The sequence below is a fragment of the Gymnogyps californianus genome, chromosome 1, assembly GCF_018139145.2.
Source record: "Gymnogyps californianus isolate 813 chromosome 1, ASM1813914v2, whole genome shotgun sequence".
In the NCBI taxonomy this organism is placed as follows: Eukaryota; Metazoa; Chordata; class Aves; order Accipitriformes; family Cathartidae; genus Gymnogyps; species Gymnogyps californianus.
In genome coordinates, this window is record NC_059471.1 from 79,739,993 (window position 1) to 79,812,081 (window position 72,089).

A 72,089-nucleotide genomic window follows, 5' to 3' on the forward strand; every position below is an offset into this window, starting at 1 on the left:
TGATTATCATTGTACCACTGATACAGGAAGTAAGATAAGAGTTTGCTTGTCCTTTGTGGTATACGACTGACCACTTCAGACTAGAAAATTTGTCTTCACTGACACTTAGCCTGTAAAGCTAATCTGTGCTTTTCTTTGTCACACATAGCAAATGTGCCAAGGAGTTTGTTCAAAAGGAATGACAGTGAATAGACACTTCCTGTTTTCTACCCAAAACCAAAAATTGAAGGTCAGGGTATACTTTATTGTATTAAAAATAAATGTCATAAATTTTAAAACAAAGCATTGCTCTGAAATGAGAATTGAAATTCTGCATTTTGAAAGATCCGTGTTAAAGATTTTCCTGCCCTATTAATTTTGGCCAAATTGTTTTATTCATTTATTTGTTTAATGTAAAATAAACATTGACATTTGTTTGCAGTAAAATAAATCAACTCATATCATATCTTAAGATGAAGCGACTCATCCTCTGAATCGCCTCTCTTCTTTCAGGTACCCCAGGTGGTTGAATTAGAAGCCTCACTGTCAGGCAGCTTCAACAATTAGCATGTATCCTACATTTAGGGACTATTATATTACTTATATTATATTACATTTAGGGACTAGTATATTACTGGAATATTGTAATCATTTTACAAGAGGGATGGGGAATCTAAAACTCACCACTTTCTAGAATGATGTCTCCAGGAGCCCCTCTAAAGCTTTTTTCTCTGGTGACGATCTCAACAGAAAATTTTGCAATAGGCTTGTGTGTATATGTGTACCCGTGTGTAACGCAACTGAGGTTTAATAGAACAAAAACATGAAACGAGCACTGTAGGTTATTCATTATCTGGGTAATACAAGAGGAGGATAGTTAGTTGTTAAAGTTGGAAAAACATCCCCAGCCCCGCAAATGGCCATTACTTCCCAAAGGACCTAGTAACTTTTTCCTTCGTGCTACTTTGCGTGCTCAGCCCCACTTGCCCCATGCCTGTTGGCAGGGGTAGGGGTTTAGGGGGATAGCAGGGAAATCCTCACCAGGGGCTGATGCGAGGGCTCAGTGCACTTCCTATCCTGGCATCTGTGGTGCCGGGCTCCGTCCTAGCGTGTGCCATGCCTTGGCCTGATGCAGGAATGAAATTGGACTCAAAGATTTACGGAGGGGTTATAACATTCTCGTGGAGATGGACCTCACTACCCCTACGGTAAGAGCTGCTCCTGGGTACCTTATTAAATATGTCAGTACAAACATTTCCTCCAAATAAGATCTGCTAATATTTTATGTGCCCTTTATCAATTAATCTGAAAATAACATTATTTTCTGTAAGTTGTCTGTATGAGAACAAATCATTAATTTCAGGAATACCTCAGTCTGCAAGTCCATTTCATGGACTTGCACAACATGTGTGTTGTGAGTGAGTGAGTGAGTGAGTGAGAGTGTGTATAGGAAGCTCAAGTGCAGCTGATACGTTCCAAAATCATGTAACAAATCAAAGGACCATTTGACTGTGAAATCAGTTGCCTTCCCACTTTATCCCTTAATTTAAGAACATTTTTACATTTCTTATTTCCCTGACTGGAATAATTTGCGTGAAAAAAGAAGACAGAAATGGAAGACAGTGATCTCACCCATGCACAGCTATTTGTTTTTAATTTTGCTTTTAAACTTATTTTTTTAAGCTACACTCTGTCAGTTACAGAAAGTAATTCCTTCTCTAAGTGAACTTTCCACTGTAAACCATACATAAGGTGTCTGGACCCAGCTCTTAGGAGTTTGTGTAGTTAATGTCTAAACAGTAGGTGGCACTGCTGTTTGTCTAGTCTTTGTAGATCAATATTGTCAACGTAAGTGGCATTTGACTTTTCCAGTTCCCACTTCCATAGTACCCTTGATCTGGCCAAGGAGTCAAGCAGAAATCTGAAATGCAAATCTTTTCTAAATAAAATAATAAAAAGATATGTTCAATGTTGCCAAGGGATTAATTTGGGGAAAAAACATCAACGAAAGAACCCTAAGAAATTATTATAAATCTGCAAATATAAAGCAGATCTTTGTCATATGTTGCAAATTGTCTTTAGAAATTTCCTGGTAATCTTGTGACCTATGGAACACAACATAGGAATATTTAATGAAATTAGGAGCAGTCACAACAGGAGTAGTGGTTTTGCTTTTTTGTTCTTTTTCTATTCTGTTTTTGCTTGATTTTATTATAGCTGAAACCAGAGACCTAAGTGACAATGAAGATTTTTGTCGGGCAATCTAGACTTGCTCTTGGTTCTTCAATCTCCTCTAAAGTTTTTTTTTGCATCCCAAAGGTATGCCTGTTGTTTGATATTAAGAGTTCTCTTTCATAAGTGTCCATATAGTTCATAAAAGGCCCAGCGATTTTTTGCTTGTTTGTTTTCATATAACCAGACAGTTTCATGTTTTCCCTCTCAGTTTTTGACATCTTGGGTGGGATTTGTCAAAGGAATGCAGGTATGGGCTACAGTCTAGACTTGGATATTCGAGCTAGTCGTTCTAGGCTGCCTCACTGGTCAGTGGAGAGGAATAGACATTTTTTGAAAGGAATTCATTTCAACCCAGAGTAGCCTTTTAAAATATGTTACATGAATAATTCTCTAAAACTGCTTATTTTTCTTTATTGACATTGAGGAAGGTCTAAGAAAACCACCTCAGAGGTAAATGATTGAAGTTTGGCAGGAGCCTTTGTTCTGGCAACAGTGTAGACTCACTTGGCTGCCAAATACTGAGTCCTCCATCACTTGAAATTCTGAGGTGAGATGAATTACTGTCTGGAAGGCAGAAAGCAAAACCTGAAGTCATCCATTAAATAGAAAATTCAGTCAGAAAAATGGATGCTATAGAAGGGGAATGGCACATTGCTGTTAAAGCACTCCATCTGCTCACAATTTGTCTCATTTCATTTCCTAACGCATTATTTAAAGTGTCTACTTTTGCACTCCATCTTTTTCCTCTTGTCACAGCCTGCATGGATGCCTGTGTTCAGGTTCATAGCTGCCATGCCCATGAACAGGTTGCCCAGAGAAGCTATGAATGCCCCATGCCTGGAAGTGTTCAAGGTCAAGTTGGATGAGGCTTTGAGCAACCTGGTCTAGTGAAAAATGTCCCTGCCCATAGCAGGGGGGTTGGACTAGATGATCTTTAAAGGTCCCTTCCAACCCAAACCATTCTATGATTCTGTGATTTTGTGTTCTTCTCCCTACCACTTCCTCTGAAAACCCTTCTGTAGATGTTGGTTTGTTGTTTCTTCTGTTAAATACAAGTAACTGAGGTTCGGTACCGGAATGAGAAGAGATGTGTTTGTAAAGAGTGAGAGCGCATAATCCTCACTGTTGATGTGTAGGCTACGATTCCTTTCCAAGTTCCAGTTCAATATGCAAGTAGTTAGGTATTTTGCATTTTCACAGTCCCTAATACTTCAACTTCAGCAGATTGATAAGTTACTACATTTTTGCCTGATTCTCTATGAAATTATCTTTTTTTCCCTCAGTCCTGTACTACCTTTGCAAAAATAATTTTTATGTGGATTGGAAAAGATTTTAAAATCTTTATGCTATTGATAACTTCCCTGTACTGCATAATGTATTGTATGTGCAGTTACCAGAAGTTATTATTTTTCATCTGTTTTTTTCATCTTCTTGCCATCTTTCCTCTTTTGACACTTTATCTCACCGTCCCATTCTTTCATCTCGTCTTCTTTGTATTTCACGTGTTAAACCAATTGAAAGTATGTACAGTGGTGAACTTAATGAGTATGCTTGCATCATATCTCTTTATAAGTATTTCCCATGTATCCACTACATTTAGCATGTGACATTTCTAAAAAGATTGTTGCTTGTAACAACATTTGTCTTTCGGTGACTAATTAAGCAAATTACTACTCAGTTTATTTTTTGTAATATGCTTTCTATCAATTTATTAGTCTTTGTTAAGCTTTTGTCCACATAGGAGCAGTAAAGAAAATTTATCTAAATAAACTAATGGTGTGAATATGAAGTGGATTAGTTAGGCCCCATTAATTCTTTGTAGGTACTGATTCAGAATTAAAAAGGTCATAACTGAGTTTGTAGACATAAAAAATGTTTGGATGTTAAAATAGAGCTCTCAAAACGTACTAAAGCGTTTTCATCTTTATTTTCTGTTTGTATGCATAGAAAGGTAAAAAGAATAGGTAAGACTTTGATTCCTGTGCTTAGATGGGAATTTGATCTTTGTAAAAATACAAAAAAGTAATTGAGGAAAAAGCCAGACTCCTTCAGTAAGGACATAAATGATCACTTCAGATTTATTGGGCCACTTTTGATCTCTGTATGACCTATTGTCTCCCCTCCTTGTGAAAATACAGCTTCCTCTTTCCATGCAGGCGGTATGTGATGAGTTGACACAACCTCAAAGTGCTCACAAATGGCATTTAATGTCTGAAGTGACTTGTCCTCTCTTTCACCAGGTAACACACCTCAAGAGCACATGATCTCTTTGTACTATCTACAGATACTGTTAACTACACCATCACTAACATTTGACTTAAATATCTCCTTTTCTGGCTGAGACAGTACTAGACTGTGAGAAGAAAGTTATTTGTTGATTTACTATGACAAAACATTCTTCTTTATCTAAAAATAACCTGTTCACAAGGTATTGTGGCAAGTTCAGTGCAAAGCAAGAGAAAACTTGCTGAGCAGGGCAATAGGAAAGGGCTTAGTGAGACTGAATAGGAGATTCTGTAGACATGAGGCAATAGAAGACAAAATTATCTGAATTCCAATTCGTATTTTGATCTGTTTTGGCACATATGGTATTGGGTAATTTTTTAAAATATCAGATCTGTCTGTTCTGAGTTCTGCTTTAGCTCCACAGCTCCTTCAGCTCTCTATTTCACTTTTCATATTTTATGCCAGTTAACTTCACTAGCTAAAATCATCTCCATCACTGTAAAATGAGCAAAAGACATTATTGTAATGATACTTGGCAGTATCATTAAAAGCTATTGAACAACATTTGCATAAGACAAACACTTGCTAATTGAAGCTCTTTCTGTGTTACTGTAGTACATAAAGGTCAGATTTAATTTGTACTCTATGATAGAGATAGAGTGAAGGTATAAATATGATGAGTTTGCAGGACCTTTCCATTCTTAGGATTCTACCACTAGTCTGATATGACTGCACTTTTATAGTAAGTATCTGCTTAAATTACTTGGAGATCTTGTAATAGAATAAATACAACAAATTCATGCAACATGTAGTTTAAAAAGGAGGCAAAAGTAGATGTAACATTTCAGTCCTTCAAAGCAACCTGCCTGAAGTTCATGTGCTGAATGTTTTGTGTATGTCCTCCACATTCCAACCATGACTACAAAATAATAACCATTACCAGACTCAAAGGAGTTTAATGACGAACTGAAGCCAGACAGAAAAATTTGTGAAATATCAACAGTTTAGTAATGTTTACTTTAAACTATCTGATGTCTCAAAAAAATGGAAAATTGAATCTGCCACTCTCTGGAATATCTTTACTAACCATGACTACTGTAGTAACATTTTCTGACAGATTCGCTGAATCTTCCTGAGAGGTAAAGGTGAACAAAGTGTGATTATTTTGATAACATTATCTAACAGGAGATCAAGATTTTAACCTGACAAAGCAGGGGTTTTGATGAAATGTTATCCAGTAATACTGTTTTCTGCCTGACTTAAGATATCCTGAAACAAGTGGAAAGCTTGCTGCTGGGGAATATAGGGAAGATGAAGTTATGACAGTCTAAATAAGACTTGTATGAAAAGGATAAAATAGCTCTCTGCTTCCATCCATTAACTTGTGTTGTCAGTGCTAGTGTTTTATAAATATTTCTAAGAAGATGTGAATTTTAGACATAAAAATTCCTGTTTGGTCATATTATTTCCCATCTCCCCAACATTTTTTTTCTTGATACGTGAATTTAATTCAGTAGGCATTCAAATAGCTTAGCTCCAACAGAAACTGTGGAAATATACCTATCCTGAAATAGCTAAGTGATGAAAAGCTCATCTGAGTTGAAATCTGTTCCAGATGGGGCAGAGCTGGGTTTAGAATGAAGACCATTGTCTAAACATGAAGTCATTTGGGGGGAGGCCACGCTCTTCTACCAGAAATGCCATCCTGAGAATTTTTTCTAAGTAAGTCTTCATTTGAATAGTTTTGCTGCTATAGGTAAAAACAATTGCTTGAAAAATTCCAGTGTCTTTGCATGGCAATCCTGTCTGACAATATTCTCTTGCTGTGTATCCTCAGGAGCCTTTGCATGAGCTTAGTAGATACCACGTAAGCAACCTCGTAGTGTTTTCCACTGTAGAGCAGGGAAAGGGTCAAGTATCTCTGAAGCCAGGTTAGATGTGGCAGCAAGCAGCAGGAGCTGCCGTCGAATGATGATTCTCTGACTCTGCTTCTCGGGAATCCTAAGCAGGAGCAAAGAGGTCTGCCCATGAGCAAGGACTTCTTACTTCTCAGCCCAGACCCTTCTCATACTGGGGCAGGGCTTGTCACCTCTGGGAAGCCTGGGGGAGACTGGAGCACTTTGGGAACAACAAAATAATTTTAGACTGCAGGAATTCTTACAGGTGAAATTCAAACTAAAAATATTTCTTTCCTTACAAGCACACTTAAAAATATCACAGTACTTTCAGCGTAATTTGCTATTTTATGACAGCTTTTAAACGCTATAGATAGTCCATGGCAACTTTGGGCATCAATGTGTTCTAAGTGCATGGTATCTGAATATGGCTTAATATTGGGATATTTTACTCTGAGTTACTGGCAGTCACCCTTTTTTATGTGTTTTCATATTTGATAGTAGTCTAATTTCCAAGCAATTAAATTTATTAAATTTTTGTTGCAAAGAAAGTCCAAATTTGGAAACCACAGGTGAAACACACTATAACAATAATAACCTTCCAGAACTGAACATAATTTCAGAAACTGTATTTTAGGGTATTTCCTATTGGTTTTGATCATGACCAAAAAATCTCCCTAAATATTCCGTAAATTTATTAATTGATAAAAAATGCATTTTAAATTCATTCTTTTGTAATTTATAAATCAATGAATAGATTTCCCCAAGCATTTGTTGAACGGGAGCAATAATACTAAATGGAATGTGCACATACTTTTCTGGAATCATCATTAGAGATGAGTGACAATTTCTTTATGAATAATTTGAGCGTGAACTATTGAAAGCATCGCATAATTTCAGATAGTTAAATAAGCATGAAACTAACTTTCTTTAAGCAGAAATATTTCATTTCAAGCTCTTTCTTTGTCCTTACTGGACAAAGCATTTCTCCTTGCTGGAAGTGTTAGTGACAAACCCCCCCAAAAATTCTCTTCTGCCACCATTGTGTTGTGAATAAATAACTCAAATGCTAGTTTTAAAATAGATTACAATCTTCATGATCACAATCCTCATAAGAAATGCCAGTTACAGGTAAAGATGCTTACAGAATACACAGGAGAAGTAATGACAGCTCAGTGTTAGAACCCCTGATGAACATCTTATACAGGTTGGGAATAAAAGAATGTATTTTTACATATTTTTAAAAGAGACGTAAAAGCAGCTTTGGTTTACATGCCTCCATCATGTACAGAATAGGTGAATACATAGCTCCTGAATTTGGAAGATGGGCTGTCTCTGCTTCTCTCTGACTGCATCGGAATCCACAGAACCTGAGGAAGAGGAGAATTGCATTTTTATTTCCTCTTGATCAGTCAGTGCAACTGGCAGGGAAAAGTACATCTTAAGATGTTTTAATAGGTACACAGCCTTCAAATGCATATTGAAGGCTCATTGAAGCATTCTGTTTCTGTAAGCAATATAAAGTTTAGCTTATTTGATAAATAATAAAACTGTAGCTTTAGAATTATACTATAAGCAGTAATCATTCTTTGCACTTTTGCATGAATGTGTAAACTTCAAGAAAACCCTCAATTACATTTAATTGGCCCTAATGCTTTAAGAAGTGATACCTGACCTTAAAGATTCTGAGGGCAAAAATAGTTCTTTGCCCTGGGAACCAAACTAAACCACAAGGTAAACCTGTTGTTGCTGGAGAAATGAAGGCAACGTCTGTACTGTTGTAACCTGGATGAGACCTTCATGGACAGAGGCTATAATGCCTCTCTGTTTAAATCAGTATGTACACTGACTGATGTTTTGATAGGAGTTAGATGAACCTCTAAAAGGAATTAAATTTTTCAGTTGCTGTTTGTTGACAATTTCATAGTTGTCTTGGTCTGTATATCTGACCCATTTACTGGTTTGATTAGCTTTAATTATGACAGTCCATATTCAGATAATATGTGTGCAACTGCAAGTTTTTGAAGTGCAAGCTGTCAGATAATGAAATGCTGTAAATCCACCATGTGGCCATATAGACTTTGTGCTACAAAAGGTTAAGTTTATTCAGCAAAAATCTGTGACATTCTTGCAACTGTCTAGGGCAAAAGTCGTCTTCTTGTATATTACCTTTTTTTACTAAAAGTAATTTTAGCACTTTTTGCTTCAGGCTTTTTTACTACAAAAGGATTTTGCTTATCATCCTTTAGAGTCTGATTTATTAAATTTTAAATTAAGATTGACAATATTTTGACAGTTTCTGGATATGTATGCTTTCAACTCAGGTGAATCCAGGAGGAAATCATTCTTATCTTGTAATCATGAGTTGTACCAGATGAAGAAATTTGCATATGCTTGGCTCAACCTGTGAGGTGCAAATATCCTTAAACAGGAAAAACCTCTATCATTTTAGCCTGCTCCTGGAATAGTTCAACCTGTGTGGTAATGTTCTGGGGATAAATTTCATTGCAGGTTTGCATTTCTCCCATTATATTTCCCTTTTCTGTGCAATTGATCTCTGCCTGCCTAATTTCTGTGGTTTAGAATTGAAAAACTTTCAGGACACTGTAAATTTTTAAGACAAAAGAAAACCAAACTTTGAAGGAAAACAGAACTGAGATTCAGTTGTAACATTCAATATGTATCTATCTAAAAAAATACCCCCTTAATAAGAAGGCCGACTAAGAGCAGAAATAACAGCAGTTATTTCATTTTTTGATGTCAGAAATTGATCTGGGTATGACACACTTGTAAGATTGTAGTAGCTTGGACCTTATGCTGTAGTAGGAAGGTAAGCTGTTTTATTTTAGCCATATAACCTTAGGGCTATATCACCGGATGTTCTGAAAGGGTATACCTATGCATAACCTTCATTGAAGTTCCAGTTTTCCCTGCTGTCCTATTTTGAATAAAAAATTGATATAATTTTAAATTAAACCAAAGAAAGGATATTATAGAAATACTTTCTAATTTTTAAGAAAGTAACAAACTCCAGAATGCCAGTGCTTTTTGCTCATTCTAGAGCAAGAGTCCTACTTATGCCAGTTATTATCTTTGAGCTGCCCAGTCTCGATATTTAGTATTTATAAAGCTTGAGTGAAACATCTTCTTAAGTGTTTGGTTAATTTTCAGCACTTTCAGTCAGAAAGGATGGATAGATGCCTTCAGACTGAATTCAGACAAATATGCTGCATTTTTTGCTACTTTTTTTAAGAAATGTAGGTAAGTATCTTTCTTCTTTCAGCTAATTGAACGACACAGCCTTTGAGCTGTTTGTAAGCAACAAATCAGTGCATACAACTTATCTGGATGAACCTTTTTCTAGTATTTTTCAGAAAAGCATTAGAACTTCATAGAACTTGGTCCTGATAGCATATTAGTGCCCTTGTTGTTGCACATTCACCTTATGCTCTCATCTTTGAACATCAAACATCATCATTGATGTCATACATGTTTAACAGAGTAAAAGCAGAGGTTAGCCTAAGATATGAATATAGGCCTAGCTTTTGGATTTCTCTGAAAAGAAAAAAGATGGGCTATATCTTTTTCTGCACTGGTAGAGAAGCAGATCTCCATAAGCCAAGCATATGAAAGTAAAAGTCACTAATTTTGTTTGCTTCAGCTCTTCTTTCAGTAACACAGCCACAATCTTTTGACTGTTAGGAAAATCAAACACAACCAAATTAGTCTGGAGTTTAATTTATAGCATTAAGAATCTTAAGCAAGTGTTTATGATCCAAAAGTGGTTATAATCTTAGGCAAAAATTTACCTGGATATTGTCAGTGCTGCACAGGGAAGCTGTTTCACTTTCACCCACATGAACTTTAAAGGATTTCGTTTCAAAGGCTTGCAGGATTACAGCAAAATATTAGTACTGTGGTTAATTATGTGTAGTTGCTGAACTCAAACATAGCCTCTGGTCCATTTTTATTCACTGATTATAGAAGGATATTAATCTACGGTAGATTCATTATGCTTTTGCTTTCCACCTTTTTTTTTTTCCCTCCACAAGTTGTTAGTTATTTGTCCTCAGTTTCTGAGGACTTTCAATGATATACAGAAGTGGGAGAGACTTCTTGCTCTCTGGATCTAGTTCCCTGAAAGCTGAAGCCCATAGTTAGAGGTTTCTGTAAAAGTTGCATAGATCTGTGCTGCTGTTGAAAAGGGAGTCCCTCTTTCTCTTCTTCCTAACTCCTCCATTGCTCACGATGCAGTCCTGCCAACCAAAAAAAGAAAAGAAAAGATTTTTTTCAGAAAAAGCTGTTTCGTATTCCAGAGGCACAGGTTAAAATGACTGTGTATTCCTGATCACATGTAGTTATTCTATATGATTCATTTTGCAATATTTAAATAAATATAGTTGTAGTTTATTTCTGTGGATTAAGAATTTTTAATATAATATCTTCCTGTCAATTTTTCTATGAGTAATTCCCTAAGTAAAAGTGTATGTATGCTGTCATTTCTTAGGCAACAATTTTAACTGTGTTTTATGTACTGATTGTCATTGTCCTCTTAGTTTCATGGAACTTTTACAAACCTAGTGTAACTCCTTCCATGCATCCATTGTATATCCATTAATTCTGATTATTCAGTTATTTTCTTTAACACTTAAGGCTCTGTATATTTAATTGGATTCTGTCCTGGTTTCAGCTAGGATAGAGTTAATTTTCTTCCTAGTAGCTGGTATAGTGCAGGGTTTTGGATTTAGTAGGAAAATAATGTTGATAACACACTGATGTTTTTAGTTGTTGCTAAGTAGTATTTATACTAAGTCAAGGATTTTTCAGCTTCTCATGCCCAGCCAGCAAGAAGGCTGGAGGGGCACAAGGAGCTGGGAGGGGACACCGCCAGGACAGCTGACCCAAACTGGCTAAAGGAATATTCCATACCATGTGATGTCGTGCCCAGTATATAAACTGGGGGAGTTGGCTGGGAGGGGTGGATTGCGGCTTGGGAACTAACTGGGCATCGGTCAACGAGTGGTGAGCAATTGCATTGTGCATCACTTGTTTTTTATAGTCTAATTCTTTTAGTATTATTATTATTGTCGTTTTACTATTATTATTATCATCATTATTTTTCATTCCTTTCTGTCCTATCAATCTGTCTTTATCTCAACCGATGAGGTTTTTTTGTCTGATTCTCTCCCCCATCCCACTGGGTGGGGGGGAGTGAGCGAGCAGCTGCGTGGTGCTTAGTTGCCGGCTGGGGTTAAACCACGACACATTCATACATTGTTCTCACTGCAAGAGAAGATTCCAGTTATCCACTTTTATTTCTCAAAATTTTAACTGAAAAGCAATACTGTTTTCTTGTTATTTACTGTATACTCTCCTGGATTACTTTGCAGGGAGAAGGGGATAGACATCTCCAGGCAACAGTCAGTGCCATTACCCTTTAGACATCTGCCACAGGATGGGTTGCCTCATCCTGCAGACTGCAGAGGGAGCCTTGAACAAGTTTCAACTAAACACCTTCCTTTCAGATACTTAGCGTTGTACTTTTCTGAGGAGGTATCTAAAGTTCAATAAGAAGAATCAAATTTAGTGACATGAATCACGAAAAGCATTAAAATAAGCTTTGCTTGCTAATCTCCTGTGTCTCTTCAGCACTGAACAGAAAGAATAGTTGGGCAGACTTTACATTTCATTCTGAAATTTTTGTAGTTGTGGGGTTTTTTTAAAGTGGTTTTATACTCTTGTATAAGAGTACTTAGATAAACCATAAGATGAGACATGGTCGTTAAACCAAGTCTGCAGCCAATTCTTTCCAGAATTTCCAGTTCTTTCCAGGCCAACAAAAAATTTCTTTTGATTTAACCTTCTGTATTTGCTTAGTAAATAATGCACTGCTTCATGTATGTTATTTTCTTTAATTATGCTGATTAGGATTTGAATTGAAAAAAACACCTTATAGGTGATAGACATTAAATTAACTAATTAGATAGATTGACCAATACTGAAAACTGAACTGTGACCAAACAGGTCATTTGCAGGCATCCAGTTTGCAAGGACTAAGTCATACCAAAAACCTCACTAATTACCAAGGTATGTAATTTGATCCCAAGACACACCAAAACCTTGAGTACTAGGTATGTGTAGGAAATGGCCACCTCTTTATAGAGCCTAAAGAAAAATGTTGATGTAATAAAGTCCTTATCTACCATCTTAAGATCTGTTGTCTTTCAGTTTTTATAAACACTTCTCTATTAATGACAAGAAGAAAAAGTGTCTGAAGTAGTGATCAGCAAGACATCTGAAAAGAAAGGAAGAAATATAAAAATAAAATAAAGGTGAGTAGAAAAGTAGATGAAGCAGATGACCCTAGAAGAAGCCAGAAGTTAGGGAAAGTACTTACATGTGACAACTGCCCAGTTCCACCCTTTCCTAAATCTTACTCTCTTCTGTTTCTGAAATATACATCCTGAGTGAATCTGTCACTGTCAGAGGGGTTAAGGAGAATAAAATTCCACATGGACATTTTGGTTTTGATTTTCAAGGTAGAGATACAGCCTAGTGCAGGTATTAAATAGTTCTGAACTGAAGGACATGCCCATATATATGTATGCATGTGCATTTATGTGCATCTATATCTCAGTAGATACATTTTTTTCACCACCATTGCTACACTGTAACCACTCACTTCATAAGCTGAGATCACTAAATCAGAGGTTGAGCGAAATCTGTTTACAGACCTTCCCTTAATGAGATTTCTGAGATTTATGAATGCCCTGTATTTTCAATTCCAAAGTCTGCAATATGTCTAATGCGTTAAAAAAAAGCATTTGACCAATTTGATCAGTCATTATTAATTAATGAGCTGCAATAGCTATTTATATAATTGAAGGAAAAAGTTTACAATCAAAGCCTTAGAGCTAGAATGCACTCTTCTACTATTCCAAAATTATAATGCAGTGCTGCTGAAGACCAAGTAGATTTAAAATCAGCGGAAATTAATTGTAAATACAAAAGTATTTTGGAACATTATTTATTCATTTTTATAATCTATAATATATTTACATAGCTTCAGCTAGAACTGAATTACTCTATTGGGTTTGCGTGGCAAGGATTTGGTAATGGGGGGGCTGCAGGTGTGGCTTCTGTGAGAAGATGCTAGAAGCTTCCCCTATGTCCGATAGAGCCAATGCCAGCCGGCTCCAAGACGGACCCACCGCTGGCCAAGGCCGAGCCCATCAGTGACAGCGGTAGCGCCTCTGGGATAACATATTTAAGAAGGGGGAAAAAAAACCTGTGCAAGGGCAGCCAGAGAGAGGAGTGAGAAGATGTGAGAGGAACAACTCCGCAGACACCAAGGTCAGTGAAGAAGGAGGGGGAGGAGGTGCTCCAGGCGCCGGAGCAGAGAGAGAGATTCCCCTGCAGCCCGTGGTGAAGACCATGGTGAGGCAGGCTGTCCCCCTGCAGCCCATGGAGGTCCACAGTGGAGCAGATATCCACCTGCAGCCCGTGGAGGACCCCACACCAGAGCAGGGGGATGCCCGAAGGAGGCTGTGACCCCATGGGAAGCCCGTGCTGGAGCAGGCTCCTGGCAGGACCCGTGGCCCCGTGGAGAGAGGAGCCCACGCTGGAGCAGTCTGTTCCTGAAGGACTGCACCCCGTGGAAGGGACCCACACTGGAGCAGTTTGTGAAGAACCGCAGCCCGTGGGAAGGACTCACGTTGGAGAAGTTTGTGGAGGACTGTCTCCCGTGGGAGGGACCCCACGCTGGAGTAAGGGAAGAGTGTGAGGAGTCCTCCCCCGAGGAGGAAGGAACGGCAGAAACAATGTGTGATGAACTGACCACAACCCCCATTCCCTGTCCCCCTGCGCCACTCAGGGAGGGAGGAGGTAGAGAAATCGGGAGTGAATTTAAGCCCAGGAAGAAGGGAGGGGTGGGGGGAAGGTGTTTTAAGATTTGGTTTTATTTCTCATTATCTTACTCTGATTTGACTGGTAATAATTTTTTTTTTTCCCCCCAAGTCAAATGTGTTTTGCCTGTGACAGTAATTGGTGAGTGAGCTCCCTGTCCTTATCTCGACCCACGAGCCTTTTGTTATATTTTCTCTCCCCTGTCCAGCTGAGGAGGGGTGTGATAGAGTGGCTTTGGTGGGCACCTGGCATCCAGCCAGGGTCAACCCACCACAATTAATATTCTCTTAATTTACTCTAGTACTAGTTGTATAGAAGCATCTTCTTTGGGAAAACAATTTATAGAGTAAAGGCATTAATTTATTAATTTTTAGTTACATATTTCAAATTCGTGGATGGGGGACAGGCAAGAGACCATGCCTATAGACTCCTCTATGTTACTATTATGTACTGCAGGTGTTGTTGAAGCTTCATGTGTCCTTACATTGAGACTGTGTATGTTCCACAAAAATGGAGAAACCACTGTATCGGCTTGTATCTACTCCTTGCCTTAGCTATGCCCTATCTATTTGGTGTGAGTATGTTGTAATTACTTCATGGAGCTACTGCTTAACATCCTTCCAGAGTTTAACACAGTAGGAAACATGACATTTAACTAATGCAATCAAATATTACCTGACAAATCTCCTTGCTTTTTCTGTTTTTTTGACATGCTTCCTTAATCAAGCTACTAGTCTGTGAACAATTTCCATAAATCCCTCGAATTACCTAGTTTTAACAACTCAGTTGGGATAGACCAGTAATCACTCTAATGATACCAGCATAACTGCTGCTGAGGGGCATCAGGCCCCCACTTGGGTTTCAGAGATTCACATTGCCTCCTCAGTCTTTTCAATTGTCTGCTCCATAGCTCCCTATCTGAAACCTGTCAAAGAGGTATGAGCATCCATTATTTGTCAAAGTATGTTCAGCAGTATAATGGTAATCACATAAAGCCAGTGGTCTGGATTCACGTTTAACATATGTTGGTGCAGGTGGGTAGTTCACAAAATCTATCATCCTGAGAGACTTCATTTACTTTTTCTCTTGTGTTCATTTAAGAAAAATAACAACAACATGCAGTTCATTTAAGACTGAGGCCAGAGGTTTTGGATTCAAATTGCATTAGAGGACCATTGTATTCCTTTGCAGTTTAAACCTCTTGAGACCTACAGAGTACAGGCCAGGACACAAGTTTTCACCGACCTCTGCAAGGTGTTTTTTTCTCTGTCTTACACGTACAGTCTTCTCCATCTAAGGTACAGTATATATTAGGGTTTTTTCCCTCTGCCTTCCGTTTTCTACTTTGTAAGTTTGTTCTGTGATTCAAACAATGTTTTGCAATTAGCAAGGGGTTTGGGGGTTTGGAAGTCATGTGTTTCTCAGATGAGATGCTCCACTCACACAGCTAAAGAAAATGCTATGGAGAAAGAGGATCTTTTATACCTGCAGGGGGCATTGCAATACAAAGAAAAGGAGCAATGAAAGCTGTTGAGACTTCTTCCAACCAATTTCTCCGATAACATTTTATGACATTTGACTGTCAGGTTTGGACTCTTTTTTTTTTTTACCCCCCCAAAAGTGGCAAGTTGTTATGAAGACATTAATGAACTCTTTCTAGTGTTTTTGAAGTCACATTAGGAAGAAGATTTAAATTACATTCTGAAGGACACTTTTCAGTATTCTTGCACTTACTGACATTGATGAGGAGCATTGGGATGATGGTATTAAAATAGGACATAAAATGCAAATGATAGTTTCTGTAGTATAGAAAAAGAGTTTGCAAATGATCCATTAATAGCATTTCAAACATCTTCACTAATTTGGTGATTCTAATTAGTTTGTAAACATTATGAATCTCTCGCTATAATTTTTATAGCTATAATTATATTTATATAGAGGAAACAAGAAATGGCATCTCAGCTGGACAGCTGTTCTAATATGAAATGTTAGCTAATGTGTAATGCACATATATGAGAGTGCTGTTGGGTAACTTATCACTCTTCATAGAATTCATTAAATATATCTTTCATTAAGTATTGTCTGTAGTAGAATTTTACAGATTTGTAACATATAATGAGTGCAAACCAGTTGATATGTAACTTCTACTTCACAGATAATAGATGTACTCTTATAGACATAAATATTGGGAATTCTGGAATTACGCTCCTAAGATAGCCAAAATATGTACATATGATTCTGTATACAAGCAGAATATGATGATCAAATGGCTTGATACAGATTTCATTGATTTGTCAACACTACGTCAACCATTCTCTGCTTCGCACTTATGGAAAATCTTTCTCCTTAGAAGCAGACAAAAAAGCTGTAACTGTCAGCAAAAAGGGAAGGTGACCAGACTTGAGAGCTGTCACTGGGAGGAAAAAGATGATTAGATGGATTTACTAACCACTCAAAAGGAAAAGACTATCCAAGCTCTACAAGTACAGTAGAATGGCTGAAGTGGTAGCTGCATGATTGACAGTAGTTCTATGCAATTTCAGCTTAGTTTACTCCCTTTCACTCCTAAAATGACATTTTTTGTGTCTCTTGCCTTCTCCCATGAACAGTCAAATTATAATGACTTATAAGGTTTAGTTGCAGTGTGATTTATGATAGCAGACTGTTATTCTTTCAAAATGGAGTCAGTCATCTTTGCAAATTTGTTTGTATCCAGTTATACCGAGGGAAAATGGAAGACCTATTTTGATGGTACAATAGTCGTAGATTAGAGGCTTAGCTGAGGAGAGATCATTTTATTTCCAGGATTTATCAGTAAACCGCTTATAAATGCTATTGATTTGCTGGCTGCTTCTTTGTAGTCTGAAAGCAAAGATTTGACACCATGTTCCTGATATTCTGCATTTTCTGATAAATTCTCTGCATTGCAATAACCATTGTGTTCTTGCAGCAGATCCCTATCTCTAGCTTTGTCAAAATTGAATGAAAGACCATTAGAACTCACTTAATGTGTTTTTTCCTGCATTAGCATTTCAGTACTTTTGGTTGCACTTTCTGTCACATTGTAAGGAAGAAAACAATGATTTGGTTTTTACCATTTTCTTCTCTCTTTGACATTGTTCTAGGAAAAATTAAAACCAGCATTGGAGTTGCATTACTGTTAGGCATGGCAAACTGCTGTAGCTTCACATAACCCCCACAAAAAGGAAAATATATTATTTACACTAGTATAGTGACATTGTCTGTTTCAGACGTGCATTTAATTTATACAAATTTCTTAATTGACTTAACTTCCACATTTTTTAAACTGGTTGTGGAGTTTTCTTACAGATTTCCTCATCCATTTGTTCAGGAAAGGCTGTATTCTACGTGTAAGTACCTCTTTACTTAGTCATCCATATTCCATTAATAGCCCTCTAGCCTGAAAGCAGATGGGTTTTTTTATTCTTAACAGAGCAACGGGTAAGTCTTATAGTTGTAAATGTTATGATGATCAAAAGTAGGTTTCTATGATTATTTTTGAGGTACCATTTCCAAAATGAGAAAATTGAGGAAGGAGAAAGATCTTGATAGCATTCACCAAATGAAAGTGAGCAATTTACCAAATAGTGAGCAATATGAAACAGCTTAATTCTTAATTAGTTAAAGATTTGCTTGTTTCATCTGGACATCACTTGTTATTGATGCAATAATGCTTATGCTTGGAAGGGCGCAGATACCGCTGTTCCATAAGATGACAGAGAGAAGAGTCATCACCTCTTGACACATATTTGTTATAGTTTCCCTTTTGGTCTAGGAAGTGTTAAAGGTCAGGGCTCTGGCATTCAGGTTGAATCCCAAGAATTCATACTTGAAGTTTTGGCTTAAAATACATTTTCCACATTTACCACAATCTGAAGCCCTTTACAAGTGTTATGTGAATAAGATAATTATTTCTTTGTTCATGGGGAGTTAACAACATCTAAAACATAGAATTTTATGGACAACAGTGATGGAATAGAAGATTACAAATATACGTCTGTTTATTTCCGTTTTGCATCATTTTGAAGGTTTTCAGCTCCTCTTTTCTCCTTCCATAACAGAAAGCTGACAGAGGCGTGTCAAAAAACAGTACAATAAAGTGAAGACAGAAAATATACATCTTGTTATCAACAGTGTTTACTTGTAAGTTACATAACAGATTCTTCAATGTTCTAATTCCTTTATCTGGAATGACATCTATTTAAAAGATATACAGATCAGGAAAGATGATTGGCTCAGGACAGTTACAAAGTAATTCCTTTATTACTGAATGCAAAATGAATCTGAAAGCTCATGTTATAAAATCATAATGTTCTTGGTTAGCTATAAAATATTTGATCACTTGATGTAGAGCCAAATATATGCATTCCTCACCCTAGTCTCGGGTGGTAAACACACAAAGGCAGCTGTGGATTTAATTTTCTAGTGAGAAGTAGTTTATTACTCCTAGATATTGCTCCAGTATAATCTATATACATAGAATAGCGATGTCAGTAGGCAACTTTGGGAAAAATTGGTTAAATTTTTAGACCTGGAGTTAACCAATCAATAATAATAAAAAAGCCTTAATACTACCAGTGCTTTGGGACAGGATTCTTTAGTACCAGCCCACAGAAAGATCTCTTGCATTCAAAAATTGTCTTTTGTTCTATCTCCAGTGAGGTTGAGGTATGAAGCTCATTGTCATTGTTTCAAACACCTTATTTCATAATTTCCATACCATTGCTATTCCCAAGGACCAAAGAGTTTGCCACAGTGGAGAAAACTGATTTTCTGTAGTGTTTGTTACTGACAGCACTTTGAAATAACTTCTCTGCCTTGGTGGTAATCCCACAATCTGGTCACATCCTTAGATCTGCCAGTCTTCTACATGCTATAGAAGGTAGCTTTCCTTCTTGAGGTAGGGACTCAGCAACTCCTGTTTCTTTTCTTCATCTTTTCTGAGAATTCAGGACAGACTTGACGCTGGCAAAGGGACCCTGTTTGCCTTCAGCCAGTCAGCACGCTGAGTCTTTTACTTCCTTGTTACACTGGATTGCACTAGATGGTGGTGGAAGCCAAAAGAATATTCTCTATCTCCATTTTGTATTACAAAATAGTCTAGTAACTTGGCCGAAGGGAAAGAACATCAAAAAAAGGAGCATTTAAGACACCCACAAACTTTCTGCTGAAAAACTTCATGTTGCTTTTGTAAGCTGGCAATAGAAGAGGTCTTCAGGATGTGATAAAGTCAGAGGATCTGACATGAGGAAAGGTGAGAACTACCAAAGGCTTGACAGGGATAGGACATGTCAGCTCATGAGAAATAGAGAAATTCATTCTTCATCCTAGTCTCTAAGCCAGGTGTGGAATCAAGGAAGTGAATCATGCAAGGGACTCTCAGGTACATAGTTGTTACAAATCTCTTGGAGAAAGGCACTATTTTGTAGTTGGGTGCTAATGAGAGAGGGAAGTATAGACACTCATGGCAAGCCAACCCCTGGTATTTTAGACCACAACAGAGGGTAACCCCAGATTGCACAGCTTTGACTACTCATCTCTAGGCAATCAAGCCCGGCAGTCCATCAAATTCTCTCTCTTTCAAGGGGAGAATAAATAGATTATTCCTTATTTATTTATTTATTTATTTTAAAAGCCTCTTCATTCATTTCTCTGCTCTTCTTTTCAGTTTTCATTTAACCCATTCCTTGGTGTACATAAAGCAAGATCCTTTCTTCCCAGATGAAGTATTCCCTGCTGAAAGAGCCTACTACCATGGGACAGAGCAGTAGAAATGCTTCAGAAGAGTACTGGTCAGGTGCAGGTCCAAGCACCTACAAAGTACTTCCAGGAAACTGAAAGGTTGTTTGGCGAATCACTTTTCAGGGTAGTAGTGATTCCTCCATTCTACCTCATGCTCAGCAAAAGAAAAAATAACTTGTGACCAGAAAGTTAAAGTATATATTGCAAGGATATTTCATACTTTTATATGAGACATGTAGTCCTCCCTCTTAAAAATATGGCTAACTACCTCATAGGAGAAAAATGAGATTTCTCTCTTTCCTGGAATATATAGTCCCTTATTGGCCTTAAGAGCCTATTCCAGAAGCAGAACTAAATTATGATCACATTTCCAAAACACATTCTTAAAACTTACTAAACTGTAAAAAATCTCTAATATTTGTCTTGTATGCAAACATTTTCTGTACTATCAACAGGTGACGATTTTCATAAGGTAAGACCTGGCTTATGACAGGCATATTATGAATGTTTGCCTGTCTATGACTTGATGTTATATATTAAAACTGCAACTATTTCCTCAGATGGTGAGGGACAGCCACAGAAGAATGCAGTCAGTTTGTGGTTATGGATTAGGAATAGGGTATTCAGAAAAACAGGATGAACAACAGGCACACATTTGCATGAACAGTGTCATCTTTCAAATCTAATTTTCAGGAAGATTTTCTCTTCAGAAAGGAGTTAAAGCTTACTGATGACTAGAGGCAGACATTTTGGCAGTCCCAACTCATAAATGGCATTTCTTGAGCATAAAATTATGAAAATAACAGAATTAGTTGTATTATTTGAAGTTGAAATGAAGAAAAAAGTCCTTATTTTTGAATCTTACAACGATTCATGTTATAAAAATCTTTCACACACAGAAATTAATTTAGAGAAGTGTTATTTTCATTGCATTGTCCAACTTTCTAACAGACTTCTCAGTCTAATGACCTAATTAACATCCTTCATTAATGTTGAACACATACATACATGACAACAGAGAAAGAAACTTCTAGTTAGGTTGTGGCCGATTGACTTTAGAAGGTGTATAAACTGTAGGAGTATTTCTTTTCTGAGACTATTTTTACAAAATAAATGTTACCATGAAATTCCAGAGATCTTAGGTTCTTATGGACATTTAGGCCTTTACAGGCTTTGCTATTGAACCAAGTGAAACTGTAAAGGATCTGAAAGGTATTAGGGACTTAGAATTTCTGTATTCAGGTGACACTGACTCTTGAATTGGCTGTCACATGACAAGATTTTTTGCCATCTTAAACTCAAGTGGACATATCCTTACTGTAATTTCTGCTCAATATAGCATAAACAATGTTGGTAAATAAAAGCTGCATCTGGCCAAGAGATCACCTGTGGTTTAACATGACCAAGGTTAAGAACCCCTACATCCACCTGAAGTCTTTTTCCAAAGCGCTGCCTTAGATTCTCAAGGCAATATCGTGTGCAATAGCTTTGGTCCTTGAGGAGCAAGGAAGTCATCTGGCCATCATCAGAGGAACCCCACTGAGGTTCGGTGGACTGTTCTCTCTCATCCACTTTTAGGTTACGTGAAACACCCAAAATAGTCAATTCCTATTGCCAAAAGATATACTCCCTCAGTTTCTTTTCCTAACAGGTTTTATGGTTAGAGTGTGGCCAAGGGAGAGAACCGGGAGCCGAGGGTGGCCACAGAGCCAGCAGGTCTGGGCCCTCTGTAATGAGAGCCCCATCCCACAGCACCCAGTGAGGATAATGTGCCTAAAAAGCCAAGAGTCTTTAAGGAAATTATGATTGATTCTGATAAACGTAATTGTTGAGGAGGTTATCACCAAAACCAGAAATGCAACTGTCAAGAGCACTGAAGCTCAACTGAGAGATCTAGGATTCTCTGTAAGGAACCGAAGCAAACAGTGTGATGCAGTCTAAGTGGCAGAAACTTACTGCATGTCATTTATTGGTTAGCTTTGGCATGGTGATTGGCCATAATCCAGCCTTACAGCCAAAAAACAGTGAATCCAAGGTAAATATGTAATGCAGGATCCAGGAGTATTGCCAGTTTCCCAGCTCCAACTGTCTCCATCCCTAGATGCAGTCCAGCTATATCCTGACTCTATCTGAATAAAACCTACATAAGCAGTAGGCTCTTATTACCACATGCTCTGGTTTTCTTATAAAGGCATCCGTGCCACATGCTGTGACATACATATGATCTGAGAACCAGGTCTTGTGATCCAGGAAATTTTGTGGCGTGGCATACCCTGGCACGTAAGTGTCATTGCAGACAGAGAAGCCAGTCTTCTGCATCTGACTCTTGGGAAGATAGTGGTTTGATGGATTTCTTACTAAGGAGTGGAGATTAAGATTTGGATGTTCAGGTTTTAGTTAAGGAAAAATAAAATTTTCAGTTGATTTTTCAATCTAATTTTTACTTTTAATTGTCATAATTCCTTCCCTACCCTTCTTTCTTATGCCAAGACTAGTTAAATCCTGCAGTCTTCTTCTCCCTCCCCACTTCATTACTGTATCAAACAAGATAGTTATTCCTGGTGCTCAATAACTGTAGTAGGAACAGTTCACTTCTAATTTGTAAACTTGATTGGACTACAGTCCTGAAACCAGAAGTCCACATTATTTTTTTATGTTGTATGACAGACATCCAAAACCTGTGAGAGACAAGAAAAGTAAGTGCTTATTTTAACTGAACCAAACTTTTTTTAAAAAAAACTGACTTTATTTTAGGGAAAAGCATATTATTTGAACTTGGGAATGTCTGCCTATTAAATACATGAGGGAAGTATTTTTTCCCCTTAAACTCATGTATATTTTTCCCCATATTTTTTTATGTAAAGAATTTTAGTAGCTGTATTAATAAGAATGCTTACTATAATAAAATACAAATAATTCAGATCCAAAGTCAAATAATGAAAGACGTCTTGCACTGTTATGTATTTCCTCTGTACTGTTTTTAATTTTCATCCTTTTAAATACTTACAGCTTTTTATGTCTTCAAAAAGCATGAGAAATGTCATGTCCTGCTTCAAAATATGATAGTGAAAAAAATTCTTGGAATAATCATGCAATTCAATTTCATTTCCAAAAAAAATAAAATAAATTTTTTGTCTTCTCTGTTTCTCTGTTTTACAAAAAGTCTTGAGGGAAAGTAAGCAAAAATGTTGTTTGATTGTGTTTTGTTCAAGAATATCCCACTGATTTTATATTCCTTGCTTTTTTTCTGACCACTACCCATCACCAAACCAGAGCCAAATACAAAATTTAAGTAATGCTATGGTGTTGGGTTTTTTTTAATAGGTAGACAGACCCCATCCATATGACCTGTATTTAAATATACAAATGGCTTCTGTTGCATTCTCTTTAGTAAAAGGAATGCTTTCTTCCTTGATACCATTTTCATAATCCACCAAAAGCTCTTGCCTTCAAATTAAATTCTTATATTTCTAATTCTTCCATTTTATGTGGCATCCAAGTTAGTTGTACACCTGTACATTTCACAGCACATTCACTCTGACACATTCTCAGAAATAATTTTTTGCTTGCTTAGTTATTCTTATGTCTGTACTGTCTATATTTTAGTTGGAGGTTCCTGTGAAATACTATGTGATATATTTTTGCCCTGAAACTAAGAATAAATATATGAGTGTATCTGTATATTGCAGCAACTTCAACTCTCTAATCCGAGTTCTTTTCCAAATTTTGCGAATTTAGTCTTAAACTCTTGGTAATATTTTCAGGTATTTCAGATATACTTGCTATATCAGCAAATGATGAAGCAAATTATTATGGGGAGAAAAAAGATGTCTGCTTTACTAGAGTTTTGTTGTTAGGTGTTTATTTTTTTTTGCAAATATAAGAAATACTTGGATTATTCTGTGATGCCTTCAGGGCTTATGCATCCTGAAACTTATATTACATGTATTTGTTCTGAAAAATATTTTATATACATTGTGAAAATTATGTTGTCTGTTGTAGAGAAGTGTGTTTGCATGATAGCCATATATTAGATCTCTTATTTTTCAAGAGGTGGCATTTCTAGGCAACAGTGGTATGTTGAGTCTTTGTTGACATCTTAACGTTGCTGAAGAGCTAATCTAGTCCTAATATGTGGTTACATGAGCCCTAGTTAGAGTGGAGTTGGTGGACTCTAGGGGTGGACTTCACTGTGCAGGAACCTCCCAAATTCTCATGCCCTCGTGACCTCCAGCCACTCATGCACCACGGCTGTTCTTGGGAACTTGCTCACAGATGCAGCAGCCGTACTCTTCAGGTTGGTAACTCTTTTTTCTCATGACCCGTTGACCTTTGGGCCTTCACGCGTTATGAGTATCCATGGGAACTTGATAGGCTGTTACCCTCACACAACATTTGGCCTAGAAGATTTCTGAGTACTGTCGAGCAGTACAATGTGTTCAGTACTGAATATTGACTTGCCTTTCAAAGCAGGATTATATGACAATGATAGGATTAATTTTATCATATTTAACATGTTGATTATATAAGATGAACTTAAGGCAATCCATATTCTAAAAGTTTGGTGTTTTCTTAAGCAACATTGAATATCCCTGCTTACCTCCCAAGAAAGGGAAGAAATTAGCTTGCAATTTGGAAGAAATAAGACTCAGCAGCATACTACCATGAGTAAAGCATTAAAGAAGGAAATAATTTGCTTGCTTTCCAATTTTTCACTCATCTTAGTGAATATTATGACATGGGGAATGAACCATGCTACACTTTCAATAAACTTTTGTGTAGAGATATTACTGTCTTGGGAATGTTTAAATCTAAGAGTTTTAAGGAAATAACAAAACCTTTTTTACACAAATTCTGAGAAGTATACCATTTCCACTGTCTATAGTGAAGTCATTTTAAGATCTGTACTTTTCACCAAGTATTTATACTATCCGCAAATTTTTGTAGGTTCTGTTAGTCATCTCCATTTCATGGCTTATTTTCACTCCTGGAGCATTAATTATAGACCACAATATCCATGCAATGAAACTATGGTAAGGCAAAAAGGACTTGTTTTGGGTTATTGACCCTGATATGTAGACTTAAGCCTTACTGTTTCTCCACTTTCACTTGCAGAAAAGTTTTTGGATGTTAACAATTGCTGTGTTTCTTCAATCTAGTTATTATGGAATGTATAAATTTAAGCTGCCCTTTATGGCCCACGTGCTTTCTCACCTAATCTAGTGCTATTACCAGCAGATATATTTTCACACATCATCTGGTTTTGGCAGATGATGTTTGATTTATGTTTGCAAGACAAAAGTTCTGCATGTTGGATTAAGCAAAAGAATTAAAGATTGTATTCTTCAGTGATATATCCTGCATTATTGCAGTATCAGTTACAACTGTCTTATCAGTGTGGGAAAACACGTGTGTGTGTTTGTGAAACATACTTGTTTCAGAGAGAAAGTCCAGAAATGAAAAACATCTTCTATTTGAGAATACTGATTGTTTTATGGTGTATTACCTGCCATTAGCAAAAAGAATACTGAAGCTTTGAATCTGAAAAAAAAACATGGTGTGAAATATTCATTGTAGAAAAAGCATGTTGTACCTTAATTTTTCTTTCATTAGTGTTGTTTAGTTTCCTACCACTGTAGTGTTTCACATAGAGTCTTTCATCTAGTTTCTGATCTTGAATGTTCATTGAATTAATGACAGGCAATAGATACCCTTTAAGGATGTCAGTGTCTACAGAAGAATGAGCTTCAGTCATTTCAGGAAAATGAAGAGGATGGAAAACACAGATGCTTGAAAGTGTTTTTCCAGAATATGAAGGGGATATATCCTCGTTGTCCTGATCCTGTCTTCAATTGCTTTGAGGAGCAAAAAATATTCAGGTGCTGATGTCTGAGGAATTCAGTCCATCATGTACAGTGGAAGTTTTCCACTGCTTTTCATTGTGAGTGGGAATGTGTAAGAGGAAGTGTTGGGAGGAGTGGGGTGTGAGGATGGAGACAAATGGAGTAAGGAGAGCTATACAGTAGGGATCCAGAGCCTAAAGCCAGTGGACATAAATCCACCAGCTCCAGTGCAATTACGATGAATGACACCAATGGAGATTTTGTGTTTTGATTCTTAGGCTGTAACAATGGAGATGAAAGTGGTTGAAAAATTTCAGCTACTGTATATTTTTGTGATTATCCTTTAATTTCCTTTTCTTCTTAGATTTTCTTTAATATTAAACTTATTTTCCTCATTTAAATCACAGTTCTTTCGATGTTGAGGAGAATAAAGTTGTCCAAGAAGCTTTAAGAGACCGTTTTCATAAACATTTTATATCTGTGTCAGCCATCCTAATATATGGCTAACAGGTGGCCATTACATGGCTGAGACGTTCTATTTTAAATACCTATTTGTTACTCTCTGATAGAACCCAAATCAACCTTTTGTTATTCAAATACTTTTTCTGGTCTGTCATTTAAATACTTAAAAAATCAGGTTACGTCGCTCCAAGTTATTATTGCAGGAAGAACTCATCAAATGGAGACAAAAATATTCAGTAAAAAAATAGTTGAGGTCCTTTAATCTATAATCATACTCTCACTCCTAGTATGTTGGAAAGTGTTTAAACCAATAAAACATGAATTTCTTAAGTAACTGTTTCAATGATGTGTTAACAGTCAATGGCTGCCAAGTGGGAAAACTGTGAAAGTGATCAGACTTTGTGTCTCAGGCCTAATAAAGCTTCAAAGGCTAACCACATTATTGAAGTGATGAGGTGTTTAGACTTTAAAGCTGTACTCACAGCCTTCACCATCGGTCTCTGTATTAGATTTCTAATGGAGCTTTCTGTAAAAAAGGACTGTGAGGAAGCCAGGTCTAAAAAAAGATGGGTAAGAGAGAAGTAGGTAAGGGAGGGATCAAAATATAAGTGGTTTAATCAGAAAGTATGTGGACTACAGATTAATTTTGATATGGAGTATGGAAATTGATGATCGATACCAAAGAAAGTAAGGAGAAGATTATAGGGACATTTGGAAGTAAAGCATTGTTTTGTGAGTTCTAAGGATGTAGCACATCAATTACTGCATTTAATGGTTGCTACTCTGGCAGCTCTTAACATAAAACAAGGTCATCAGAAGCTTTGCCAGATAACCTCTGGCTCTTTACATAGATTTTTGAACAACATGTATGAATTATACTTCATGTATAACTCTGTCAGTGAAACACAAACTGTACAACTGTATAGCTACTGCTTGCTAAGTTGGTAGACTTTTTCACTGCCAGTTTGGTAAATTATGAAATTGCAGTAAAGGTTAGTTCCATGTTGAAGTTGTTAAGTTAAAAGCTCCCTTTAACTTCTTCTCACAGAAGATTTTGCATGAAGGGAAACTTCAAACGAGATTTGAAATAAATCTAGACACTATTTCTAAGTTAGACAATTCAGAAATATGATGTTTCCAGTTCTCAAAATTTTTTCTCTGTTGCTGTCCATGTCATTCCACACATAGTTGGGTTTAAGAGTAGTTTACTGAGTAATCACTACTGTGCCAAAAGGGTGGGGATCACATACCTGAGATAATTTTAGACTATAGCTCCTTTATTATTAACTGTAACAAAAGAAGCAAATAACTCAGGACAGGCTAAATAAGTCATCAGCTTTAATTCAGCTTTACTCAGTGTTTCAACCACTTGTTGAAAAAGCAGAGCGAAATAGCCAATACTGGTCTGCAAGTAACTGCAGCAAGTCTTCTCCTAGTAACCAAAAAAACTTTTAGAGCTTGAGTTAGTATCTGTTTTCTACACTACTTCTGTGTCTGGGTATATGTCCAAAAAGTACGAAAGGGTTCTTGAAACAATACAAGTTAATGTATAAAATTGTCACAGAAACCTTAAGACCAGTCTGAATGAAGAAAGAAGGGAACTGTCTGGCTGGGGAAGCACCAGAAGGAACAGAGGGCAGGGAAAGGGCTGTGAGCAGGACAGGTCCTAATGGCATCTTGAATAGGAGGTCACCAAGACTCTGACACATGTATGTGCTGCTTCTCAGGACACCCAGCTCTGAAAATAACAGCCTAAGAAAAGGGAAAGTCTAAAACAAGGAATAGCATAAGCCAATACTAAACAGACTCAAGCCATTAAAAGGTGATGGAAGGAAGACAGAGAACAGAGTAGGAGCCAAAATACACCTAGATAAGTAGACAAAGGGCAGTGAGTAAATCCTAATGACTCCCTGAATGGGGCAAATGGAGGTACAAAAACCACAATCACTGTCAGTCCATACAAGAATACAAAAAGCAGACCTAAAACCAGCATGGGGTTGCATACCTAAGCAAGACCCAGAAAACATCAGGAGGACTCAATAGCTGGCATTCCTTGTCCCCTCTGCAGCCATAAGGAAACCTGGACAGATTTCCAGGTCAAAGGTCTTGGTGTCTGCAGCATGGGCAGATGTCTTCTTGGTGCTTGTGAGAATGTGAGTATGACAGTGTAACTGAGTGCATGAAATCAATTTTGTTTCAGTGTTTTTATAAAATAAAATTACCTTCACTTTCTGTCAGGTCTCACTGAGGTGATGCTACAGTGATGTGGCTAGTCCTGCCTTCTTAAATTTACTCCATCTCTCTACTGTCTCTTACTGTCCAAGGTCTTTCATATAGAGGAAAGTAAAAGAAAGTCTGCATATTTCTCCATTGCTAGTTTCTGAAGCGAAAGAGGTGCTTATACAGCATAAATCTCAGTACAGTCTGTAAATGGCATCATTTCTAGGGTGACCTCTGCTGACCATTTGCTAGACCATGGAAGAGCATGTAGTTGAATTTTGGTAGTGAGAAAAAGACAAATGCAAAGAGCAGTGTCTACTACATTTTTTTTCTCATTTCTCCCATGTCACCCAGGAAAGCTAACTCATGTTTGATGCCCTGGTGAAAATTTTGTGCAAAACGCCTGGTTGCCCTTTGTGAACGTGTGTGCTTATTAATTTGAAATAAATAATCCCCCATAGGCTCTATCTCCTGTTCCTATCTTCGCTTTTTGCTGTCTACCTCCAGCCTTTCCTGACTTTCCAGACTCCTTTCCTGACATCCCACAGTCTTTTATTTTCCCAGCCCTGCTAACAGATCTATTCCTCTGGAAATATTGAGGTAAACATGTCTGGCAAATGAAAGAGAAGAGCAAAACTTTATTGAAAATGTAAAATGCAGAACAAAACTTTGAGCACAGCTCAACTTTGAACAGCACTAATTACAGATGTTGCACTTGCTAGAATCAGCTGTGAGCATCAGCATTGCTTACAACAGCTCCTGCTCCTTCTGTAGTGAGGACTGTGCATTTGCAGACTGCTTCCTACAAGATGGCAAATTATACCTTATTAAATTGGGCATTTGTTCACATTTCCCCTTCCAACACTGTGTCCTTTTGCCTTGCAGTCAGCCATTCTATCACAAACCTCCTCCAGTTTGCTATCTCTGTCCTAGCTATTGTATATAGTACACGTAGCAGTCTGGCTTCACGCATAGTGGCTGAGACTTCGGCAAGAAAATAGAAGAAACTATTGTTCTCTTCACTATATGATTACTGAACTGACGCCCTCTCTTTCTAACAGATTCACTGCTTCTGGAGGCATCCAGTGGGGAACATGGCAAACAGAAATTGCAGAGTGCAATCAGTCTCAGAGCAGTTAGCATCCTAACTCTCTGTCAGGATCGGCTCACATCTGAGGTGTAATTCTGGTTGCCATTTGGTGGGAGTGAATAAAGCTCTTTGGTGTCAGGATGGTCAAGAGACAGAGAGTCTGGAATAAAAATAAAAGGAGTTATTTCTTAAGTGTCTTTGAAAAGTCATATGAGTGGTTTGGTTGAGTACCAGGATGAAAAGGTCGTTCTGAGTAGTAATTCTGGCTCAGAGAACGTGGTGGTGGGTGAAGAAAGCTTGACCCTGAGAAGTGGTTCTGGCAAAGAGGGACATGGCATGGGCCAGCATCTGCTTGCAGGTTCTGGGCTTAGAAAATGGAAGAGGAACAAGCAAGAGACAGGAAAAAGATACATACTGATTGCAGAATGTGCTATCAGGCTAAGCATGCTGATGCAAGAAAATCTGTCTCCTCAAAGTTATTATCACACATTTTCTTAAACAAGTTTGACCCAGTTGGCTACTTTTCCCATGTGGCCTCAGCAATTTTGATGTGGTCCAGTAAATCTGGATTTATTGTAACATCTGACCACAGCCTCTATTTCAGTCCTTCTTAATGATTATCTCTTATATTAATTATTTTACAAACAGCTTAACCACACACATTTCTTGACTTATCTGATAGCAGGAATATACTTATTCATACTCAAGAGAATAAGGTGTTAATATATATACTATAAAATACAGATCAAGAGCCGTGAGCAGGAATCAGTCTATTTCAGCCACTGCTTTGGCACTTCGCTCATTTTTCCCCCCTTTTACTCAGGTCAGAATCAAGCTCTGAGCCAACTCCTAAATTGTACAAAGGGTAACTGTGGCCTTATTGTTCTGAAGATGTGTCTGGATGCTGGTCATAAGAAGCATGGTCCAAAAGAGGAGCTAGACTTACAGTGGAGCTGGGAATCTTAAAGATTTCAAACACATTCTATTGTGCAACTAAGTAAGTGTTTGATATACTTAGCTCTGTAACTTATAGACCCCTCCCATAATCTGCAAACACTTACTATAAATAAAACTTGATATCGATAAGTCATAACATATGGATATGTTATAGAAAGATGTTTTATTGTACTTCACTGTACTTTCTTGATTGGCACTTTTCTGAAACTTCTTGCTTGTGGCTGTCCACACACCAAACCACTGAACACCTTCCAGCAGTTCTGCGCTAAGTATCTTTTCTTTATTATCCTGCTCTGAGATGCAAATATAGTAGTATCAGCCCACAGTTTTCACATCCACCCTTGTCACGGCCAGACATTTTCAGCGTTTTAATATTGGGATTCAGGACTATCAGCTATTTTCAGCATTTCAGAAAAAGAGACACCGAATTGTTGTTCTGGTTATTTTTTTGCACTTTCTAAAGCTCATCGTTCAAGATTTCTCAGGGTGGTGGTTTTTTTCATGGTGTTTTGTTCTTTCTTCTTCAAGTCTGTACTTTTGTGCATACTGTCTGAAGAAAAAATGATTTTTACATGGAGAGGTTAAACGTAGTTCTTCTAAACTGTTTTGAAAGCACCCAGACATATGAAAAACAGTATTCTTATGACATACAAATACCTAAAATATATCCAATAATGATAAAAAATGGTACAAAATCCACTGATCTAATTTCAGTTTCTGATGTATAGAATCAATACACATGCATATTTATGACTGTCTACAGGTGGAGTATAGCATATAATTAATACAAACTTTACATTTAATAAAATGTGCTGTGTATTACATATATGTATGATATGATAAACTTTTTTACACACAAAACTATGTAATGCTATAATAATGTCAATAATGCTATAAATATTCAAGGTCAAATTGGAATATAAAGAATAATTGGGAAAACATTACTAAAAATACTAATTTTTATCATGGTTTTGTACATTTGAGTTTGACTTTCTAATAAATGTTCTTCATTCATTCTAGGATGACTACACATGAAACAAAATTATATGGCTGCCTATCATGTCATATTCCTTCTGCAAAATTCATTCCAGAACTTAGGTAATTTCTTCCAGAATTTGTAGGAAGATATTTTAAAAGTCTGCAATGTTTAAACTCCCAATTTTATCTCAATTTCCAGCATTAAAGTAACAAGTACTACCGTAGAAAGATCATCACATTTCAAGATTTCACTGAACAAGATTTCTGAATGCAAGAATAAAAGCTACATTTTAAAATATATGAAAAGTCTCAAATATGAAACTGATAGCTTAGACTTTAAGCTAAAATAACGAGTCACAGTGAAAATTTGAAATTTCAAGAAGTGAACTTCTCTTCAAAAGAAAGTAGACAAGAGAAGATTAAGGAATTGTGAATTTCTTCTGGAGTCAACTGCTGTTGAAAAGAGTGCAATAAAAGTTATTTTTTCATGCTAGTTAACAACAAAGATTTATAATAATCACCTCTGTTTTTCTTTCTATGAAGAATGAATGCTTGGTCCAGATCGTACTGATACTAATTGAAATATTTCTCACTTGAGTTTTGGTTTAGCTCGTTGAACTAACATAATATTTTGTAACGGATCCAAACAAAAATGTATGAAACATCCAGCTTGTTAACTGAATTAAACATCTTTCATTCAATTGCAGACTATTTTTTATAAATATTACTTATATTACTTGTCATAGATGTACATGTATATATAAGAAGGAAAATATTTAATCCAACCTTAATAAGCTCTTCTGAGCTGCATTCTGGCTCTCTAAGAAACTTGGTAAGTTACCTTTTTCCCCAGCCCAAGAGAGGATTAAAGCATGACAAAGGCTGTAAAACACTGGTAGATCAATCAGTCAGGTTTAAAATGTTACAGCGTCAATCATTAATCAGCCAGTTTAAGCATAGCATATTATTCTTTTGAATGGTAAATGTTGTTAGCATGTTAACCAAGACATTATTAGATTATTTATTTTCACTTATTGAGTTTAGGTCTCCCATGTGTTATTTCATAATCCCTTGGGTGTGAGAGGAATTTAAACCTAGTTGTGGCTTATTTAGTTTGTTTATAGAGCTAACACTTTTCACTTCTGCGTCTCTACATTACCTGTTTAAGAAATTACTGTTCTGTGAAATTCAAATTAAAAAAAAAAAAACAAGTTTAAAACAGATATCAAAATTATTACCTGCAGTATGTTACAACCTAAATACATAATGAAAAGAATACTTTTTCATATACATTTTTGTGGAAATAAATTATTTTATTTTCTAAAGCCAAATTTTGCTGTCATCCACACAACCTGTAAGCTTCATAAAGGTAACATATATATAATAATTGTCAGGATATTTTTATTTGGAATTTTTCTTTCAAATATGTATACAATAAGAAATACGTAAACAGGCTTAAAAGTGTGTAGCTAGACTATGTCATGTAAGATATGAAGATGCTGATAAATTTTGTGGACAAGTAATATACAATTCCTACTTTTTATTAATTGGCTTATAATTTCAAAATGAGCTTGCATGACTGCAGCTGCATTTTTCATCTTTTCACTTGCTGTTGGATTGTTTCTGGAAAATATCCCGTTAGAAGTAAGTACTTCCCTGAATATGTATGTTTTCTTGAACCTGTGAGCACCAGTATCACTACTTAGACATCTAATTACATGGCAATTATTGCATATATACGCATATATAATTCTGCACTGATATCATGCACTAATTGTGCATTATATATGTATATGTATGCACTAATAATGAATTATGTATGTATTTTATATATCTCCATGGTATATGTATATGGTATGTGTATATTTATGTGTGTATATTTGGTATATATAGAGTATGTGCATGAGAAGCTATATAGATGTGTGTGTGTGTGTATAAATATATATATATGTAGAAAAATACATAGCTGAGTGCTTAACTGCCCTTATAATTAATTGCAGAAAACAGTGTATGAGACTTTTAGACTGCAAAATTTTCTTGATGAAAAACAGTCTCATTCATAACTCAACCTTTGTTGTTAACTTTTGCATGATTCTTTCTGAAAATGAGTTGTTTCCTCTCAGTGTAGATAAACAAGGGTAAGTATCAGAATGGGAGCTAATATTGTTGATACTTAGTGCTTACAGAAGCAGCCAATACTTTACTGCTTTGTTACTTACTAGTTATTTCTATTCAAAGCAAGGGAAAGTGCTGAGCAGCATAAAATGGGTCTTTATCCAGGTGTAGAAGGTCCCTTTCTACGTATAAGTGGAAGAAAGCTGCATACATGTACTGCTATCCTCAATCCCTCTTCCAAGACAGGGAATTAAGACGCCCCGTCCCTGGAAACATTCAAGGTCAGGTTGGATAGGGCTCTGAGCAACCTGATCTAGCTGAAGATGTCCCTGCTCATTGCAGGGGGGTTGGACTAGATGACCTTTAAAGGTGCCTCCCAACCCAAACTATTCTATGATTCCATGATTAAGAGCTGTACATCTGTCTGGACCACAGCATGGAGCACAGCTGAAAGTCTGGGGCTGGTGAGAGTTTCTGCAGAGACCTGCACAGGCTGCCCTGCTCCTGGCGAGATCCTGGGCACTGTGGGGCACTTTTGGTGCGACAAAGGGATGGGGATAAACATGCTTTCAAGGCATCCACCCCCACAAGTACTGTGCATTTTCTCCTGAGCTTCTTGCAGATGTCAGTTAGGATCTGTCACTGTAAACAACAGCTGTGAAGGTAACATTTTTACTTTTGGAAGACTTTTGTTAATTCACCCATTGCGTTTAAAAATCCAGAGTTTGTTAAAATGTTACTGCTTTGAACCACACAGACATCTTTTTTCGATGGCTTTTCAGATTTCCTTGCTTTTTAAAAAGATTTTTCTTCTTAAGGCAAACAGCAGAGACACCTTTATTTCAGCAAGACTTTTTGTAAGGGTCCGACAAGATTCAGTCTGTCACCAACAAACTGAGAAGAAAGTGGGTTTTGAAGAAAGGCATTCTTATGTGTCCTTTTTTCTCTTCAGCCAGGAAAGTTTTAACTCACATGGTAGTATTAATCTTTTCACCAATGTAGTCTAAGAAGTTTGCTAGTCTAACCAATAAACTAAACAGGCTGAAACCTAGTCTCTGGCAGCAAGGCCAGCTGGCGTGAAATGGTCTGTATCCAAACAATTAAACTCTGTTAGACTCCAAAGGAGAGTGGTGGCAGGCAAAATCGTTATTGGGAATGGTCCCTTGCATGCGCTCATTCCTGAACCTTGCACAGAAGTTGTTTGGGAGAGTAATATTTGTTTCATTTAAGAGCCTGCCAGCACTCTTCTATCAATAGATGATCAAGTCAGAGGACTCAAATCTGAGCTCTTGCTTTAGTCAATTTGCTAGTATAGACATAGCCACAGTACTGCAAAGACAGAACATAATATTGCCTTTAAAGCTAACTTACAAAATAAAGAATTTTACAAAGCAATAATTTCAGTCAGTAAAAAGTAGAGGTTGATGATGGAATAGGGAGGAGGCAAACTGCTGTGTTGGTTTTGGCTGGGGAATGTGTATGTTTCAACACTTATCTCTCTAAATAATAAACTTCAAATTTTTCCTCTGTGAGTGTTGAGTGTTGAATGTTTTACCTGAAACAATGGGCTGTTAGTATGTAGCAGGTATTTTTAGCCAAGCACTATGAAAACTTGCAAATGCTACCCATGATAATTTTTAAATAATCCATATTCGGATCCCATTTTGCGGTGTCTTGGTTCTTTCATAATCTTCCTCTCCATTTTAGGAAACTATCTATTTGAAAAATGTTATAAAAAGCAGTACTACATAACATATTTTTCCCGAAAGAGAGCTGAGTGGATTTTAATGTAATTAAATCAACTGCATAGTTGCTTGCAAAATATGGATTTGTTCCCAAAGTATGAATTTCAGAGAAAATGCCACCCCTCAAAGAAAAGAGTTATCAGACTACATTTTTTTGTGGCTTTTTTCTTAAATACCAGAATATCAAAGTCATCTGAAAATTGTTCAAGCCTTGACTGAGCTGTTAAAAAGAAGACATCTTGCTATCCTTTATGAAAAGCATTTTGTATTTAAGAGGTCAGTTTAAATTTCTCCAGGTGCTGCTAATGAAGCAAAACTGCTAACGATTGCACTTTGTTTTTTTCTTTCAACTTCAAGAATGAGGACACAATACAGATGAGTCAAAATCACTCCATAGTGTGTCTGAGACAATTCAGCATGCAGTGGTAAGGAAAGTTCATCTTCACTTTCATAGAGGTGACACAAATCACCTTGACACTTCTGATGCGGAGAGAAGAGGAGAGGAGAGAATTTCCTGGGCAGCATTTGTCTGAGGAAGATTCACACTTAGCCTGACAGGAGGTACTACCAGCCCTGAGTACCACTTCCATTCAAAATCTTTCCATCCCGCTGGAGTGCCCAAGTGCTTTAGAGGAGGACTCAAACCCCCTGTAAATAAAAAGAGGCATTTTCTTATTTTAGCTTAGTTTTGTTTTCCCTAGTTCATTTAGAGGCAAAACAGTTTCTTCAGTAAAGCCATGGACCTGAATTCCAGTCATTTCTCCAGACAAGCTAAATATTAAAATTGAAGTTGTTCAGCAGTTGGTGCCCATTGGGCAGAATTTGTGAGGGATCCTCAGCCAGCTGAGTCCTACTTAGTGACAAGCTTTCTGAGTCTGGAGGTACCTTTTCCTACATCTTCCTTTGCACAATGATGATCATGAAGCTTGATTGCTAGGTGTAGGTATAGATTATATACCAGAAGATAAAATCATCACTGTAAAGATTAGAGTTATTTTAGTTTATAAATTTTTTTAATATCTTCAGGGGTATAAAAGTTTTAATCCTTTTTTCTCCCCAGAGTCCAATCTTCGGTTTGTTGGATATGAATTTACTTCTGTTTCTTTGGATTGAAAATCAGCAGAGGACTTTTTGCTTTCAAATATGAAGTTATAAGATTTTTTCTTTTCTTGTCTAGGAGAGAGAATTTGTAGCTTTATTGTTTTTAAAATCCTTAAAAAATGTGATTGAAATTTTGTATAGCAACAAAAACAAAGGATGCATACAGCTTTCATGCATCATATATCTACCTGTTAATTTATGTGAACTAAAACTAAAGATTAATTTCACCTCTTACCTAGAAATGTTTACAGACATTACAAATCTTAAATAATACTGTTTCCTTTTGGAAGAAAACATTTATAAATCTCTGATTCATTTCCTTTTGAAATCCTATACAAAGTACTTGGCAAGAGCCTGTATGGTGACCTGGAATCTAGATTCCTGAAAGTTTTAAAGCCTATTTCTGTAACGGGATGCAAAAGTCTGAAGTGATGGAAACTGTAACTCATACCGCCCATGAATTATTAGCATTGTAAATTATGCTATTTGATATTGTGTTGCACGGCAATCTACAGTGAATTATTTTGTGTTTATACTTTACCCTGTATTTTGTTTTCCCTGCCACCCTGTTACCATTTGCCCTGGGATTTCAGACCTCTTGTCTTACAGCTCTGCTGTAAATATTTGACCTCTCATTCTCTCATTTGTCTGTTTTCTCCCGCTGGGTCTTTTCCTCTTCTCATAAAAGTCAGCTGGGGAGACGTCATGCCATTGAGTGATAGCCTGTCACGGGCAGCTACCCAAGTTGTGCTGTGCAGCGCTGCCCTTCCGCAGGTCGCATCCTGATAGAGGATGATGCCAGCGGAGCAGGCTCTGGGCAGAGGGGGAATTCCTCAGTGTTACTAGAAAGGACAAGGGTCCTTCTGCAGCCAGCTCTTACCGGGGAGGGACTAGTAAACAAGGCAGATGCTGTAGCACCTTGCCTGGCTGGCATTAAAGGTTCAGTGTAAAATCTGTTCGTGACACTAGCTTTCAAAATTTGTTCTCCCCAGATGACAAAAGTACAACACTTCCAGCCTTTGAGGAATATTAAGAATCTTTCATTTCCCCCATGCATTCACCTCTGTTGCACTGCAGGATGTTTTGACCTTTAAAAATAAGATTATGAAAACAATAGGCCAATAGCCTAGATGACTTCTGCAATCCATATGTATATTCATCCTGTTTTGGTTAATGAAACAGTTGGAAAAAGAATGAAGGTGAAGGTTCAGATAGTTTCTTACCAGCTTGAGACATTAGCTCAATTTCAGGAAGAATATAATCTGCAGTAAATGACTCAAAGAAAGATACAGTACCATACAGCCATTTGCAAGGGTATTTTCATTATTGCAGCAAATAGGTTAGGTCACAGATCTGGTAGATATAACACTATCAAACAAAAATTCATAGTACACACAGGGGAAAAAAACACAAAACAAACCAAAAAAAACCCCTCCAGAAACAAACGAAAATTAAATATTTATTTCTTTTTATAACATTTGTTGTTTAACAGCATAACTTTAGCTGAACTAGTCTTTAAATGGTCAAGATTGATTTAGACCTACAGTGGTTCTCTCTGACCCTTGCACTGCCTGGGTAGAACAAGACACATGTGATAGCTGCTGGTGAGGGCTCCGCTCTTACAAGCCCTTAAAGAACATCCTGCCACAGATAGTCCCCTAATTTGGCTAAACTGTTTGTATGGCCAAGGTTTTACAGTTCTGTTCCAGAGCTGGCTTCTGGCACATTTTGTTTGTATAATATTCTCACCGCCTTCTTCGAGACTATCTTTAATTCCCGAGACCAGAGAAAGCCTCTTATTTTTCCCATTACAATGACTCTTTGACTTGCCTTAAAATTAATGGGCCCTGTGCTCTTACCACGCTTTCTTTGCTTCCCTCAGTAAATGACTGGGGATCTATATTTCCTTTTGTTTCTATAAGCTGATTCTCTTCGGTAAGACTTGTTTCCTCCAGTCAACGCACAGGCTTGGAGCACATGATAAAATTGATTGTGCTGACTAGTCCATTGGATGCTTGGCCTGTTATTATGAATTCGTATTACCTGCCTGGGCCAGCCATCGATGAAGGCTCCTGGAAGAAGCCATATGGGCTCTTTACTTTTAGTTTTTACCAGACAGTTATTCTTTACTTCTGCCATGTGGGAGCCACTTCTCTCATGCCCTAGATGAGATCAGGAATATCACCAGCTAAACCATTTATCTGAGTGAAGTGAACCTCATTTCACTTGTCTGAAGAGAACAAGGTAAATGTTGACATGTCAGACGTACTGTATTTTATTGTAACTCCATCAAAACGAGCTCTTAGACACTCTGATACAGGTACCATGCTAGTAGGGTTTTCATGATCTCCAAAGCCTTTCTAAGACTATTTCTACATAGGCTTTTATGGGAAATTTAGTTGTTAAATTGGCTGCGAGCAGACATATACTTTCTTCCCCAAATAAAATAGAGACATTGAAAACTGGAAATAGAAAGTTATCTTGAAAACAAATGTTCTATTACAACGTTCGGCAGAAACCTGCTTACAGCTCATGCCAAGGTCTCCATACAAGTAAGGCTTCAGAAAAATTGATTAAATAAGTAGTTATTATATTATTATAATTTAACAAAAAAGGTTGTTAAATATTTCTGCTAAATGCAAAGTTGCTTTGCATAATAAAGAGAAGTGCAGATACAGACCAATTCATTTTTATGTAGCTAGGGGAAATCATTAAGATTAGAACTATGGAAGATTAGAAATCCATGGCAAATCCTGGATCTAAATGAAATGCATTTTAGTATGTAGCTCTCAGTGCTTTATGAATCTGGCAACAGAAATTTGCATCGTGAAGACGTCTGTAAGCAAATTATATGTTTCTACATTTATCTTTATTCATACTACAAGTTTCACTTGATTATTGAATCAGGAATCTACAATAAAAATAATGAGGTTTAATTAATCCACTTCACTGATTATAAGCTGTCAAACAACTTAAGATAACAAGTAAAAGGAATTTTGTCAGTTGCATTTTGTTGCAACATATTCGATAAGTTCTAATAAATATAAAAAAGAAGTGTTCTTCTTACACAAAATGCATTTTCCAGTGTTTGAACTCACTTAGAAGTCATTAGCTTCAGGCAACAGACAAAAGTTGCTGAGTAGGCTTGGAAAGCGGATAATCATCATCTATCTGGGCTTTACTCTACTATTAGATTACAGTTAGCATGAAAAATAAAAAACATGAGGAAAAGGCATTTGACCATGAGACCTGAATGCTTATTGTTTTAATGCCAGCTGAGGAAATTCTGGGTGTCAGTAATCTGGAGGCACTTTTGGAGTTGTATTTGATCTTATTTCCTCCATCAATATAGGATTTTTTAAATAGTTGTTTCTAGCTTCATGGCTGCTTACATCTCAATTAGCCAGAAGAGACGACTAAATGGACATGCAACTATATACACAAATACTTTTTAATTATTTTTGTCTGTGAACCTTACTCCAGCACTGAACAGGAACCAGGGATCAGGAAAGTTAGGAAAATCAGTATCTTCAGTTTTGCAGAAAACTAAGCATTTCACAGTCATGCTTCAAATTCCACACAAAAGAGAAAAGAAAATGCCATATTGTGGGAGGATAATTTTGCTAAAAGCAGCGTTCAGTGCTAAAATGTCAAAATGCCTTTTGGGGCACAGCCACCATTCCACCAGGGAGAAGAAAAACAGCTAACATCTTCACTGAGCAGCTGTGACCAAAGTGGAAAACATTAATAATGGACTGAATTTATGAACACATGGGTTACTGCATGAAGTTAATCACAAGTTACAGGTATTCTTACTCACAATTCCAGCAGTTTGCATGCAAGTTTTAGCCTTCCCCCCAAAAAAGTTCTTCCTGGACACTCTGAAAGAGGCAAATTAAAAATACAAATTAAGAAACAAGAGCTTCTAAACGTTCAGAAAAATCTTCAGAAAAACTCCATGTGAGTGTCCTCTGCCCTAGCGTTAGGGCAAAGGTGGAGTTTAACCATCACGGTCTGCTGCTGCAGGCCTGAACACTGGACACAGCTCGATCCTTGGCTGCACTCACAGCCCAAACAGGCCATGCTGGGTGGACTGGAGGAGCAGGTCCATAACTCTGAGCAACAGCCCACGGTCTAGCTGATTTGGACCAGCCTGCCAGTATATGTTAAAGAAGCCTAGGCTTATTCTTATTTATATGACATACCAATTATCCTAAAGACTCAAAGATCACCTGGAGATCGTTGGAGTTCATAACCCAGGTTCCCTCAGTACATGTTACAGCTGGGAAAAGTGACATCAATTTTTTCCCAGCAGATTTTTCCCAGATCTGTTACATAAGGCTGATACTTCTATTGCCAAGTGTGTGAAGTAACATGTTGCTTTAAACTAGCAGAGCTGTAAAAAATTAACTGGAACACAGCTAAGAACTGCAACAAACTGATTCTTCACTTTGGCCTTTGAGGTGTGACCATAACAGGTGGAAAAAAGGGTAGCTATCCTCAAACAAGTTTCATGTCTAAAACACAGCTTGCTCAGCCTGCTGGTTGGTGGTCCACCCATTAAAACTGTTCATTGTCAGTAGAAACTAAAAAGCATAAAGCGATGCAGAACATAGAGTTTGCTGCAGTGTGTCACTTACTGAGCAAAGCTGCCCTCCCAAGACTGGTGGCCACAGCTCCAGGCATCCAATGGAGCGCTTGTTAAAGTTATCTCTCAAGACGAAATACGCACAGACTTCCTGCAGAATAAGCAGCCTATTCAGACTGCAGACTTACTGCACCATGTGTGCTTCATTAATTATTATTATTCATGTTTTAATTGTTATTATTTTACAGTGCCCAAGAGGAATGTAGGGGTTTTGTCATCTGTTAAAGGCACAATTAGAAGAACTAGGCTCAAAGGAGCAGAAGAGGCAGATGGTATATTGGCAGTAAAATTTATAAAACTCTTCTCTCAAGTCTCGCCAGCAAGCAAAATAGCTTTTTTGCTTTTTTTTTCCTTTTGCTTTCAGGCAAACAGTTTATTTCAAGATGAGTTTGCTGTAGTCGAGAGGGTAGAGAGGGACATGATTGGGTCTCTCAAGAGTTTTGACATTCAGAAAAAAAACCCAAGAAACTAAAATTATTTTGACTGAGTCACAGATCATTTATTCATATGTTCTTGCCACAGAGAAACCTCCACTAGTTTCTAAACCAAATAATATGTGCCATGTGTCCAGCTTCTCTCTTCTGTCTGTCACGTTTCTAGTTAACCTTGTTAATTGGGTTAGTGGAAAAACACTGGTGTAATGTAACACAGGCAGTGACCTGCCAGATGACCTATGCAGATCAGATGAAGAATATCAATTTCGGGGTTGATTGGGGGTGTGAACAGGACCACTACTGCTAATAAAAGCTAGGGTTTTTTTACAATCACACCCCTCACAGCAAAGCAGTAGCCTTGCGAGATACCAGGAGCTGATCTGAACTGCAGGTGAGAGTGCAAGTGCTCACATACCAGAAAGAAAAAAAAAAAATTACTGAAAGGGCAAATAGTAAGGCTGTCAGAGAGCTAGGATTACTTGTTTAAATGGCATTTTGGGTCAGGAAGCAGCTGGTCTTAAATAAGCAAATACTGCTTAGAAATGAGTATTGTGCTCTGCAAATATGGTGATATACAGGAGTTAAAGGATTTAAAGACCAAAAAGATATTGTGGATTTTTCCAGTTTTCTGCTGGTAAAACGTGTAACCTGTGCACATTTAGGTAAAATTACATTACAGTTCACAAGTATTATAAGAATGAAAATTGCCCCAAAAATGTATTTTTTATATAAGATAGTTTGAATACACTGAAGCTCCCAGCAGTGGGCCAGATGCTGCCAGTTCATGTGTTAGAAAGTTTTGCAACACCCACGTTTCCCGTGCGGAATATATGGAGGCTCTGCTAAGCTGCTTACTGAAGTGCTTTTTTTCAAGGACACATTATTTAGCTATCCTTGTATGGCCTCCTTCTCCTCTCTCTAGCACCTATACAGAGCAAATATTTTATCCTGCACACTTTTACCCAAGCGCTGCATGGATGGGTGAAAGCGCGGCCTCTCTCGTTCTTCTGCTGCCTGCGCACTGTGGAGCGGGGCCAGGCACACTCATGAGAATCTTTTCTTACTAGCCTCCAGTGAGTTCACTAGACCTGGTGGAAACACATGTGTTTCAGATACTGGGAGGGGGGGGGGGGGGGGGGAGGAAAAAGAAAAGATTTATGAGTTCTGCCATACTTTCCAGCCACTTTATAGAACAACTGAAATTTTTCAAATATTTCAAAATGTAAAAAGGAATAGCTTGTTTTAGAAAAATAAATCAGTTGTGTCTTTCCCAACCAAGTCATTGTTCCAGGCAATGGGAGGGATATGTGCTATACCAGAGAAGAGAAACTGTTATTAGTGAAGTGATTAGTTTGTAAGTCCCCACAAAAGAAACACCAACATTATCAGTACATTACTCTGCTTGCTTTCTTCAAAGGAGACAAATGCAAAATTAGCTATGCAGAAACATAACTAAACCGTTCAACTCCCCAGTGAGTTTATGTAGAAACATGACTAGGAATCTCGGTCACTACAGGTCCCTAGGTCCTATAGTCCCTTTTGTAAATTCATCATCGTCATCCTCTAAAAATTGGCATACATTTTGTCCATATAATTTCTGTGCAAAAGGTCTCTCTCCATTGCCTCTTGGTTGGTTGTACCCATGTTACAGTTTAGCTTAAATAGCTCATGTTCTGCCCTGCTGTTTATACCTCTTTCAAGTTGTTCTCAGTCTTCTCTTTGCTGAAGGACCTTTCATTTTTTTTCAATGTCTTAAGTATAATTAAAGGAATTATTTAGGCAGTGTGTTAATAATACATGACAAAGTTAAAAAAGAAAAAAGAAACCCAAATTCTATCAAAATTAGTATGCACAGTTTGATTCTGGCTTGTGTCAGGCACATAGCTCCAGGAGAGCTCCCTCCCTGACTGGATGCTCTCCAGACGGTTATGTTAGCATTACATTTTATGAGATCTCATATGCTGTAAATCTCTGGAGCCTGAGCACAGTGCTAGCACTGCTTCTAGCTCTGGACTCTGAGGCACGTTCTCCCCAAGTGCACAGCTCACATCTGACACCCTTCTGTGAAGCCAAGACCCTATAGCTCAGTGCCTAGGCACAGAAATCCATGTGGGCTGCCCTGCTATGGAAAGGAAAAGCGTGTATCACAGCATCAAAAGTCACATCCATACACTCTAATTTCATAATATGTCAATTTAATAGCATGATAGCAGCTGGAGACCACAAATGGTGCATAGAAAGATTTCCCAAATTACCACAGCTTGTAGGAAAACGTTTGACAGCTTGATTATAATACATGATTATAAGCTAGAGCAAGCTTTGAGACTTAGAACCCCACCCTAAATATTAAAAAAAAAACAAAACCCCTTAGATTTTTAGCAAATTTAATTTAAAGACTGTGAGATCTGTTGCACAGATATGAATTTTCCCAATGAATAGAATCAGAGCATGAATGGAATAACAATTCTCATTTATCCCAGTTCGGTACAAGCTACTTTCCCTCTGTTGCCAGTAAAGAAAAGAACATTGAATATCTAAATATATTTGCACCCTGAAAAGGATCAATAGAGATCTGCAGACCCTCCATGGGCCTGAAGCTTTTGCTCAGAGGGACTGTAGACAAGATCATCCCTTATTGCACAGAAAATAGAGGGAAATAGAGGATTTCTTCTTCCCAGGTCTTGAGAGAAACCTCTGTTCATTGGAGCAAATATAAGCAAATGCAAAGGTCCAGGGGGGGATAATCTGGTTACATCATATAAGATCTAGTGAGGAAAGGTGTGCCTCCCCCCCATGGTTTTAATCACCATCCCGTTGGAAGGAAACCTAGAGTAGGTGTTTCTGGGCAAGACTCCGGCAGCCACTGGAGCGGAGGGAGGCAGAGAAGACATCCAGGCTGGGCCCCTAGGCACGGCTCCTCCACACAACAGACCTTTGCTTCCTGTGCACTGAGGCAGAGTTTGTGGAGATCTTCATCCTTACCAGTGTTATCAGGCACATTTCCAATGCCTGCATCTATGCTGAGAAACAAATCAGCACCAGGAAAAGATCCCTAGCTCAGAAGCCAAGAGGTACAGACAAGCTTCTGTGCACTTTGCTGACAGCTAGCCTCTTCTATGCTAAATTGTGTTGCAATTAATTCTGAGTTTCCTTCTGGGATTTCGCTCTGGTCAGACTATTTTTTGTGTGGGTTTTTTTTAGTTCAAAGTTTCTGATGTAATGTAAGAATATGTAGTAGTGATATTCCTATAGCATGAAATTGAGGGGTGGTATCGCATGAGGTCCTGAGTGACATAAGTACATCTAGGGGCAAACCCTGCTGGTTCACATAGAGTCAGACTTCTGTCTCTTGTTTCTTCCATACTGGCTTTTGGAATCAGTCCCCAGAGTGAATTATTTCCAGAACCATAAGCTGGAATTGTCTTTGAGAGGGCTAACCAGAGCAGCCCAAAGCAGCAAGGGAGCTAAGAACTAGCAGGGTGGATGATCAGAGCTCCTGTGTCCAGGCTCACTACCTATTTTGGCAGAATAGACATGTCCATTGTACTCAGCCTACATAACAAACACACATAAACATAAAATCAGGCAAGGATTTTAAGAGTTGGTCATCAGTTTCACAGTTGATACTAAAATGCTCACATGACTTCAGACTAAAATAAGAACTTCTTCAGAGATTACCTTTCTGTTAAAGTTTTGCCTATGTACAAAAGTGATTGTTTTTCAGGACTCTGTGGCTGAGGCTCCTCACATCTAATTTTAGGTGAATTTAACCTATTCTTCTAGATTTTATTTATAATCAATGAGGAAAATAGTCACTTTAGGAGCACTATTCATTTCTAGGTGAGACCTAGTGGAGACATACTGCATATTCCTGCAAAGGATGGAGTTAAATATTTGTTTATAATGAACCTCTTACAGTCTTCTCTTTCCTGAATTCTATGAAGCGAAAGGCTTTTATGGTATAACAACATTAAAAGATTGTAGTTTAAATGAGTGTTAATGTGAAACTAAAAAATGCTTTCAGTCCTTTCATAATTTGTAGTATTTCCCCAGAGATATTTCTGATAGTGCTGCTGATCTGTACAGAATATTTAAATGCAAAGTACACACTAATCTTTTGCAAGTGCTACACACACTAACATAAAAAAACCCCAAACCTCTGGAAAAAACCCACCTGGATTAAAGATGAATGCTTTTTTCCCAGTAAAATAAAAGTCATTACAAAGACAGAGGCTTATATCATGCTTGCGACTAGTTCAAAGGATCATGTACTTTTTTTTAGCGCTTTCATGTAAACAACTTAAATTCTTGTTTTTAGTCAATTTTATTAGTTTTGTGGTGATGTATCAGGACTTTCATAAGAGAACGAAACATACATGATCATTATTTTGGGCGTATTTACATTTGTAAGTGTATCCACACCTATCACAGCCCGAAGCTCTTTGAACAAATTGGCAATGGGATGTGACAGTCCCAGATGCCTCAAAGATACGCATCATGGAAAAGGTCTCTGGAGGAGCAAAGGGAGACCTTACTGGTGCCACCTCCGGAAGGGAGTGTCTAATCTGACACCTGAGGGTCCATGTGTGAGGAAGGGGTTGGGAATACCTTGATTGGCACTTAAAACATATGAAACACCAGAGAATCCAGATGAGAGATACAAACCCACAGGACGTCAGACTTCCTTAATTCTGATGAGGTTTATAAAGGCCAGGGATTTACAGCAAGGAGGTAATAAAAGAAGGACCAAATTCTTGACCTGGTTAATAGTAAATAAACTCTGAACTGCTATGAGTGTCAGCTCTGCACCTGAGTGCTCCAAGGAATGTTTGACATCTGTAAGACTAGGGAGATGAGGATTTGCATGTGTGAGGTGCTTCACCAATGTTGCTTTTGTACCAACGATAAGTTACCTCAGTCTTTATTCTGTCTCATTTGCAACTAAAATGGGAATATAACAGTGACTGATCACCTAGCTGTGCTGCTTATGCACCCCTTTTCAGTCAAAATGTGCTCAGTTATTCAGGATTTACTTTTTAAACTGCCTCAATTAAACTAGCTCATTTTCCTCAACCCTGGGGACCCCTAACATATTTCACTCAAAATAAGACTAGACATTTTAAATAGCTCATCCAAGCTATCCAACTTATTTCACCTGAACTGTGCAAAGGAGCATTATTGGCAAAATGGCAAGAGTGTGTCCAACAGCTGGGGAACAGCTGGCAAGTGGTGACCCTCTCAGCGGAAACAGCTGTTTGCAGAACACACCTGTCTGCACCCCTGTTTCACTTACCCTTACATCCTAGGAAAGTGGTATGGGGATGCATACACTGAAATGTTAGCTACTTCAGAACTAGGCAACTAGTCATCTCCTTTGGGCACCTTGAGAGGTGAAACTTCTAGGAGGTAATGGTAATACAATCAGATGGTGTGAATTAATTAACTAATTGAGGTGTGAATGAATAAACTAGTTGTATGCCTGTCATTTGGGTGCTATGCACTAACCAGTCAATTTAGATGAGGAAGCTAGTTTTTAGAATACTAAATTAGGGAAGATAAATCCTACTCTTCATATATATTAATTCTGTTATTTGTATCTGTATCTGTGAAAATACCCATAGATATATAATTATGGAAGATGCTTTCTCTGATGAACTTTGACTTTTAAAAAGTCCCAGAGATATCAGAAAGAAAGGCTGTGTTTATATCATCTCTCAGCCAATCCAGCAAAAATTAAGGAGGTATTGGAGTTGAAGGTAATCTCTTGCTATTCTCTGACCTGGACAGATAATGGACTCATAATTTCTTGGAGTCTTTAAAATTGGAGTCTTTTTTCCAGAGAGAGTCTTTAAAATGATCAGATCACATTTTCTGTTTTTTAATATCTATATCCGCTAATGACATTTTAAAATATAAATGAAGAATTGTACAGTATGTCATACCTATATTAATATCTATATTTCAATGTGTGTACATACATTCCCTGTGGTTGGATCATATACTGTAATTTTTAGAATAAAATAACAAAAAAGTTGATATGTAGAATGTTGTAAAAAGACCATTAATGGTGGTACATTCACCGTTGTGCCTAGTAGGGAAATAACTATAACAAAAAAAAATTGTTTCGAACAACAGAAAAAAGATGCTAGTCAATAAGTGAGTGTGTAGTAATTTTTGAATTTTCAAAAGTACTTATGAAACAAAGATGTGATTTATCTGTATTTTAGAAGTGGGAGTAAAATGAAGGATTTTGAAAAAATATTTTTGTAATGTTGCAACAAAAAGATTTATTCAAACTTGGGATTAAAATAAGTGTAATTTTGAGTGTGAGAAGGGAAATGATCTTGCCTTTCTATGCAACATTATGTCCAGGTCTAATGCTCAGTCATGAAGAACACTAAAATACAATGAGAATTCAAAGGATGCTCACAACATTATTTGAATTCAGATTAGCTTAGTTTTTCCATTTATAGAAAAAGAGGCTGAAAGGTGACATATCTGCTGCTGGAGGATTTTTCAAGTCTGATGATAAAGACATGACAAAATACAGTTGCTGGAAGTTGAAGTTACAAAAATTTAAACTCGAAATAAGATGACCTCTCCTAGCAGCATAGGAGTAGCAATGCAACTAAACACCAAACATCGAGGGAGAAGGTGCACTTACCATTAGGGACTTTAGAATCAGATTTTATATCATTTGAAGAGAATTTATTTAAAAGCAAATTTTTATATTCTGTGTGGTTGTGTTTGAATTAGTATATCTAGGGCAGAAAGGGAAGGGAAGAAAGGGAGGGTTGTTGGGATAGTCCCTTTGCTTTTAAAATCTGTGAGTTTCATCCCATACCTTCATGGGCATTAATGAAGATCGGGGCACCTGTATAAAACTCAACGTGCCAAATAACATTTTACTTAAAGTTAGTAATTACAATTAAACATCATTCTCTAAAGCTTAACAATGATTCCTTTCTCCATCTTCAGATGCAGAGAAGCCTACGTAAATCTGTTGAAAAGTTGGGTTTTTTTCCCTCTGGAGAATGAAATATTAGCTATTGTCAAAGATGAGACAACTAACAGCATAGCCCCATGCATTGAGAGGTTACAGAGAATTTTAATTTTCATATGGCTGACTAGTGTTAAATGATTAATGATCACCTGACTTAGGGTTGTGAAGGTTAAGAAGTTTTTTGATTGGCATTGTTTATATCATAGATCTTGGTGAGGTTGTCTGGGTACGCTTCACTTGTACCTCACATGTCCATTGCCTGCCTCTTAAGACTTCAGGCAAACACTGGTCTCATCTGTTCCATTGATGTGAAACTGAGTCCATCGAGTAATAAAATGCCTTTGTGAACTTGTTTGGACATAATACAGGTTTTCTGGATGAAACTGAATGATTTGTGGTGTTCAGTAGGTCCGGCTACAATAATTCTTAAACTCCAGGCAAGCTGAAAGCAAGGCATAAGAAAGTATACAGTAACAGCTGTCTATCCCCAAATTGTTGTTCAAGAAGAAAATTTTAGAAGTCCAAACCTTCTCTTGTCATGAACAAGTAAAGTTTCCTTACTCCCTACTGTACCTTGTTATTTTTGTATTAGGCTTGTGCAGAGCTGCTGGGAAGGAGTGATGGTAATGCTGTTTCTGCCGCACCTCTTTTGGAAGATTCTGTTTTTAGAAATAAATGAATTTTTAAGGGAAAAAAGATCTTATGGACATTCTATTTAAAAATTACCAGCTTTAGAGGGGTTTCGCCTCTGAATATCTGGGAACTATGAGAGAGACAATACAGGACTAGATGGGTCATTAGTTGGATCTGGGAGGGCAATACGTATGGTCCTCTCCCATATACAAAGACTAACATCATGCCTTGATTCTCTAAAGAAAGTGATAGTAACTCAGACTCTTCAGCTGTGATTTCTGAAGTGGTTAATCTTTTCCCTGATGAGATTTGACAGGAAATTAATGGACTGACTGAATGGATTCTTCTAGGTCTGTAGCATTGATCATTTCTTTTCCTCAGTGTTTTTTTTTTTTTTTTCTTCTCTTAAAAGTCTCTGTCTGTGTTGATGCCCTGTCTTACACCCGGGAGTAGATAAGTCTATTTTCAGGCAGGTGTCAGATCATGTGATGAAAGATGTTGGAAAGGACAGTGATGGGCTGTATGAAAGAGGCAAGCTACCCTCTTGAAAATCAATATTTATTTTTCTCCTTTCCTAGTACCAGAGATCCGTACTAGAGGGAGGAAGGGAGCTGCAAACTGACAGTATAATCTGTTGTATGTGATTACATGCAAGGAGAAAAGCTCTCCGGAGATGAGGAAACCAGCATCAGCTCCTCTACCAAACCCAGTATCCAAGTTTATTATTGAAAGCATTCCTTCTGCACTCATTGAGGTTAAGATTTCACCATAACACTCAAGGCCATGCTGGCTGACCTGGTGCTGTTCTAGGAAGTATTATATTCTTACTGCATTTCTCTCCTGAGACGAGTAATAAGTTCACATCCTGAAGGAGCACCTAAATCTTTGTGCTTCTAACCTTTTGTCAGAGCTACCTATGGCATGGGTGAGAATGTGAGGGATTTAGCCTAACGAAGCACCCTGTGCAGGCTCCCAGCTCCATGTCATCTGTTTAATCCATCACGGTGAGACAAACGCATTAACCATTTAGCACAAGACGGCCTCTGCAAGGCTGGAATAACGGGAGACTTAACCACACCATGACCGTTCCTGTGTGGTCTCAGATGGCTACTTAAGCACAAAGGGGGAGGTTTCCGTGCATTTTAGAGAAATTAATGCTGCAGCACTTTTAAATTTATACGCTGGGTGACCTCTCAGATCAATAAATTTATGTATAAATGAGACAGGGTTTACCAATGAGCTAGTCCCTCTTGCCTGTTAAATCTATATGAATGTCAATTACAAAATATTTTGGCCACAACATACAACCACATATGTGTTAGCAGAAAAAAAAATTGAGGTGGGAAAGCGTGATTTTTTTTCGCCTCTTTTTGTGAGGCATATAGCAGAACCTTCTGTCTGGTGAAAACAATGCATTTAAAGGACTGTAAAAAGGTCACAGCTTAAACTTGTGTTTGATTGCCAGACCACTAAGAAGCAAAATAAGTTTCCACACTCACTGATGAAGAAACATGAAGAAATAGGAGTGGTTGCTGTCAGTGACTTCAGTAATTGGCCCATTTTTGAACACAGAAACCTCCTTCGATACAGAGAGTAGTTGATAATAAATTACTGCTTGGTGCAGCTGAATTTTAAAGATTTGGCAACATAATAGGGAATTTATTTATTTATGTATTTATTTCATTGCTACTTACATGAAGAGGTATTCATTAATCTTAACCATACTGAAGTCAAAATGAGTTATGCTATCATTTTAAAGGTCTGAAGTTTCACTCTGTGCCATTAATTAGCAATGTATTTTACTAGCAGTACTTTAACTAATATTATGAGCTAGCAATATGTACTTTAGCCTCTAGAAAAAAATCTATTTGCCAACTTTGATTTGGCTAGTAACTTTCAGTTCACTACATGATGCCTCCAATCTTTGTTATTAATTATCCATGAACATTCATATGAACACATATTTTTTTCATTCAACAGTACTTGAAAACCGTAAAAGTCACATAAAAGTTCATTTTAGCAATACGTCTCATATGTTCTCATGTTCTTTATCTGTAATTCATACTATTGCTACAGCTCCCACTGAGATGAATTTGTCCTTAGCTACAATTACATTGGCTCACTCTGCTAGCTCTGGAAGTCCCCAAATTAAGGCCAAAGGATGATCAGTATGATGTCTTTTTACACTCAAACCTCATACCTACATATGAAGCAATCAAAAAGATTTACAGCTGTGTGTGTATGTGACATACTGCACCTATAATTTGTCCCTAGTCTGCTCTATGCCTTTTTCCCCCCTCCTTTTGCATATAGATAAATGATACTGGCATTTCTTTGGTGAAAAAAATGTTATTTCTGGTTATTTCCCAGCCATGTGGCCTATAACCTACACAAAGCTTAACAATTTAATGGTTTCATTGTCCCTGTTCGTCTCAGAACCAATTCTGTGTGTTCTAAAAAGTAATACTGTATCACCAGTAATTTGTTTCAGAATGGCTCTGGTGGCCAATGCTTGAATAGGCTAAAATTTTTTGAGCGTAGATGGATTTCAATCTGTCCCATATTGAAAGTTGAGAATTAATAGCAAGTTCCACTCAAAAATCATATCTTCACAGGGACAGAATATAGGTAAGTATCAATGTCTTTCACGCAGATACCTTTCATGCAGACTGACATTATTTCTCTATCAACCTAATTAAGCATTGCAAAGTAAATGAAACAAGACAAACACAGTCATTTTAATTTCATTGAACGTAGAGCTTGTCATAAGAAAACAGTAAGACATACAGAAGTCTTCTGAAATAGTCATATCCAATTAATTGAACTGTCTATAGACAGGAAAGGGTCAGTCATAAAAATTAGGTAGGTGATGTGAGTTATGTTCTTATAATAAGAGGTCAGAAGGCAACATTTACTTTGTCCTGGTAATTGATTATCACTGCTCTCCCCCACTTCCTGACTAACTTGAAGATACCTTGTAATGAGAATCTTACTAGATCTTAGCACTCCGGGACAGAAAGACTATTCTGGAAGAGCTATTACATTGTATGATCCAAAAGATTTCTCATACCAGAAATCAGAAAGACAATCTACTGGGGAAAAGAAAAAAAAAACCAAACCAACAAACCAAAACACCAAACCCCAAAAGAAACAACCCAGTACAGCTGTTTAAAGACATCACCAGTACATAGAGAAACACATATATATATATAAACATACACTTTATAAACAGTGAAACCACTTAAATTGTCAAGTTAAATGAGAAAAATGAGAGATAATTGAATACTCTTCAACAGTTCAGAGCTCCCACAGTTGGCTTTATGAACCTCAGGCAGGGGAGGGAGCAAAGAAACACTGAGCAATTCTCATTAACTATTTAAACAGAAGCTGGTGTGAGACTGCTGTTCATTGCACAGAATTATACGTTTCAGCCATCTTTCTCTCCCTTTATGCCCTTGTTCCTTGCCTTCCTTATGACACGGAGCCATGACCCGTCTGTGGAAGAGCTCTGTTCTGCAGTGCCAAGAACAGTGGAGCCTTGGTCCGTAACTGTAAGGGACGAGACCCAAGTAACTGCACTGTGAGCCCAGGCAGTGCCCCGAGGGGCGGTTCCAGAAGTGGGAGGAGGAAGCCCGGGAAGAGGCCTGGTGACTGAGTGGTGTCTCAGCCACTCCTGGAACTGGGGCGAGAGAAGGTTCCGGAAGTCCAGGGACTGGGGCCAATAAATAGGGGCACGTCCGAGACCCATGTTGGGTGCTCTCTACACTGAACACCCCTGTTGGCAGGTCTGACGCTGGATCCAGGACTGGTGAGCTCCTCATCCCTCTCTCCCCCTCTTTAGCTCTGTCTTCCCCCCCCCGCCCCCCTCTCTCACCCCCTTCTCTCTTTTTTCTTAAAATTGTTAAGTAATGCAAGGCCTACCTTGGTTTTTCACAAAGCCGCATGGCTTAGGTGGATATAGTTGTAAGAGGGCCAACGTTCACGGAATATTTTTTCCCTTAAAGCTGGTGTTTATGTTACAGACCTTGAGTGTTACTTCATCTTAATCCATACCGAGGGGATTTGCCAATCTGTCACTCTCCCCTCCTCGTAGGTGGGACGTGACAGTAACTGCTCCTGTAGTAGCAATAACAGATCACGATAATGGCCCTTGGCTCTCTACACTGCAGACCAACTGATTTATACCTGCTGCATCTCTCCTTTCACTGTGAGCAATGCCTGAGTTAAAAGGCATGAGGTGCAGGGCCTGGAGACAGTAAGGATGGCCTCCTCCTCACTGCAGTAAGAAGGTCCTAATGGCCCTGACTGGCTTCACTAGGGACCTCCCCCACTCCCTTGCCAATGACCCAGGAGCCCTATTTCGGCTCAGGCTGGGCCCCCATTCCCTGCTTGGGCTGTGCTGGTGCTACCTTCAGACCGATGTCTGCCTTCTGCTGTTCGTGACTTGTTGGATGGACTTCTTGGATGGATGTTGGACCTGACTTGCCACTCTGAATTTATCTGAAGGTCACTGGACTGTGGGCACAACCTGTTATTGTCAGCAGCCCTGCCTTGCTTGCCATGCTCAGGTGCCACGGGTCTGAGCCTTGCTTGGTTAGAGCTCTGCCCTGCTGCTGGTTGGGTCACTGTGGCTTCTGGCTCATCCGCCTCATGGAGCAGCCCGGTTCCTGGAGGCTCTCAGGGATCTAGAGCACTTGAGATGTGGCTCCCCCACAGCTGACAGGGCTCTCATTAGTGACCCAGTACCTCATTGTCATAGAACGTCAGCGAAAAGTCCTTTGCATATCACTCTACTGAATGCAGAAAAAATGGATGATAATAATAGTGGTGTAGCTGTGAAACACTGCATAGAGTTATTTGTAGTTCATTCATGGTAAAAGAACAAAAACTAGATAGTCCTAAAACTCTGTCATCTTTCTTATAAAAGCAACAGAACAGAAGTAGGAAGAGGTCTTCCCTAATTCATGTCAGATAATAGAGTTGGACCTGCTTAGGGAAAAACACATGGGCCACCCAATCGCGAGTTCTAAAGAGAGGCTGGTATCATTCTCTCTCACAAGAGACACCTGTCTAGAACGGGAGACTAGCTGATCTGGTTGCAGCCGTCCTAATTAAAGTTGTCCTCTGTGACCAAAGGAGAGACAATGTCATGTCTTGAAGGACATTCAGCTCCCCAAAGTCGGCTCACCATCTAACACTGCGTGTGACTGGATATGGGGCCTGACTTCCTCCAGGTGACTTCTGGTCACTTCACTCAGTGCTGAAAGTCAGTCAGTGATCATGGCCAGATGCATTCACTAAAACTTCAATAGATTGTGTCTGCTATTAAACTGAGAAAGATTGATGCTCTAGTGAACAAGTCTCATCTCTTCTGTAGCAACATGTCTCTCTTCCTCACCCCTTCTCTTTAGACTGTAACCTAAATAAAGTCTGACCCACCATATACTCACTCATGTACAAATGACTTCTTTAAAATTCTCTACCAATGGACTGCTGAATTAAGGCCCTGCTTCAGTAAATAATTGCCTTTTACTCAACTTCACTGCCATTGATATGTTCCTTTTTTATTATTATTTTCAGAGCAATTAGTATAACATTCTTCCAAATCTATTCTTTTAAGAAGAACATATGCTGTTCAATAGTGGTTCGGAAATGGAACTATGTCTATTGTTAATGCACAATATGTGCTACCACTACAAACTACTGACTAATGTTAAAAAATTCCTAAGGATTCATTAAAATTCTTTAGAACCATGTGTCCATGGACTTAAGTGTAAACCTAATGGGCAGCATGACACCCCAGCCATTTGAGAAATAATCACCTAGAGAAAGACCAGAAAGACAAAGGCATTACTAAAGGGCCATGGAAATTCTGCCTGCTTCTTGATGTTTCCACAGAATTTCTCTGGGACATTTCTGAATGAAAAACACTACATAAGAGTGAAATATAGATGCTGTAGATGAAGGAGCCTAAATCTGTTTTTGTTCTTGGCTATAATGTTAATTTAAACTCTTAAAATGTTTCCATCTCAATTTCTATGTTGTTTTCCACCTTAATGTGACCTTGGTTTTCCATATAAAGATTACAAAAATATATTCAATTTCAGCTATATGTTTATTATTTCATGCAGTCTTTTAAGGAGAACCTGTATAGGAACAAGATTATTGTAGATTTTATCTGCATCTTCCCTTTGCCTTATATAAAAACATAATTTCAAATAATATAATTGAAATGTGTTCAGAAGAAATAAATGGAAAACAACCATCCATTCTCAGTCATTTGAAACTGAATGAGGTTTTTTTCAGCCACTAGGCATCAGACATGGTATTGAGCAATATACTTGGTTCCCTAAGCCAGGAACAGAACATCAGAGGACAGTATTCTCAAGAGTCCCATAGTCAGGAAAGTGGTTCCTTCACATAGTTAAAACAAAGGGAACTTGGATATTCCCAACTAATCTGCAGATTCCATTGTCAATAGTCGTAGATTTTAGTCTATGTCAAACAAAATTCCTGATTTTAACCTACTCCTAGAGGATCTGTTTTGTTTTTTTTTTATTTTATTTTACTTGTTTCACACAAGGCTGAAATCACATGAAAAACATCAATCAGAGAGGGAGATGGCAGAAATCCAAAACTAAGTTCTTGCTATGGGAAGAATTCATTGTGGCCCCATCCTCTAACTGCAGCTCTGATTCCTTTCCACTCTAAACTTTGAACAACCCTCACTTAAGGATTAGTTAAATCTGATTTAGAATGCTGCTTCTTTTGATCAAATGTAATTTGAAATCACTGCATTTCCTGAACAGAAAACTTTCTCCCAAACTTCTTCAGAAATCTTAGTCTTTAAAATCTCTATAAAATAAACTATTTTACACTGATTTATCCATAAAACAAAATTCTATACTTCTATGCTAGGTGATTATATAGTTTGTACGGTCTGTATACAATAAATCATTAAATCTACCAAATACTGTGTGCGCTGTTCTTACAAAGTACTGCACAAAATGGCTTTGAAAATGCATGTCTAGGAAAGAATTTAATATGAAAGCTGTCGAAGGCAGTTACACTATTTGTATAGACGTCCAAAGTTGTTGGGTTTGTTGGGGTTTTTTCCCCCCAGGGATTGAATATCAGAATCACTTGGCTTCTCCATCCAATCTGAGATGACAACACAGCAAATTGTATCTCACAGGCTTCTCCCCAAGGTGGTGGGAATTTGATACTCTTACCATAGGTATCTAAGCCGCGTTAGGTACTGCAGGTCTCTTTCTTACTTGGCCTCCACCTGCAGAAGAGTAAGGGTGTCTCCTAGTCCTATCACATCTGTTGGTCCTATGTGAATGTCTGACACCCTGAAGATCTGAAATATCACTGAAAGTTTATGTGCTTAGACAACTTAAGTGCTCTGAAGTCTGGGTCAGTGCCTTGGTTAATTAAAAAGCTGAGTCATTTTTTAATGAAGCATTTTTTAAACTATTTACAGTTACATTTTTTTCATGTCTTTTATCTGAATTAGTATATCATTCTATTATACATTTGTGGCACCATTTCCTATCATCAGCTTCATTTGGAGACTATGACCAGGACTAGTTCATACTCATACAAGTTATGCTAGTCTAAAGGAGGAGCACAGATTGTACTGTGATGATATGGAGGTTCAAAACTATTTATCACTTAGGGATGTGTAGTATTATTTGTACAGTAGTCCTCATCTGTATAGCATTAATTATGTATGCAAAATATGATTAGTATGCAAAATATTAGGTACAGAAACCATGCTTCTATTGTGGTAAGAGCCCATAAGGAGATACAGATGAGTAATGAGCTATAACAAAAAATATAAAATGAAGTACTATTAATGTGTGATTTCTAATACAGGGTTAGTGAGTTATATTTCTAAAACAGAAAGATAGCCTTTCAGTTGCTGTTCTTTCCCCCCCCTCTGCAGTTCATTTAATATTGGGAGATAAATGGTGAGATCTGTAGGTAACACCAAATCCATGGAAAATAAAAAGACTGTAAAATAAATCACAGCATCCGAGTCCTTCAAGATTTGTGAGTTATCAAGCAACATGTATTTTCAGGGCTTGTGTTTTTACTAGCAACAGCGCTGCACATTAAGTGTGCATTCTGCCTTTTAAATATAATTACAAAGATGTGAAAAATGATGACATTCAGTAAAAAGATAAAATACCATCTCTTAAGATCACTTTGGTACAAATCTAAGGTTCTTGTTATTCAAGAGAAAAAAAAAATGTTCATCTCAGAAAGAAGGAAAAAAACCCTCAGAATTTTAATAAAGAATAACTGTAAAACAGTTCCGTCAGTCTAAAAGACAGCATTGTTTTGTCTTTGTAAAATAGTTCCTAGTCCTGTTTAAATATGCCTTGGAAAAGCTATAGGTCTGGTTTATTTCTTTGTCTTCTTTTCCTGTTAAACAACAAAACAAACAAACTGTTAGATGAAGGTATAACCTTAATTTCTGGAAGAACTACACAGTCACAGGGGTAAAAAGTGAGCAAAGACATAGCAGCTGCTTTCTGCCTGAAGATATGCAAGATTTTTTTGAGATGTTCTTACTAGCAGTGCAAGGCAAAATTTTGCTCAGTTCTTTGGAACACAAAAGTGCGAAATTTAGTATCATAAGGAATTTGCTACTAATACAACCCCCCCCCCCAACACTGTAAATTATATCCTCTCCTCTTTCATCAGAATTAATGAAATATGAATTTTTGTGTTTATATGGATATCACTGTGAAAATTGAATTAATAACTTCATAAATTACCGTTATTTTTAGGACATAGTTTTCTTTGTATTCACAATGGAACCTCAGTACAGAACCTGTACAGTTATAGAGCAACACTAAAAAAGTAATGTGGTCTCGAGAATTTTCACAGAGGAATTAGCCTAGATTTACTGTAGCTGACAGCCCAGTTTGCCACATAGTTTGCAGAATTAATTTTCTTTGTCAGCGATAAAGAATTTTCCTGATCAAGACTGTCTGTGTGGTTTATAACTAACAACATATAACAAATGTTTCCATGTTTCAGTATATGATATGTGATAAAGACCCAAGATCACTCAACCAGTGCACATAATTTTGGATCTTTTAATCCCATTACATCTTTTATTAGTGTCTCTCTTGAGCAAGAAAGATATTTTGGCACTCAAGTCTTCTGACTTTTATTTTACTGAGAATTTAATGGATATTTTTCCAAACTGAAATAAGGAACAATAAGTTTTTTATATTATTGTTTAAAACCTCTCTGGATTCGTAAAATATGATGTCATAGGATTAGTGCCCCTTTAAAAACAATATTTACATTACATTTTCCCCTTCAGTAGATAATCACACTGATCCCAAATGATAGGAAGACAATGCAGGAAACTCCTCCTTCTTTTTCAAGATGAGATGGGTTAGTGTTTGCTTTGCTGGAACATTGGAAGGCCCATATCTGCAGAAATAAGTAGTTACACCTTGAACACAAGGTAGCATCTGAGCACCTCTGGTAATTTATATCAGATGTCATCTCCTTTCTAAATTTTATATTATATACATAAAATTCTCACCTCACAGAAGATGCAAAACTATGCATCTTTAAGCACTGTTTTTCGGATGGTATTATTTTCCTCCAGTACTAATAATCTCTAAACATAAAAATTGAAGCAGTAAAAGCCTTATCGCTCAGCCTTCGTGCCACCAAGTATTTTTTGTCTTTCCTTATACCAGACCTCCTCAGCAAGCATTACTTGATATAGTCCTAAAAGAACAGATTAATGTTTTCACTGATTCATACGGCTTAAGGGGTTGGTTCAGGCAGGTGCAAGAACAACTCCTCAGGCTGAAGCCTGATTTCCTTCAGCACATTGCATTATCTGTGGGAATTCCTAGGCTCCTCTTGACTCCCTGTACCATGGCTTTGTTTACCATCCTCCTCTCCGTGATCAGCCACAAATGTTCACACCACCTCTATACAAGCCTCCCACTCATCTGAGAACACACATGGTCATATCTGTCGTCATTTGGCATTTTCATCTGAGGCGATGCAGGTGTTTCTTTATAAAGAATTTCTGTAAAGGTTTCCATAGGCCTGAAATACTCTTGCAGAGAGCACTTTATGCGCTCTTAATCTTCCTGTTTATAATTTTAATTGCACTTTAGTTTGTCTCAGAATCACTGGCCTTTCCATCCTGGAGAATAATCAGTCTTGCCTGTGAGTGTGGGAAGCTGAGCTTGGTAGGGTTTCCCCAAACTTCCCTTAACCTGTGGCTATCACTAAGCAACTGTCTACAGATCATTTAAGTGTGAAGGTTTGCACTGACCCTGCTTTGGGTTTAGTGCTAGAACTAAACTATATGCTAAGGGAGACCAGGGGAGAACTCTTTTGTTCTGAATGAAGATTTTATTTTGGAATTAATTTTTTTTGTCTCCTGTCTATTGGAGCACTGTAGTTACCAAAAAATATACAGTTTATGTTTATAGCTTATGTGTGCAGATGCCTTGTTTCAACATTAATTTGTGTTCTTATTGTGTGTGTTATAACATTACTATAAAAACATCCTTCAGATCATGTAAGACTTTTATAGATGGCAAAAAGAATACAAGATCCTGTGGTTTTCATCTTGACGAGAATCTTGTTAATAAAATAGTAAATACAGAAAAAGGTAATAAAGAAAATATTTCTGCAAAAGTATAATGCAAACAGCTTTGTATGTCAGATTCATGGAATAACATTTTACCTAAAAAGTTATATTTCCCACACTTGCCAGTATTCAGCCCTAATGCATGTTGAGCCGTAGTCACAACGAAATACCTATTTTTTCATAGTTAAAATTAAGCTTTATAAAATATAACAAAATGATTAAGGAGAATTTCCTTGGGATCTTAGATACAGGACGGTATCAAGGATTTTTTCATTTTCAGTCTACTAATTTATCCAAGATATTCTAAAGGAAATGCTTTACATTTGTCAAATAAAGCCTGAACTTACTTTTGATGAGAAAATTCTCATTGATTTGAGAAGGCAGAGAATTTGATCCATTAGGAAGGAAAATGAATGATCTTTCTAAGTGAAAAAGAATGGCCACTCCGAAAGATACTGCTTACCATAATGTTGCCTTTTTGTTACATTACTGTTTAACGAAAGTCCAAACTGGGACCCATCACTTTTAATAAGGATGCATTTGAGAAGATGAATTAAGTCCCAGACAGAAGAAGTAGGTGAACTTGTCCTAACTGTGGGTGGTACAGTAATTAAAAGTCAGGGAAAATGCACTCTCTGACAGTTCATTAGACAAAACAGTATGTGGAGAATGTCTTGTCATGTCTAATTGCTACAGTTGCTTGGATTTCTCTGTTATACTGTGACATCAGCTATTCACAAACCAGCAGGAGGAATTAATCTGCGGAAAGATGCACTTCCTATGTTGCATGTGTCCTTCTATGCGATCAATGCCTCCAGTCTTTGACTAAAAGCTTAACTTAACTAAGAGATGTGGCAAATGTAACAGTAGAAAATCTGTATCTGGTGACAGTGTTAGAATTATTGAATTGAGCCAGCAACATTACTTAGGAGCGTAGTGCTGTCTGAGTAGGATTATATTGTGTTGTCTATCAAGATAATTTTTACATATACATTACTAAGCAGTTCCAGATGTGGAATTTGAGCTAGAGCTACTGGTGCTGGAGTCTTCTTGTTTCATCTCACGGCATGTAGAGAAACTAGCTTCAGTACGTAGGTGAATGATCTCACAGTGTAGCAGCAGAAATATATCACATCATTGATTTTCTGTACTTTCATTCACATTTTCCATTATACAGAATGTTAGGATGCAATTTAGTTTTTCCATAATAAAATGAGAGGTAATTCGCAGCAGGGCACCTTTTGAGCTTGAGTTGGTTGTAGTTCAGGCATTTTCAGCGCAGCACATTGTGCCTTAGCTGAACACTTCATGGGTAGTTTCAGACACTGCTGGGATTTCAAGTGAAGCGACTGGATGGACATGAGACCAACTGAAATCACAGCCTAAATTCATGTCTGCAAAACTGATTTCTGCTTTCCAATAGAGGCTGCATGGTTTGATATAGCCCTGACCCTACAAACATTTGTGCATGTATTTATCATTATCAGCATTAGTAGATTCATATCTTTTGATGGAACTTCATATTAATCAGGTAATTATTGAATTCTCATTGCACTAATATTCATCAGTAGTTAAGGGCTACTGGGAAATCCATACAGGATCTATCTACCTCAGTCTTTAGATTTCCTAATATCCTAAGCTTTTGCTTCAGGGACTACTTCAGTGCCAAGAAGCCTTGCCAGCTGGTGCATGCTCATACTGCCTCATGCTCTGAGGCATCTACTTCATCAGGCTTGAGTTTGCTTGACATAAACACTATCCATGGGAAAGTACTTCTCATAAGGGACTTGGAAACATGCTTCTGGACATTTATGGAATATGGTGGAAGACTCTTACATGTTGCATTTTACTGATGGTATTGTGCAAAGTTGAAAATGATGACGATGATCATAATAAGAATAATAAATAATAAACTAGATGCACAGAACTTCACTAAGGCTCTTGAAATGGATTCTTTTGTATAAAATTTAAATGTAATAAGTGAGATAGTTGACTTGTTTGATGGCTATAGTGTTTGCAAGTAGTCTTGCATGGGTAAAACTCATGCAAATTTTCCATCTTTTACACTCAGAGTCAACAGAGCATTACGTAAACAGGATCTGACTGATTTGTAGGAGGTATTTGCACTCTGACATGGTGGCTTAGTTGTGGTCTGGTGCCACTCCCTGCAACTAGTGCAAGTGGATGAAAAGCTTGCAGTATAGCTGCAAGAGCAGAGGCATTAAGGAAAATAAACAGAAGGTGATGTAATTTCAGGAGATTCTGTGAACGCATGCAGAAGTGACTTGGATACAAAAAGTATGATTTTCAAAAGTATTCAGCATTGGTGTAAAGCTTCCATTGATTTTAATAGCAGCAATACTAGGGTGATGCATTTGAAAAGACTGACTTTAAGGAGAAGAAATTAAATACATGGCCAGTGGTGAAATACAGCCTCCACCAAAGGAATGGTTCAGGGCAGAAGCCCAAGCTTAGGTACTCTGATTTATTCTGTTGAGGAGTTTTCTCTCTCCTTCAACTTTAGAAGATAAGGAGAAAAATATTCTGCGAATAACATTAAAAAAAAAAAGTTAGTAGTGTGAATCACCTGAGTGCTTTTTGAAAACAATGCTTAAAAAGCTTTATTCATCACTGTTTTTATGTCAAAAAAGCTCCACCAGCTTCAGTTAAACTACACCAACATATGACAGGGATATATTGATGAATCAAATCCTAAATTAAAACTATTAAAAATTTGTAAAGTGTGTGTTTCTACACAAGTATACCAAACCAGCGTGGAAAGAACATTAATATATCTGACTGCCTGTTTTCTTAGCTGTGTGATAGAGAGAAAAAAACTGAAGTGGAAGTGAATAGGTGTGAATTCTTCAATTAATTAGGAGTATGCTGAGTTTAACATTTATCTTTTGGGGCTGTGAGTTTAAATGCTGCATAAATTCTGTCTCACACTGAAGATACTCCCATAGACGTCAGCTCCGTCTTATTAAGTCCAGCCTAGCTATGCATAATCAATCTTGTGGCAGAAGAGATGACTTGGGTAACTACAGAATCCCTGGTATTATATAGTGACCCATAAGCAAATCACAAATCACATTATACATATTTTAAGAACTAATAATCTACACCTGGCACTTAACAGCCATGATTAGGAACTGAAGACATGGCCTATACTTTTTTTCCACCAGTATTGGTTACTGGATTTTTAAGGCAGGTCTATGTCACTATTCTACCTTAACTTTGTCTGTAATACCTCTATTTTGACTATTGCACTCTAACACACAGAAATCCTCTATCTCTTTGGATGTCAGAGAATAATGCACAGGGGTGCAACTTATTAATTTCAGTAATTCTTCAGTCTTCTGAGTTTATTTTTAAGTTTTGTCTGTATCCTATCAGCATCCAGAAGTGAAATCACTTTTTTTAGGATTATTGATTCTTCATAAAAATCAATAAATTGTGTTAGTCCCTGCCACAAGGCTTAGATGGAGGGTTGCAACTTGTAAATTGCAAGCATGAGTTTAAAATTCCCAACAAGATGGCAATTTAAATTTTTTGTTTGCTCCTAATCTTATTGCAGGTCCCCCGAGGCTATATTTACCTTGAAGGTAAGTGAAAGTTTTGAACATATCAGCAGGAGAAATTAAACAGCCCTGTACCAAAGGAGCAGGAAGAGGAATTTTGAAAGGGTTTCAGGTTTAGGGTGAGACCCAGACTACTGTGTCCAACCTGTCACTCAAGTTCTCATTACAGTCCCAAGGTCAATCACTCTGACCAGGATAATTTGGTGCACAACTACACTTTACTTTTAACACTGCTGGAGATGAACATAGTTATTCTTTGCAAGTTTTCCTTAAAAGTACCAGTGCTTTCAATATACCTTTTAGTGGTGAAATTTAGTGGGACTTACACTGTCATTTATTTTTTCTTTTCTTTTTTCAGAGCTGGGAACAATGCATGATTGATGGGCTGAAGGATTTAAATCCTCTTTTCATCTAAGTACTAGGCACCACTAGTCAATGCCTACTGTAGGTTTCAAGGATACTGATACTTTTAGATTCTTAGTAATTACTTCTTCTGAAGTAATAAGAAGGAAAAAACTATTGCTAGTAGCAAAAGCAATTGCTGATACAAAACGAGTATTGTGATAAAAAGCAAAGAAATGTAAATGTTCCTGGTTTCTGCAACTGGATCTGCACAGACTGATTCTGGCACCAGGTTTCAAAAACATGGGTCTGACTATAGAAGCATGACTGGAGTGGAAAAATCCAGACTGCAAGTGCAAACACATGGATCCCATTTGCATCAGCTGGAGCTACATTCAGCTGTAGGTGTTCTAGGCAGAAACTGTGTTATGTTTTATAGCTGTAAAATATTCAGCTTTGTACAGGCACCCTCAATTGTGACACTTAGGTACTATTGTAACAATAAATAAATAAGAACTATAAAATATAATGTTGAAAAAATATATATGTATATGTCATCATTTCTTACAAACTTCCTTGCCTTCTTATGTTTCCTTTATTTGAGATGAGAAAACAGAAGATTAAATTTGGCAAAATCTGCCATGACTGCCAATTTCTTTTCTAGAGAGACCAAGAATGGAATAAAACTGAAATGCCTGGAACATTTAGCCTGGGCAGGGGGAACCAGTGAAACACTGTGTGGCACAACCCTGTGCAAATCTGATCTAGTGAGTGTCCTTACGCTAGACAAGTAATAAATTTACTCATATCTGCTTAGGTAGAAAGAAACTGCTCTCAGAAATGTACATTTCACATTAGGCTGTGGAGAAATTACATATTTTGTGTTAAATGTAAATAACAGATAAAGACTTAACTTAAAAAACCCAAAAGACTCAGAAGAAATCCTGAACTACAGTTTCCTCTTCCCATTTACAGAGAAGTATGTTCTCCATTTTATCTCTTTTTCTGTCAAAAAGAATGAGAAATTATCTTTTTTTTTATTTTTTACTTTTTTAACCTGGCCATGTAATTCAAAAATCTGTAAAAATAATACAGTCTATAAAAATAAAACAAAACCCACTGTATCTAACTATTACTGTATGAAACAACCTTAATGGAAGACCATTGAGAAAATAATTTATCTGTAATTTTTATAGTAGTTTAATTTCCTCTTTTATATGTTGTATTTTCCTCAGTGTTCACTGTAGATGAGATATTGCACCACACAGAACTTCTAAAGTAAGCTTTATTATTTTAAGCCTACTTTTTCATTGGTATTGGAAAATTTCTTTGGCTGCTCTTGATTTTCATCCCTCTCTAGTTGCTTTTTTCTAGCAACTAGTGATCTGGGCATTTTTAGGCATGCCTATCTTAAGAACACTCAATTTCCTAAGTGGGGCTATCAGTGACTTTTCGAAAAGAGAATAACTAGAAGAGTACCTGGAATTACAGGTCATTTTGTGAGAATTAAATTTTATGATGCCATTAAGTTGATAAGTCATTTTGTGAACACTCCATATGACCACTGTGACCAACATCACTTCTGTGTAGGAGCTGGGAATTTAAAGAAAGCCATGTCTCATCACAGGATTCAAAATCAAAGCAGGAACAACTCCTGTGCCAGACGAGTTGAACCAAAACTTGTCCTTCAGGGGCTTATGTCCAGGTCTGAATGTCATTGCTTGGAGCTCTCTCTCTTCCTTTTTAAAATGTCATGTTTGCTTAACCGAACAGCTCTACAAGCCATAGGGGTTTTTTTGCCATGCCTTGCTTTACCTCTAAATTTATGAAACTGATAATTCTTAGAAAGCCATGCCCAGTACAGCATGACTGCTCAGATGAAGATAAGTTCCAACACATTACTACACACATACAGATTGACTTAACATTGCACAGGTTATAAAATAAGCATATTCATAGTGATACACAATTTAGCTTCTCTGTGCATATCTAGTGGCAATTGTTCCAGGGTTTCTAGATGATAAGCAGTCCTACCTACCAGTCACCCAACAGATTCCTACCCATTGTGACAGGATTATAGGTCTAGAGGTGTAACAGCCAAATTAGCAGGTCTCCCATCTTTTCCATTCATACTGGAAAAAAAAGTGCTCATTTGTGCTGCAAGCACAAGTAAAAACAAAATAAAAAATAAAATAAGCATTTCTTTTGAAAATAAATGTATTTGAACTTTTTTTTCAAATGCTTATATCCTGTTTTAATATATATTCGCTTTTTGTCCTGATCAGGTCCGACAGTTCCGAAATCACTGCTTTGGTATACTGTTCCACCTAATTTTCCAACCAGTCAAGTACTTAGCTTTTCAAGTGGGCTGTATTCTAATTGGATAGGATGTCATACACATGTCAACCAAAAACTGAGGAAGCAGATCAATGTTAGTGAACAGCATGTCACAAACATGAAATTGCTTTAGGCCAGGATTTTTAAAAACAGGTGCCTAAAATTTTGTGTCTGAAGTCCATATGCGGGTGCCTAAGTAAAGAAGTACAAAGCCTAAAGCTATACTGACTGTCATTATCTAGTCTACAAAATTTGGCCTTAGACTGTAAGTGTTTTTTTCATTATTCTGTTGATGATTCATGTTCCAATCTCATCAAATGCCAGGTAGGCTTCAGATTCTACTAATTAAGATCCATTCAAAGAATTTTTTTTTTTTTTTATGGTTTTGCAAAGCTCACTGTTCCCCTGTTGCCTCCCAGGTGGTATCTCATATAATGAAAATTGCATGCGAGTGGAGAGCACTGTTAATTGAAGGAAAGATGGAGGGCAGTGTTGAAGAAAAGTGTGGGGAAGTGCTACTGGGCAGGAGGTAGTTACAGTGAACATGTTAAGAGTTATTTAAGCAGCTCAGTACTTTCAGACTGTCTTTGCCCACTCTTTTTCTTCTCATTCTTGTTGGCTGTGTTGACTGACAATGTTGGGGAAAGGCAACTTCAACAGTAAGCTAGTTAGTTGTTGAAAAGGAGAAGGAAATGGAGAGAGATTTGGAGATGTGGTATGCACAGTTACGCAAGTGGAATTGCACTGCCTCCTGGAAGGGGCTTTTTTTATCCTTGACTTCATGCAGAGCAGAATTAGAAGGGGAAATGGCATTAAAAAATTGCCAGGGATAGAGACAGAGGTTTGCATGTTATTTGACTCATTAGAGAAAATTCAGTAAGGTCATCAGCAAGACACCGCTAAAGAAATACTTTATAAGACCTCCAGCATTCAGCTGGTGGTGGACAATTTTATGCAATTGCCCAAAGGTTTAATCAGAATTGGGACTTGTTTTGAATACACAAAAATAGATAAACTAACTCCTAAGCTGGAAAGAAGAGACAGGGTAAGGAACAGAAAAAGCATGCAAGTCATTAAACATGGTGAAGAGTTGGCAGACTTCTGTTAATTATCTATGTTCTATATGAGCATAATGAAAACTGGCATTAAAATTTAATTGATTATCAAAAAAATAATAAAATTCATCAGCCAGCAGCAAGTTCTTCGATCTATCTTTAAAAAAGTTCTATTTTTCTAAGAACATTATTTTGATCTCTAATGGCAAATAGCATTTGCTTTTTAGATAAATGTCAGTATACTGTTTGTAACAATAATAATATAATAATATAAAAAAGTGAACTCAGGAAATAATGTCCTGCTTAGTTTTATTCTCATCATTATATAGCACACTGCTTGTATTGGTATCAGTATATAATAATAATAGTAACATAACAACAATCTAACAATATCCTTCAACTTAAGTAACTCTCTAGTTACTCTTTTTATTATGCATAAGAAAGCAATGTCCTTGTAAACTGGGTTGATTTGGATTTGGAAAAAACGATGGGAGATACTTTTGCAGATGCCCATGTAATGTATGTTATTCCTTTTCCCAAAGCATTAGGATTTATTATCTTCCAATTACCTTGTATTAGTGCCAGTAATTCTTTTGCAAATTCCTTGTCTCCTGCTGAGCATGAAGACATTATAGAATCTGTGCAGCATTATAATTCACCACATTTCTGAATGCTTTTTCTAAACTATTCTTAAATGTAAATCAAAATGTGGGAGTAAGATTTATATACGAATTATAAATTTTAATGGAATAAGCTTCCGAATAGTCCATCTGAACTTAATCAGTGTTTAGTTACTTCCTTCACAATGTCTAGTATTTAGTCTCTAGATACTCTTAAACAGTTTAACATTGCCAGGAAAATATTTTATTTTCCTTTCATAACTGGCTAGATAATCAAATTCTTAGCCAAGAATGATACAAAGAACCTCCAACAGTTTCTGTCCAATTTGTCATTCTTTAATTCATTGCATTTTAAGAACGCGGATTATGAGCCCTTTGTTTTTCATTAGCCCCCAACCTAGATGGTTCAAACATGGGAATATTGATGCAGAACAGTGACACATCTCTACAGTGGGAGAATGGAAAACCAAATTTCCTACCCTGACCCAGCAGGGGTACTTCAGCAGTCAGGACTGTGTATGTTGTACTGACGTGCTTCAATAAACAACTCCAGTTTTCAGAGCTCACCCACATACTTGGCTCTTCAGCTGCCTGGTTGATTCAAGGGGAATCTTTCTTCTCTTTGCTTTTGCTCAAAATGATCAGGGTTTTCACTCTTATATAATGGAGCAGAGTGTAAATGCACAAGTTGTTTATCTTTCCCCTGGGAAAGATCTGGACCTCCTCTCCTCCTTCGCCTGTCATTCTGGTTATCAAAGATGCGACACGTAAAAACGACCATACCACATGAGATTAAAGGTCCACCTAGCTTAGTTCCTGATGATACCTGACATCAGATGCCTGGGGAAGAGTGAAAGGATTCAACAAGTATATGGGAATACTTTCTCAGGAGTCTTTCAGTAAATTTGAAAGTCAGGATTTCTTTCTGAGACAGAAAGTGCATCTTTCTGTTTAATGGCCTTGTTAGGGATTTCTTTCTTGTTTTCTTCCAATAATTTTTTGAAGTGATACAGACTTAATATCCACAACACTGTGGGGCAGGAAGCTTTATGGCATAAGGACATGTTGTGTGAAAAACTACTTCATTTTATTTATTTTGGACTTGCTTGATTTAATACACTCTTGTATTTGAGCAAATGTGGAACAATTACTTGTCCAACAAGCCCAGTTCCCTTAGCCTCTCTTCACACATTATGTGCTCCAGCCCTCAGCCATGTTAGCAGATCTTCACTGGACCCTCTCCAGTTTATCAATGTCTCTTTTGCACCTGGAGGCTCCAAACTCATCAAGTTGTTCACATACAGCCCTATAACTGCTGAGTAGAGGACATCAGACACATGGGGTATAGCATAAGTGTTGAGAAGTTCAAAATTCAGCATCCTTCAGGAAATCACAGGTGAAGGGCAGATACATGTAGGCTGCTAAGGTTATACTGCTAACAGAAAGAAGGCAAAGGAAAAGCTGCTAGCCCAGAAGTCAAATGGCATAATTAATTTACAACCACAGTGTCATGAACTAGCTCACTCTGAAGCAGACTGGCTTAATCCACACCATTTAGCCTCTGACTATTTGGTGGCTCTGTGGCCCTAAACCTAAATTGCTGGCTTGTGTGATTTTTCATTTCAGAGTGCCCCAAATAATTTCAGGGTTTTACTACAGCCCTCCGGAGTGGTGTTTTTATAACTTAAAACTGGGTGTATGTATGGCATGAAAAACTATGTTGCGTAAGGGTCTAGAACTTCTCTGTTATGTGAATTAATTTACAGTGTTTCTAGCTGCTAGAGGTGAACAAAACAATTCTTACTCACTGTTTGTTACAGATATGTATGAGCTGATTGAGCTAACATGAAGTAATAGATACCTTACCCCTTACTGCGCATTAATGCATCAATTTTCTGAAGTAAATTGCTGTTTAGGCAATATTTTAGGGATTTAGAATATGTACTGTAAATGAGTAATAATATTGTTGATAAGCATATTTCATCAAAACTATAAAAGCTTGACTCAGTTTTGTTTTGTTGTATTAATTGCTGATACTAATTTTTAGCCAAATTATATCACTTATGAAGAAATGGTTACTTCTCAGTCTTTACTTAGGAATAAGTTGAACTTCTATAGTTGTCTCATGGATCTTAGACAATTATTTTAGAAAATAAATAAACAGATTTAATCTTATAATTTGCTTCTGATACAATTCAGTCCCACTATATCAGTGTATGCAATTTTGTATAAATCATCAAGTATTGAAGTCAATGGGAATGGACACCCATATAGTCCTACTATTTTGTGGATTATCAGTCCACTACTCATGTACTTTTAGGCTATACTCGTTCCCCTTTTTACTTTTAGAAAGAAAATAAAATCAGGAAATGCAGGCTCAGAGTTTACACAATGTGAGGCAGGAATTCAGCCTTGGTTTGGGTTTTTTTTGACTTTTTCATTTCAACACATATGCACATAATATTACTTTTCCAAAAGGAAGAAGTCTGTCTGCCAGGTTTTTTTCATGCTGACAGGACTGCTGTTCCTTGATCCTAAGGAAGCTGGGAGAACTTCTTGTTTGGGAGCTTCCCTTTCACACTGACCATGTGGCTTCTGTTCTATGCACTTTTGTTTTGTCCTATCTGTATTCTAATTTTGTAACATTTTGGGACTGAATCCACCAGGGTTAGGAGAATCCAAGTGTGCAATAATATAGTTGCTTGGGAGAGTGGGATACTGTGAGCACCTTTGCTCTTCCCAGTGGTTTTACAGAGACTATTAACTCAAATTCGGGGCCTACAGCACAAGTCTTCAAATATCTTTGCTTAATTTACTTCAAAAAGAGTGTAAAATAGATGCTCAAACTGTACCTACAAATTCAAATACATCTTTTGTTTCAGCTACCTATTATTTCCAACAAGTCCATATTTTTGACAACACTTATCTGAACATTTACCCAGAAGCTGACTATGTTCACTGTGCTGGAACAACTCCACTTTCCTAATATACTGAAACTTTCTATCGTAAAAGCAATGCTTACCTGTACATAAAAAAATTACTTCTGATTTGTCTCAAAGCAATGAGATGGAACATAAAAGGAACATCTTAAACTTGACTATGTCCAGTCTACACTTTCTCTGTAGTAGACTGCTGTCAGGAAAACGCAATACTTCACTCTGTGCAGACCAGGAGAGAATAGAAAGACAAGAACAAAACTATATGGCAGATGTCAACAATCTTGCTTCATTTTCTAAAGGAAGGAGCTTAGATATGATGATGATGATGATGATGATGATGATGATGATGATGATGATGTAGTTACTTTACATAAGGTTAGGTATTATCTGGTGCAGAATGCCACAAAACTCCATCAACAAGTTTTTGACATTTCCATACTTCGGTGCACATCTGAAACAACATCTAATTACAACTTGTCAAACAAAACAAAACCAGATGCTCCACGTAGGCCAAATTTCTCATCTTTTTCTGACACAATATAGGAATCTTAGAATATTAGTAATTTAATATTTCAACTTCAAGTATTCCATCTTTTTACTTAGTTAAAAAAAGAATCTTGTGATTTATTTGCAATTCTGATAGCAAACTGCTACATATCCTCATCATTGTTCTTTTTAAATTGCTTTTAATGCCAGTTCCAAGTTTGATCAAAAAAAGACTGGATTTCTAAAAGCAAAACTGTACTTTACTCCTAATCCATTTCAATGCACTCCATCCTATTAAAATGGTCAGAGAAGTCTCAGTATTAGCTGATAATTAAACAGCAATGACTTCAGAATGTAAAATTTAATGACCTGGAATCTCATGCCTATTAAAGACTACATGTTTTCTTTAAAAACTCCCAGGTTGCAATTGCAAACACATAGATTTTCAGGAAATACCAACAGTGTCAGAGAGAATTTAGTACACTCTGACATTTGTACTAACAAGTAAGACGTTGACTGGCAGGTGTTTAAAATCTTAGATCAGGTAGTCTGTTCATAAACTTATTTATGGTCAGGGCCTGGTGATGAGTCCCAGAATTCATTAAATACTAGTAAAATTCACTTCTCCTTAGAACAAAAGACATTTCCTAGAGTTTAGTCTTGAGATAAGCCAGAACAACATTATACTTCATATAAGGTCAAAAGTTTTTTTAAGAGTACTGGCAGGTTTGTAAAAAAAATTGATTTATTTAAAACCAGAATGGGCTATTGCTCTTAGGGGGTAACTCTAAAAACAGTCTAGGTAAATGTCAATGTTTGATGGAAAAAAAAATACGCCCTTCAAAAAAC